Raw genomic sequence first — 72089 nt, 5'->3', positions numbered from 1 at the left:
CACTGGGGGAAAGGGCCACGCCCTCCCACAGGATAGGTCTTTTAAGGCTAAAAATAAGCCTAATTTTCGTCCCTTTCGCAGAAACGGACCAGCCTCTAATTCTGCATCCTCTAAGCAAGAGGGTAATGCCTCACAACCCAAACCAGCCTGGAAACCAATGCAAGGCTGGAACAAGGGTAAGCAGGCCAAGAAGCCTACCACTGCTACCAAAACAGCATGAAGGGATAGCCCCCGATCCGGGATCGGATCTAGTGGGGGGCAGACTCTCTCTCTTTGCTCAGGCTTGGGCAAGAGATGTTCAGGATCCTTGGGCGCTAGAAATAGTTTCTCAAGGTTATCTCCTGGAATTCAAGGAACTACCCCCAAGGGGAAGGTTCCACAGGTCTCACTTATCCTCAAACCAAATAAAGAGACAGGCATTCTTACATTGTGTAGAAGACCTGTTAAAGATGGGAGTGATACATCCAGTTCCAATAAGAGAACAAGGAATGGGATTTTATTCCAATCTGTTCGTAGTTCCCAAAAAAGAGGGAACATTCAGACCAATTTTGGATTTGAAGATCCTAAACAAATTTCTCAGGGTACCATCGTTCAAAATGGAAACTATTCGAACGATCCTACCCACCATCCAGGAAAGTCAATTTATGACTACCGTGGATTTAAAGGATGCGTACCTACATATTCCTATCCACAAGGAACATAATCAGTTCCTAAGGTTCGCTTTTCTGGACAAGCATTACCAGTTTGTGGCACTTCCATTCGGATTAGCCACTGCTCCAAGGATTTTCACAAAGGTACTAGGGTCCCTTCTAGCGGTTCTAAGACCAAGGGGCATTGCAGTAGTACCTTACTTGGACGACATCCTAATACAAGCGTCGTCCCTGTCAAAAGCAAAGGCTCATACGGACATCGTCCTAGCCTTTCTCAGATCTCACGGATGGAAGGTGAACAAAGAAAAAAGTTCTCTGTCCCCGTCGACAAGAGTTCCCTTCTTGGGAACAATAATAGATTCCTTAGAAATGAGGATTTTTCTGACAGAGGTCAGAAAATCAAAACTTCTAAGCTCTTGTCAAGTACTTCATTCTGTTCCTCGTCCTTCCATAGCGCAGTGCATGGAGGTAATAGGATTGATGGTTGCAACAATGGACATAGTTCCTTTTGCACGAATTCATCTAAGACCATTACAACTGTGCATGCTCAAACAGTGGAATGGGGATTATACAGACTTGTCTCCGATGATTCAAGTAGATCAAAAGACCAGAGATTCACTCCGTTGGTGGCTGACCCTGCACAATCTGTCCCAGGGAATGAGCTTCCGCAGACCAGAGTGGGTCATTGTCACGACCGACGCCAGTCTAGTGGGCTGGGGCGCGGACTGGGAATCCCTGAAAGCTCAGGGTCTATGGTCTCGGGAAGAGTCTCTTCTCCCGATAAACATTCTGGAACTGAGAGCGATATTCAATGCTCTCAGAGCTTGGCCTCAACTAGCAAAGGCCAAATTCATAAGGTTCCAATCAGACAACATGACGACCGTTGCATATATCAATCATTAGGGGGGAACAAGGAGTTCCCTGGCGATGAAAGAAGTGACCAAAATAATTCAATGGGCGGAGGATCACTCCTGCCACGTGTCTGCGATCCACATCCCAGGAGTGGAAAATTGGGAAGCGGATTTTCTGAGTCGTCAGACATTCCATCCGGGGGAGTGGGAACTCCATCCGGAAATCTTTGCCCAAATAACTCAATTATGGGGCATTCCAGACATGGATCTGATGGCGTCTCGTCAGAACTTCAAGGTTCCTTGCTACGGGTCCAGATCCAGGGATCCCAAGGCGACCCTAGTAGATGCACTAGTAGCACCTTGGACCTTCAACCTAGCTTATGTATTCCCACCATTTCCTCTCATTCCCAGGCTGGTAGCCAGGATCAATCAGGAGAGGGCCTCGGTGATAGTGATAGCTCCTGCGTGGCCACGCAGGACTTGGTATGCAGACCTGGTGAATATGTCATCGGCTCCACCATGGAAGCTACCTTTGAGACAGGACCTTCTTGTTCAGGGTCCATTCGAACATCTGAATCTGGTTTCCCTCCAACTGACGGCTTGGAGATTGAACGCTTGATTTTATCAAAGCGTGGGTTTTCAGATTCTGTAATAGATACTCTGATTCAGGCTAGAAAGCCTGTAACTAGAAAAATTTACCATAAAATATGGAAAAAATATATCTGTTGGTGTGAATCCAGAGGATTCCCATTGAACAAGATAAAAATTCCTAAGATTCTATCCTTTCTACAAGAAGGTTTGGAGAAAGGATTATCTGCAAGTTCTCTAAGGGGACAGATCTCTGCTGCCAGATGTTCAAGCATTTGTTCAGGCTCTGGTTAGGATCAAGCCTGTTTACAGACCTTTGACTCCTCCCTGGAGTTTAAATCTAGTTCTTTCAGTTCTTCAGGGGGTTCCGTTTGAACCTTTACATTCCATAGATATTAAGTTACTATCTTGGAAAGTTTTGTTTTTGGTTGCTATTTCTTCTGCTAGAAGAGTTTCAGCGTTATCTGCTCTGCAGTGTTCTCTGCCCTATCTGGTTTTCCATGCAGATAAGGTGGTTTTGCGTACTAAGCCTGGTTTTCTTCCGAAAGTTGTTTCTAACAAAAATATTAACCAGGAGATAGTTGTACCTTCTTTGTGTCCGAATCCAGTTTCAAAGAAGGAACGTTTGTTAAACAATTTGGACGTTGTCCGTGCTCTAAAGTTCTATTTAGAGGCTACTAAAGATTTCAGACAAACATCTTCCTTGTTTGTTGTTTATTCTGGTAAAAGGAGAGGTCAAAAAGCGACTGCTACCTCTCTTTCCTTTTGGCTTAAAAGCATTATCCGATTGGCTTATGAGACTGCCGGACGGCAGCCTCCTGAAAGAATCACAGCTCACTCCACTAGGGCTGTTGCTTCCACATGGGCCTTCAAGAACGAGGCTTCTGTTGACCAGATATGTAAGGCAGCGACTTGGTCTTCACTGCACACTTTTGCCAAATTTTACAAATTTGATACTTTTGCTTCTTCGGAGGCTATTTTTGGGAGAGAGGTTTTGCAAGCTGTGGTGCCTTCCGTTTAGGTAACCTGATTTGCTCCCTCCCTTCATCCGTGTCCTAAAACTTTGGTATTGGTTCCCACAAGTAAGGATGACGCCGTGGACCGGACACACCAATGTTGGAGAAAACAGAATTTATGCTTACCTGATAAATTACTTTCTCCAACGGTGTGTCCGGTCCACGGCCCGCCCTGGTTTTTTAATCAGGTCTGATGAATTATTTTCTCTAACTACAGTCACCACGGTACCATATGGTTTCTCCTATATATATTTCCTCCTGTCCGTCGGTCGAATGACTGGGGTGGGCGGAGCCTAGGAGGGACTATATGGCCAGCTTTGCTGGGACTCTTTGCCATTTCCTGTTGGGGAAGAGAATATCCCACAAGTAAGGATGACGCCGTGGACCGGACACACCGTTGGAGAAAGTAATTTATCAGGTAAGCATAAATTCTGTTTTTTCACTGTTATTTCAAATTTTGTCAATTTGTTTCTCTTAAAGGCACAGTAACTTTTTTTTATATTGCTTGTTAACTTGCTTTAAAGTGTTTTCCATGCTTGCTAGTCTCATTGCTAGTCTGTACAAACATGTCTGAAACAGAGGATACTTGTTCATTATGTTTAAAAGCCATGGTGGAGCCCCATAGGAGGGTTTCCTTCCTAGGGACTCTAATAGATTCTGTAGAAATGAAAATTTCCCTGACGGAGTCCAGGTTATCAAAACTTCTAAATGCTTGCCGTGTTCTTCACTCAATTCCGCGCCCCACGGTGGCTCAGTGCATGGAAGTAATCGGCTTAATGGTAGCGGCGATGGACATAGTGCCATTCGCGCGCCTGCATCTCAGACCGCTGCAATTATGCATGCTCAGTCAGTGGAATGGGGATTACATAGATTTGTTCCCTCTACTAAATTTGGATCAGGAAACCAGAGATTCTCTTCTCTGGTGGTTATCTCGGGCCCATCTGTCCAAGGGTATGACCTTTCGCAGACCAGATTGGACAATTGTAACAACAGATGCCAGCCTTCTAGGTTGGGGTGCAGTCTGGAACTCCCTGAAGGCTCAGGGTTCATGGACTCAGGAGGAGAAACTCCTCCCAATAAATATTCTGGAGTTAAGAGCAATATTCAATGCTCTTCTGGCTTGGCCTCAGCTAGCAACACTGAGGTTCATCAGATTTCAGTTGGACAGCATCACGACTGTGGCTTACATCAACCATCAAGGGGGAACCAGGAGTTCCCTAGCGATGTCAGAAGTCTCCAAGATAATTTGCTGGGCAGAGACTCACTCTTGCCACCTGTCAGCGATCCATATCCCAGGTGTAGAGAACTGGGAGGCGGATTTTCTAAGTCGTCAGACTTTTCATCCGGGGGAATGGGAACTCCATCCGGAGGTGTTTGCTCAATTGGTTCTCCGTTGGGGCAAACCAGAATTGGATCTCATGGCGTCTCGCCAGAACGCCAAGCTTCCTTGTTACGGATCCAGGTCCAGGGACCCAGAAGCGGCACTGATAGATGCTATAGCAGCGCCTTGGTTCTTCAACCTGGCTTATGTGTTTCCACCGTTTCCTCTGCTCCCTCGTCTGATTGCCAAAATCAAACAGGAAAGAGCATCAGTGATATTGATGGCGCCTGCGTGGCCACGCAGGACCTGGTATGCAGACCTAGTGGACATGTCATCCTTTCCACCATGGACTCTGCCTCTGAGACAATAGTGAAAAAGGGTGTGTGTACAAGCGCTAAGGTAATCCCCAAGCTGTATCCAAACAGAGATCCTAACCAACCTCCAAAAAATATGCACAAGTAGTAAGAAGTGAATACAGCGCCAACAAGAGGCCAAGGGATAAATATACTCACAGAGAGATAAAAGAAGATTATTTAATGAACCATGTTAAAAAGCACCAGTAATAAAAGACTATATATAAAAAATGTAAAAAGCACATATAAATAAAATTACAAATACAGGAATATCTTACAGAAGTGGCTCAAAGGGCCAAAGCTGATAATTACAATAAAACCAAAGGTAATAACAGGTGATCAATTTCTTTGGTTTGATATCTCTGATGTCTTTAGTAACCATGATCTCAAATGCATCGATGGCATTTCCCTTTGCATAAGTAGGGTAGAAACTTGATTTCGGTTTCAATCCTGTATGTATATAGTTGTTCCCAGCATCAGCTGTAGTGTAGCTTTTTGGTGCCATGGATTCCAAAGGAGATTTGAGAAAGTATCTTTTTAAGGTTAATTTCCTTATAAATTCCTTTGTATTAGTAAACGTTTGGAATTTATCCAGGCTTCTAGTAGGAGCAAATGAGAGGCCGTATTTCAGAACTTCTCTCTCTTCTTTTTTAATGTCATGCCTGCTGAGGTTAAAAATGCCATCGCCAGAATTTATGTTCCTTCTGTTGTCAGAGATACTTGTTTCTATATCTGACTTAGAGGATGTAGCTATCTGTTGGAGATCCTTAATATATGGCTCCAGTCCTTCTTTATCATTTCTGTGCAGTACCTTTATTTTCTTCTTCGTTTTGCCCCCTCCACGTTTGCCTCTGATTCTCTTCTTCTTTGTTGTTTTTAGTTCAGACGTATTTGTTGTTGTTGTATTGTCTTGTCCTTTACTGTTGAAGGGTTCATTCTTAAAAAATGTGATGATGAGGCAATCTGGTTCAGAGAATTCCCCAAGTTGGTGTCCACATCTGAAATCTCTTTTTGTGGTTGTTCACCCTGTTTGACGATTGTACCGGTCTTCTTAGATCCCTCCTTACCGTATGGTTCATGGGTTCTCCTTACGTATTCGTTGTGATTTTGATCATTCCTTGGTGCCTCAATGTTATCCTGATGTGTAGACTTATGTTTCGGAGTCCAATAGTGGTTGTTTTTCTCTTCTGTATAATAGTAGTTGTGAGGGTAATTTCCTTTTTCATCTTTATGATAGCTTCTTTGTGTCCCTCTCCTATGATTCCATGGTGAGTAGTTATTTTGACCATAGTTTCCTCTGTCTCTCTAGTTATTCCTCTGAAATCTATGTTGGGAAGTTGGTTCCCATGGTTGTGCTGGGCTATCATAGTGCCTATAATAGGGTTCTGATCTAGAATATTGTGACCCCCAATGGTTTCTATTATCCCTTCTCTGATGGTATAGGTCCTGATAGTTGTCAGCCCCATTCCATTCGTATCGATTAGGGCTATATTCTCTATATGGCCTATTTCTCTGAGATCTATTCATATAGAATCTTGGAATTTGTGGACGAGGTCTATCAAACCTAACCTGCTGTGTTCTCTGATGTGTTCCTAATGGTGGATCTTCAGGAATTTGATTTGGTTGTTCTAGTATGGCACCCTCCATATTGTTTCCACCAGAATTAAATTCTGTTTGATTCATTGTATCATCATTACCTCCCTCATTTGTTTTTTTCTCATCTAGTTCTCTTCTCAGCTTTTTGGTTTTCTTTGTAATCACGTCTTCTCTAATTTTAGTGACTTTCTTGACTAAATTTACTTTTCTGTCAGTGATGTCAATACCTGAATTTTCTAAATTCATCAAAATTTGCTCATCCTCCTTTATTTCACTATCCGTTTCTTGCATTAATTCTTCCCTATAGTCTATAATAATGTTCATTAAAGTGACTGAGGCAATAGATAATGCCTCTGCCCATCTGATCGAGTATTTTGGTTTACATATAGGGAAAGCACAGTCTTTTGTGACTAATAGACCCTTAGGCACAATCTCAAGTTCAAGGCATTTCTTAAGAAATGATATATCAGCCTTATATTTTACCTCAGAAACCAATAGTTTATCAAGGTTTTTGAAAATGGTTTGAACATCTAAACAGTCATCACCTTCTTTGTCAAAATATAAAGTGTCAAAATCAATCTCTTGTCTAATGGCATTGAAGGAATCCATAACCTCAAAGTGAGTAGATTCCAAAGCTGCTAGTACACTGGTTAGAAAGCAAGTCAATAGTGAAAAAGGGTGTGTGTACAAGCGCTAAGGTAATCCCCAAGCTGTATCCAAACAGAGATCCTAACCAACCTCCAAAAAATATGCACAAGTAGTAAGAAGTGAATACAGCGCCAACAAGAGGCCAAGGGATAAATATACTCACAGAGAGATAAAAGAAGATTATTTAATGAACCATGTTAAAAAGCACCAGTAATAAAAGACTATATATAAAAAATGTAAAAAGCACATATAAATAAAATGACAAATACAGGAATATCTTACAGAAGTGGCTCAAAGGGCCAAAGCTGATAATTACAATAAAACCAAAGGTAATAACAGGTGATCAATTTCTTTGGTTTGATATCTCTGATGTCTTTAGTAACCATGATCTCAAATGCATCGACAACAAATTCCAAGATTCTATATGAATAGATCTCAGAGAAATAGGCCATATAGAGAATATAGCCCTAATCGATACGAATGGAATGGGGCTGACAACTATCAGGACCTATACCATCAGAGAAGGGATAATAGAAACCATTGGGGGTCACAATATTCTAGATCAGAACCCTATTATAGGCACTATGATAGCCCAGCACAACCATGGGAACCAACTTCCCAACATAGATTTCAGAGGAATAACTATAGAGACAGAGGAAACTATGGTCAAAATAACTACTCACCATGGAATCATAGGAGAGGGACACAAAGAAGCTATCATAAAGATGAAAAAGGAAATTACCCTCACAACTACTATTATACAGAAGAGAAAAACAACCACTATTGGACTCCGAAACATAAGTCTACACATCAGGATAACATTGAGGCACCAAGGAATGATCAAAATCACAACGAATACGTAAGGAGAACCCATGAACCATACGGTAAGGAGGGATCTAAGAAGACCGGTACAATCGTCAAACAGGGTGAACAACCACAAAAAAAGATTTCAGATGTGGACACCAACTTGGGGAATTCTCTGAACCAGATTGCCTCATCATCACATTTTTTAAGAATGAACCCTTCAACAGTAAAGGACAAGACAATACAACAACAACAAATACGTCTGAACTAAAAACAACAAAGAAGAAGAGAATCAAAGGCAAACGTGGAGGGGGCAAAACGAAGAAGAAAATAAAGGTACTGCACAGAAATGATAAAGAAGGACTGGAGCCATATATTAAGGATCTCCAACAGATAGCTACATCCTCTAAGTCAGATATAGAAACAAGTATCTCTGACAACAGAAGGAACATAAATTCTGGCGATGGCATTTTTAACCTCAGCAGGCATGACATTAAAAAAGAAGAGAGAGAAGTTCTGAAATACGGCCTCTCATTTGCTCCTACTAGAAGCCTGGATAAATTCCAAACGTTTACTAATACAAAGGAATTTATAAGGAAATTAACCTTAAAAAGATACTTTCTCAAATCTCCTTTGGAATCCATGGCACCAAAAAGCTACACTACAGCTGATGCTGGGAACAACTATATACATACAGGATTGAAACCGAAATCAAGTTTCTACCCTACTTATGCAAAGGGAAATGCCATCGATGCATTTGAGATCATGGTTACTAAAGACATCAGAGATATCAAACCAAAGAAATTGATCACCTGTTATTACCTTTGGTTTTATTGTAATTATCAGCTTTGGCCCTTTGAGCCACTTCTGTAAGATATTCCTGTATTTGTAATTTTATTTATATGTGCTTTTTACATTTTTTATATATAGTCTTTTATTACTGGTGCTTTTTAACATGGTTCATTAAATAATCTTCTTTTATCTCTCTGTGAGTATATTTATCCCTTGGCCTCTTGTTGGCGCTGTATTCACTTCTTACTACTTCTGCCTCTGAGACAAGACCTTCTAATACAAGGTCCTTTCAATCATCCGAATCTACTTTCTCTGAGACTGACTGCATGGAGATTGAACGCTTGATCCTATCAAAGCGTGGCTTCTCCGAGTCAGTAATTGATACCTTAATACAGGCACGAAAGCCTGTCACCAGGAAAATTTACCACAAGATATGGCGTAAATATCTTCATTAATGTGAATCCCAGAATTACTCATGGAGTAGGGTTAGGATTCCTAGGATATTGTCCTTCCTCCAAGAGGGTTTGGACAAAGGATTATCAGCTAGTTCTTTAAAGGGACAGATTTCTGCTCTGTCTATTCTTTTACACAAGCGTCTGGCAGAAGTTCCAGACGTTCAGGCATTTTGTCAGGCTTTAGTTAGAATTAAAGGGACACTGTACCCAAATTTTTTCTTTTGTGATTCAGATAGAGCATGCAATTTTTTTTTTTTAAATCTTTATTTTATATATCCAGTAAAGTATACAGTTTGAATTAAACAGATGCCGTCATAGAATATTTGTCAGAAAAAAGCAACCAAACCAAAAAAAAAAAAAAAAAAAGATTCCTCTCATTTTCAAGACATCAAGGCATTAAAGATTCTCAAAGTTGGGCTGCACTGAACCTATTATATGAATCCGACTACATCTCTAACTATAAATATGATGCTCTTACTGGAAATTCCTTTTCCTTTTTTTTTTTTTTCCTAATATAAACTCATATAGTGCTTGGCAAAAGGCCTATGTAATCAAAAAAAGAACCATAACCGTATCCATCCAATAAAGGCCAGAAAACCAGATCCAGACTTGGACCAAACGAATAAAAAACAAAACACAACCAAACAGGACAAAACAAGACTAAAAAAAAAATATAAAATAAAAACAAACAAACAGCAACACCGACATAAAACAGACAAAACCTAAGAGAGAAAAAAAAAAAAAGAGGGGGGAAGGGGAGGAGAAAAAAACAAACAAAAAAAAACAGAGAAGGGAGGCAGTCCTGTTACCATATGCCTAGTAAGACAAGTTCTGAGTTCCTAAATGGATAGATTAAGTGATCAATTTCACTAGGTGATAAAGATTTGATGTATACTGACCACTTAAAAAAAAAAAGCAATAACATCCCGTTCATCGTTTAAGTTAGTGTTCATCTGCTCGAGAATGCATTGTTTTTTTAAACAGTTTTTAACCTCTGGAATACTGGGGGTCACCCCTCCCTTCCATTTTTTGAGAATTAAGTATCGAGATGCTAAAATAGCCATGTTAACAATTTTAGTATTAACCTGCCTTTCCTCTGAGTCCTTCCAGAGGTACAGTGTATGTGATGCTGTTAATGACAGAGGAGAGATCCCCAATGATCTATTAAGCCAATATTGTAATTTAATCCAGAAGTAATGGATCCTTGGGCAGTCCCAGAACATGTGTATAAGATCGGCCGAATGGAGGGAGCACCTAGGACAGCGATTAAAGTTAAGGTTTCGGCACCTAAAACCTTTCTCAGGAGTGAAGAAGGTCATATGGAGTAATTTAATGTGCGATTCTCTCCAGGTGGAAGAGAGAGTTGTCCGTATTACTTCAGAGATTGAGGCTTGAATATGACTGCTGTCTACAAGTTCTTGTGGTAGAACTGCCGCCCATTTAGAGGAAATTTTTTCCAGATTCGAAGGACCATTTTTAGAACATAAATCTTGGTAGCAAGCGGACACTGACATATGTCCATTCTTAACTAGAATGAGCCATTTCTCTATCTTCCCTAAGTTCCAGTTCCAACCAATATTACCTGTTAGGTTAAGCGCAAAATGCCTAGCTTGTAGATAGGCAAAGAAATCTTTTTGAGGGAGATTAAACTCCCCCCTGAGAGAACCAAAAGTTTTAATACATCTGGTTTATGATCACGAAAGGATAGGCAATATCAGTTTCTCCAACATAGGTGTGTCCGGTCCACGGCGTCATCCTTACTTGTGGGATATTCTCTTCCCCAACAGGAAATGGCAAAGAGCCCAGCAAAGCTGGTCACATGATCCCTCCTAGGCTCCGCCTACCCCAGTCATTCTCTTTGCCAGATGTTCAAGCCTTTGTTCAGGCTCTGGTTAGAATCAAGCCTGTTTACAAACCTTTGACTCCTCCTTGGAGTCTCAATTTAGTTCTTTCAGTTCTTCAGGGGGTTCCGTTTGAACCCTTGCATTCCGTTGATATTAAATTATTATCTTGGAAAGTTTTGTTTTTGGTTGCAATTTCTTCTGCTAGAAGAGTTTCTGAATTATCTGCTCTGCAGTGTTCTCCTCCTTATCTGGTGTGCCATGCAGATAAGGTGGTTTTGCGTACTAAACCTGGTTTTCTTCCAAAAGTTGTTTCTAACAAAAACATTAACCAGGAGATTATCGTACCTTCTCTGTGTCCGAAACCAGTTTCAAAGAAGGAACGTTTGTTGCACAATTTGGATGTTGTTCGCGCTCTAAAATTCTATTTAGATGCTACAAAGGATTTTAGACAAACATCTTCCTTGTTTGTTGTTTATTCCGGTAAAAGGAGAGGTCAAAAAGCAACTTCTACCTCTCTCTCTTTTTGGATTAAAAGCATCATCAGATTGGCTTACGAGACTGCCGGACGGCAGCCTCCCGAAAGAATCACAGCTCATTCCACTAGGGCTGTGGCTTCCACATGGGCCTTCAAGAACGAGGCTTCTGTTGATCAGATATGTAGGGCAGCGACTTGGTCTTCACTGCACACTTTTACCAAATTTTACAAGTTTGATACTTTTGCTTCTTCTGAGGCTATTTTTGGGAGAAAGGTTTTGCAAACCGTGGTGCCTTCCATTTAGGTGACCTGATTTGCTCCCTCCCTTCATCCGTGTCCTAAAGCTTTGGTATTGGTTCCCACAAGTAAGGATGACGCCGTGGACCGGACACACCTATGTTGGAGAAAACAGAATTTATGTTTACCTGATAAATTACTTTCTCCAACGGTGTGTCCGGTCCACGGCCCGCCCTGGTTTTTTTAATCAGGTCTGATATTTTATTTTCTTTAACTACAGTCACCACGGTACCATATGGTTTCTCCTATGCAAATATTCCTCCTTAACGTCGGTCGAATGACTGGGGTAGGCGGAGCCTAGGAGGGATCATGTGACCAGCTTTGCTGGGCTCTTTGCCATTTCCTGTTGGGGAAGAGAATATCCCACAAGTAAGGATGACGCCGTGGACCGGACACACCGTTGGAGAAAGTAATTTATCAGGTAAACATAAATTCTGTTTTTTATAACACTGCTACTACTTCCCTAGGAGAGTAAGCAGTGCTAACCACTTTTCCTCTAGGTATTCACTAAGCACCTAAATCTGAGTTCTTAAACTAAAGTTATTGAGGTGACCTAATTTTAGGTCTTATAGCATTGTAAACTTAAAGGGACAGTCAGAAAGCATAAAGAAAACATGGAGAGGAAAAAAAAAAAAAAACCCAAGAAAATAAACAAAAAAGGTTTGTAATAGACACAAAAGTCTTAGTTATGCCCTCTAACTCTTTCAGATTCTGGGTTAGGGAATTTGTATCGAGCCAGCACATAATACTGTCCCAGTGTCTCTTAGCCTGTTCAAGATTGACGTTTTCCTTTTCCTTTCCCTTCTCCTTCCCTCCTCTCCTCCTTGGCGTATTTCTTTTTGAGACAATGTTCCCTTTTATTTTTCTTATTCTTTCTCTCCCTCTAAACCAATGTAACGATGAGAGAGATAGGATATTTAGTTAATTCTGCTTTCTGTTCTTCTTTAGGGTTTATAAAGAAGCAGGTTATGCCAGTTGAGTAACAATATATGGGAAAAAAGAAAACCTTGGTTATACACTCTAATGCCTTTAGAAAAGATTTTTGTAGCAAACCATCTCACAATGTTGCACAATTATCTCTCAGCTTGCTTGCACTGATGCTTTTAGAACAAGGCCTCTTTTAATCCTCCTTTCCCTTCCTTTTTTTCTCCTCTTCCCCTTATAACCACTGTGGCGTTTTCATAATGTGTATTCTGTGCTATCTCCCAAGCCGAAACTATAGTGCTGAATTGCTGCGCTTCCAAAAACAGCCCGTCCTCAAGATAGTTAAAGAGAAAAAAGCCGGTTACCGCTGCTCCCCTTTCTGCATCCACATATACTTAGTAACAACCGGTCTTCCCTTCCATGCAAAGCATACAGACAGTTCACAGCCTTACCTCCGCACTTGTCACCCGCCACTTGTAGATGCCTGGTGGGGCTCCCCGCCGGAGACACGTCGGCTCAATAGATATACAAGGAGAGCCTCCCTGCTGCACTCTCTGGCACGGGAGCCCGGCTGCCGTCCACGTCCGCCCTTCCTCCTCTCGCGCAGCAACGGTGGGAGAGGAGGGAATGAGGCCCAATCAGCAGCTTCCCGAAGACGAAGTGCAGCCAATCACGGTGTTCCTGGGTCCGGCCGTTTCCAACACCCACCCCCTCTCACGCAGCACCGGTGGGAGAGGGTCACCGCCGGGGAAGAAAGACGGCTCAGGTAATCCTCTTAGGCAAGATGTTATGTCCGTACAGGGCTGGGTTTTTCAGCGGGTGTAGTGGGGGTCTAAGGCAAGTAGGGGAGACAGCAGATTTAGGTCAGATGAATCCTGTTGGGGTGCAGGGAGAGCCAAAGTGCCTTTCCAGGATATAACAACCTTTACGTTGCTCCAGCCTCCTCCATTAGATAAAAATGTACACCGAGGAAAAAAGGAAAACCATTTTGAAGCAGTATACTGAACTTTGTGTCCAATAGTTCAACTGTTGTAGAAGGCTGGCTTCTAGGTCTTTTAACAGACTTGTTTTTTGCCCTAACAGTGAGGTGGCTTATCACTGTTTTGGGTTCCAGGAGCGATGTTTTAGCTGTCCAGAAAGCAACCCCAGTAGTCTGGGAGAGGCGCGAAAAACCCACCGCCAGCAGCTATGGGACTGGAGAGAAGAGCTGAGCAGCGTCTACTTTGCTCCTCCTCCACCGGAACCCAGAGTTTGTCAATTTTAAGCAACTTTCTAATTTACTTCTGTTATCAATTTTTCTTCGTTCTCTTGATATCTTTATTTGAAAAAGAAGGCATCTAAGCTGAGGAGCCAGCAAATTTGTGGTTCAGAACCATGGACAGCATTTGTTTATTGGTGCTGCCCAATCAGCAAGGACAACCCAGGTTGTTCACCAAAAATGGGCCGGCATCTAAACTTAAATTCTTGCTTTTCAAATAAACATACCAAGAGAGTGAAGAAAATTTGATAATAGGAGTACATTAGAAAGGTGCTTAAAATTGCATGCTCTATCTGAATCACAAAAGAAAAAATTTGGGTACAGTGTCCCTTTAAGCCTGTGTTTAAACCTGTTGCTCCTCCATGGAGCTTAAACTTGGTTCTTAAAGTTCTTCAAGGGGTTCCGTTTGAACCCCTTCATTCTATTGATATCAAACTTCTTTCATGGAAAGTTCTTTTTCTGATGGCTATTTCCTCGGCTCGAAGAGTCTCGGAGTTATCTGCCTTTCATTGTGAATCTCCTTATCTGATCTTTCATTCAGATAAAGTTGTTCTGCGTACAAAACCTGGGTTTTTACCTAAGGTGGTTTCTAACAAGAATATCAATCAAGAGATTGTTGTTCCATCATTATGTCCTAATCCTTCTTCAAAGAAGGAACGTCTTTTGCATAATCTAGACGTATTCCGTGCCTTGAAGTTTTACTTACAGGCTACTAAAGATTTTCGCCAAACATCTAACCTCGCCAAACATCTAGGCCTCGGCAACCTCTCTTTCTTTTTGGCTTCGGAGTATAATCCGTTTAGCCTATGAGACTGCTGGACAGCAGCCTCCTGAAAGGATTACAGCTCATTCTACTAGAGCTGTGGCTTCCACCTGGGCCTTTAAAAATGAGGCCTCTGTTGAACAGATTTGCAAGGCTGCAACTTGGTCTTCCCTTCATACTTTTTCCAAATTTTACAAATTTGATACTTTTGCTTTTTCGGAGGCTGTTTTTGGGAGAAAGGTTCTACAGGCAGTGGTTCCTGCCTTGTCCCTCCCATCATCCGTGTACTTTAGCTTTGGTATTGGTATCCCACAAGTAATGGATGATCCGTGGACTGGATACACTTAACAAGAGAAAACATAATTTATGCTTACCTGATAAATTTATTTCTCATGTAGTGTATCCAGTCCACGGCCCGCCCTGTCCTTTTCAGGCAGGTCTAAATTTTAATTAAACTGCAGTCACCACTGCACCCTATGGTTTCTCCTTTCTCGGCTTGTTTCGGTCGAATGACTGGATATGGCAGTGAGGGGAGGAGCTATATAGCAGCTCTGCTGTGGGTGATCCTCTTGCAACTTCCTGTTGGGAAGGAGAATATCCCACAAGTAATGGATGATCCGTGGACTGGATACACTACAAGAGAAATAAATTTATCAGGTAAGCATAAATTATGTTATTACCCATTCCCCAGCTTTGCACAACCAACATTGTTATATTAACATACTTTATAACCTTTAAACCTCTAAATTTCTGTCTGTTTCTAAGTCCCTAAAGACAGCCCCATGATCACATGCTTTTGTATTTGCTATGTTCATGTGAGCCATATTGTTAACATTGTGCTGACACCCGTGGAGTCTAACACAGCACTAATTGGCTTAAATGCAAGTCAATAGATAGTCATGTGATCAGTTGGCCGTCAGAAGATGCTTAGATACAATGTAATCACAGAGGTAAAAAGTATATTAATATAACCATGTTTTCTGTGTCAAACTTGGGAATGGGTAATAAAGAGATTATCTATCTTTTAAAACAATAAAAAAAATTGAGTTGACTGTCCCTTTAATTATTTCACGGCTCTGTTTTCTTCTTTGTTCTAAAAGCACTTTGCAAAGTTATTGTTAAATCTAATGGCCTTTGATTTAAAGTGACAGACTAGTCAAAATTAAACTTCCTTCATTCAGATAGGGAAATGCAATATTAAGCAACTTTCACATTTTCTTTTATCATCAAATTTGCTTTGTTTTCTTGGTATTCTTTGTTGAAAGCTAAACCAAGGTAGGCTCGTATGCTAGAAGGCTACCTCTCATCTCAGTGCATTTGACTTTTTTTTCACAGCTAGAGGCTGTTATTTAATGTGTGCCATATAGATAATCTTGTGCTCACACCCATGGAGTTACTTATGAGGGGGCACTGAGGGCTAAAATGCAATTCTGTCAAAAGAACTGAACTAAGAGGGCTGTCTGCAGATACAAGGTCATTTACAGAGGTAAAAAGTATATTAAAGTGAAGGTCAATTTTGACTAATTGGTGCCCGTTATTTTTAAATAATCCTATTAAAAACAAGGGCACTTTAATCAAAATTGACATTTCAAGCATTTTCTTCAAAAACGTAACTTTAAATCCTGAAAGCTGCTCCATCGATTCCCCTGGCCGTTGGAAGCCTCTGCTTACATCAGGAATGTCGAATCCGGCTTCGTCCAATCACGCCCCCCCCCCCCCCCCCGGGGGGGATCATGGCTTGAGGGAACACTGTGATTGGATGAAGCCGGATTCGTCATTTTGGACCCGCGAAGAGGGCTTACAACGGGCAGAGGAAGCGCTGCAGCAGCTTTCAGGATTAAAAGGTATTTTTTTTTAAGAAAACGCTTGAAATGTCAATTTTCATGAATAAAAGTGCCCTTGTTTTTATTTTAATTGGATTATTAAAAACCGGGCACTAATTTGTCAAAATTGTCCTTCACTTTAATATAACAGTGTTGGTTATGCAAAACTGGGAAATGGGTAATAAAGGGATTATATTTTTTTTTAATTAATTAAAATTCTGGAGTAGACTGTCCCTTTATCTGCATTGCCATGTAAAATTACCATTTTAAATTAGATTTTTTTTATTTTTCAAACAGTTTTTTTTTTTAATATACCTTTTTGGAGTGTAATACCACATTTACTGTGAAATCACTGTTTTGTTTTGTTTTTAAACCAATTAACTTAACACCAAAGATAGTGTGAAGATAACGCTAACAAATACGAGTTCTTAGTAAATACTTTCTTTAAACATTTAATGTTCTGCTGCTGCACACAACTACCTTCATATTAATTGCAATTTTACAAGCAAGCTAAACAATTGTGCAATATGAAACATTTAGTGAAAAAAGAGAGAACAAGCAGAATATATTTGTTAAAACAGAATGTATGTGATTATAAGCATTATGTGCTCCATAAACATTTGCATAAAAATCAGTTCATCAGTCTTTTTGTTAAGTATACGAGTTCCATATATAGCAAGGATGAAATCTAAATCCGATTAGGGCTTGACAAACCCAAGCGCCAGAGACACACTAGCACCTTAAAATTAGACCCTGGCGCTTTGGCTTAGAATCCCCAAGACACCCACCCCATTTTATAAATATATAAATATCACAGGGATTTCCCAAAGTTGCTGGATATTAAATTCCTAGATTTTTAAAGGGGCAGTTTAGTATAAATTAAACTTTCATTATTCAGATAGGACTTTTAATTTTAATCAACTTTCCAATTTACTTTTATCATCAAATTTGCTTTTTTCTCTTGGTATTCTTTTAAACAAATTTGTCAAACTCTGAAATAGTGGAAAATAAGGTGCAGCACAGATAAAAACACTTGGCCTTTATTGTCTGGAATGATTCTCAAAAAGGTATGTATAAATAAGCTGACAATGCTGATCACTCAACTTGATACTTGCCAAAAAAAAAAAAAGAAAGAGAGAAATTGTCAGTGTATGGAGGTCAAAAACCTATGCATGTGTTTAATACAGAGTGGAGAAAAGTTAAAACAGGAATATCAGGGGAACTTGATAATATTGCATACTAATGTTTTACATGTATAATCAATATATTAAACCTTTTTGTGTCAGCACCATATTTTCTTTTTATAAATTAAAACATGTTATGGTTGGGGAGAAAACAAGCCAAAAAATGTGGGTCCATTAATGTTTTTGTCATCTTTTTCTTATTACACTTCTAGGTTGATGGATGTTTGTGCCTCTGCTCGTTCAGACCGCGAGACCAAAGTGACCCTTGTATTTGAACATGTGGATCAGGACTTAAAGACATACTTGGATAAAGTCCCTCCTCCAGGCCTTCCTTTAGAGACTATTAAGGTACCTCCATCTCTAGGTTAGAAAAATGTGTGTGTGTATATATGTATGTGTGTATACAGTCCAGTACAGTTCTCCACAGAATTTTTTGCCAGCTGGGTGGCATCATGAAGTAGCCAGGTAGGTTCAGTGTAATACTTTCTAATATTATAACATTTTCTACTATCCAAAGCACACATTTTATTATGTAATTTAACATACATGTTATTAATGATAATTTTTAGAAATAAACATTGAAACTTTTTAATTAATTTTAGCTTAATAGTGGGTACAATTTTCTTTTACAAGAGTCGACGGATTTCATCCTTATGGGATTACGCCTCCTATATATATATATATATATATACATACACAGTAAAGGAAGGCACTCACTGGTCTTTTTCTTCAAATTACCTTTAATAATCGTGACGTTTCGGGGACACACTCCCCTTCGTCTGAGGAAGGGGAGTGTGTCCCCGAAACGTCACGATTATTAAAGGTAATTTGAAGAAAAAGACCAGTGAGTGCCTTCCTTTACTGTGCATATTCATCTGCTGGCACCCTGGCATTAAGTTTGGAAAGTGAGAGATATATATATATATATATATATATATATATATATATATATATATATATATATATATATATATATATATATATATATATATATATATATATATATATATATATATATATATATATATATATATATATATATTCTCCTCCTCCTCTCCCTCCCGTCATTCTCTTTGCCTGTGTCAGTGATAGGAAGAGGCAAAGTGAGGTGTTACTTTAGATTCTTCAATCAAGAATTTTTTTTTATTTTAAAATGGTGCCAGTGAGTACTATATATCTCAGGGAGAAATCGTCAGTCACTTAATTCCTAAGAGGAGTGGAGACATCTTATTTCTCTTGCTAGGTGTATCCAGTCCACAGATTCATCCTTTACTTGTGGGATATTCTGATTCCCTACAGGAAGTGGCAAAGAGAGCACACAGCAGAGCTGTCCATATAGCTCCCCTTCTAGCTCCACCCCCCAGTCATTCTCTTTGCCGACTCTTAAGCATTAGGGTCTCTCTACGGGAGGGTAAAGTGAATGTGGTGTTAGAATTGTAGTTTTATTATCTTCAATCAAAAGTTTATTTTTAAATGGTACTGGTTTGTACTATTTACTCTCTGGCAGAAAAAAGATGAAGAATTCTGCTGAGAGGAAGATGATTTTAGCATGTTGTAACTAAAATCCACTGTTGTTCCCACACAGGACTGAGGAGTACCAGAAAACTTCAGTTGGGGGGAACAGTTTGCAGGCTTGATTGCAATGAGGTATGTTCAGTCATTTATTTCTAGACAAGACTGAGATAATGCTAGAAGACTGACAATATCCCCATGTGGGGAGGGTAAGCTATGTTCTGAGACTTAGTAAAGAATTGAATGCTTACATAGCAGGGCTAATTATGCTGGTGGACACTAACTTAGGGCAATCGATTATTTTATTTAAGAAATACACGTTGGCAGACACTTTTAAAGCACTTTGGTGTTTTTTCTGGGTTTATTACCCACATGGCTTAAATTTTTTCACTTAGAAGTGTTTTTGGTAGGCCTCATAGCTGTGGAGTGGGAGGGGCCTAATTTCACGCCTCAGATGCGCAGTTAGAATTGAAAGAAGAGTTCATGCTGCTTCACATGGAGGGTCCTGCTGCTGTTTGAGGGCCTAAAAGAAGCTTCTTTCCCCCAAAACTGATCCCTAAGGGCAGTTAGGGCCACAGCAGTAAGCTGTGGCAAGGTACTGTAGTAATTTAACCGGTTATTGGCTTTAGGCTGCTCCGGTTTGTGCATTAAGGGGTTAATCGTTTTGAAACTTGTGGTGCAAACCTACTAAGGCTTTAGGTACATACTGTGAAAATTTCAAAAGGATTGCTGCATTTTTCACTGTTTTGTAAAATTGTGTGCTCCTTTTTATCTTTTAAAGGCACAGTAAACTAATAAAATACACAATTTGAAAAAAACGTTAAAGTGATTTCTAAGCCTGTTTGTACATATTGCTAGTCTGTTAAACATGTCTGAGACCAAGGAAAGTCCTTGTTCAATGTGTTTAGAAGCCATGGTGGAACCCCCTCTCAGAATGTGTCCCAATTGCACTAATGTGTCTATACACTTTAAAGATCATATTGTTGCACTTAAAAATGTGGCCCTAGATGATTTTCAGACTGAAGGTAATGAGGATAGTCCGTATACCTCTCCCCATGTGTCACAACCAGTTACGCCCGCTCAAGCGATGCCTAGTACCTCTAGTACGTCTGCCCCTATTACATTGCAACAACTAGCGGCAGTCATGGATAACTCCCTTGCGGCCTTCCTATCTAAACTGCCAGTTTTTCCTGCAAAGCGTGATAGCTCTGTTTTAAGAACAGATTATGAGCAATCTGAAGCTTTGGTAGCCTTATCTGATGTACCCTCACAACGCTCTGACGTGGGAGTGAGGGACTTGATGTCTGAGGGAGAAATTTTCGATTCAGGAAAGGTTTCTCATCAGGCAGAGTCAGATTCATTAGCGTTTAAATTGGAACACCTCCGCGTATTGCTCAGGGAGGTATTAGCTACTCTGGATGATTGTGACCCTATGGTGGTCCCAGAGAATCCCTGTATACACTGATGCTTTTCCGATCCCTAAGAGGGTTGCGGATATTGTTACTAGGGAGTGGGATAGACCAGGTGTCCCTTTTGTCCTGTCCCCCCTATTTTTAAGAAAATGTTCCCCATAACTGACCCCAGGCGGGACTCGTGGCAGACGGTCCCTAAGGTAGAGGGGGCTGTTTCTTCGCTTGCTAAGCACACAACCATACCAATTGAAGACAGTTGTGCTTTTAAAGATCCTATGGATAAAAAGTTAGATGGTTTACTTAAGAAAATTTTTGTTCAACAAGGTTTTCTTCTCCAACCTATTGCCTGCATTATTCCTATTACTACTGCAGCTGCTTTCTGGTTTGAGGCGCTGGAGGAGTCGCTCCAGAGGGAGACCTCATACGACGAAATTATGGATAGAATTAAGGCTCTAAAGCTGGCTAATTCTTTTATCACAGATGCCGCTTTGCAATTAGCTAAGTTAGCGGCAAAAAAATTCAGGTTTCGCCATTATGGCGCGCAGAGCGCTTTGGCTCAAGTCATGGTCGGTCGATGTGTCGTCAAAATCCAAATGATTAAATATCCCTTTCAAAGGAAAGACCCTTTTCGGGCCAGAATTGAAAGAGATTATTTCAAAAATCACCGGGGGAAAGGGCCATGCTCTCCCTCAGGACATGCCCTTTAAGGCTAAAAACAAAGCTAATTTTCGTTCCTTTCGTAATTTCAGGAGCGGTTCCGCTTTAGCCTCTACAGCTGCAAAGCAAGAGGGTAACCCTTCACAGCCCAAGGCAACCTGGAAGCCTTACCAGGGCTGGAACAAGGGTAAACAGGCCAAAAAGCCTGCAGCTGCTACCAAGACAGCATGAAGGGGTAGCCCCCGATTCGGGACCGGATCTAGTAAGGGGCAGACTTTCTCTCTTCGCTCAGGCCTGGGCAAGAGATGTTCACGATCCCTGGGCATTAGAGATTGTTTCCCAGGGATATCTTCTAGAATTCAAGGACTCCCCTCCAAGGGGAAGGTTCCACATTTCTCGTCTGTCTACAGACCAGATAAAGAAAGAGGCGTTCTTACGCTGTGTAGAAGATCTACATACGATGGGAGTGATATACCCAGTTCCAATTACAGACCAAGGACTGGGTTTTTACTCAAACCTGTTTGTGGTTCCCAAAAAAAAGGAACTTTCAGACCAATCCTGGATCTCAAAATTCTAAACGGATTCCTCAGAGTCCCATCATTCAAGATGGAGACCATTCGGACAATCTTGCCTATGATCCAGGAAGGTCAATATATGACTACCGTGGATCTAAAGGATGCGTACCTGCATATTCCTATCCACAAAGATCATCATCAGTTCCTCGGATTCGCTTTTCTAGACAAGCATTACCAGTTCGTGGCTCTTCCATTCGGTTTAGCCACTGCTCCCAGAATTTTCACAAAGGTGCTAGGGTCCCTTCTGGCGGTTCTAAGACTGCGGGGCATAGCAGTGGCACCTTATTTGGATGACATCTTAATTCAGGCGCCGTCTTTTCACAGAGCCAAGGCTCACATGGAGATTGTACTGGCCTTTCTGAGGTCTCACGGGTGGAAGGTTAACATCAAAGAGTTCTCTGTCCCCACTCACAAGGGTTCCCTTCCTAGGGACACTAATAGATTCGGTAGAAATGAAAATATTTGTGACGGAGGTCAGAAAATTTAAACTTTTAACTACTTACGGAGTTCTTCATTCCGTTCCTCGGCCATCTGTAGCTCAGTGCATGGAGGCAATCGGATTAATGGTAGCGGCAATGGACATAGTCCCTTTCCCTCGGATACATCTCAGACCACTGCAACTATGCATGCTCAATCAGTGGAATGGGGATTATGCAGATTTGTCTCCTCAAATACTGGGAGGCGGATTTCCTGAGTCGTCAGACTTTTCATCCGGGGGAGTGGGAACCCCACCCGGAGGTATTTGCCCAGCTGACTCAGCTTTGGGGCACTCCAGAGTTGGATCTGATGGCGTCCTGTCAGAACACCAAACTTCCTCTCTATGGGGCCAGGTGCCGGGACCCCAGGCGGTATTGATAGATGCTCTAGCAGCGCCTTGGTCCTTCAATCTGGCTTATGTTTTCCCACCGTTTCCCCTTCTCCCTCGTCTGGTCGCCAGAATCAAGCAGGAGAAGGCCTCAGTGATTCTGATAGCGCCTGCGTGGCCACGCAGGACTTGGTATGCATACCTAGTGGACATGTCATCTGTCCCACCATGGACACTGCCAATAAGGCAGGATCTCCTAATTCAGGGTCCATTGAAGCATCCAAATCTAATTTCTCTACGTCTGACTGCTTGGAGATTGAACGCTTAATTCTATCAAAGCGTGGTTTCTCTGATTCAGTTATAGATACCCTGATTCAGGCGAGAAAGCCTGTCACCAGGAAAATCTACCATAAGATATGTCGGAAATATCTTTGTTGGCGTGAATCCAAGGGTTACTCATGGAGTAAGATTAGGATTCCCAGGATATTGTCTTTTCTCCAAGAAGGTTTGGAGAAAGGATTGTCAGCTAGTTCCTTTAAAAGGACAGATATCTGCTTTGTCTATCCTTTTACACAAGCGTCTGGTAGAGGTTCCAGACGTTCAAGCGTTTGCACAGGCCTTAGTCAGAATCAAGCCTGTCTATAAACCTGTGGCTCTGCCATGGAGTCTAAATCCTAGTTCTTTCAGTTCTTCAAGGGGTTCCGTTTGAACCTTTACATTCCATAGATATTAAGTTATCTTGGAAAGTTTTGTTTTTGGTAGCTATCTCTTCTGCTCGAAGAGTCTCAGAATTATCTGCCTTACAGTGCGATTCACCTTACCTGGTGTTCCACGCAGATAAGGTAGCTTTGCGTACCAAACCTGGTTTCCTTCCTAAAGTGGTTTCTAATAAGAATATTAACCAGGAAATAGTTGTTCCTTCTCTGTGTCCTAATCCTTCTTCGAAGAAGGAACGTCTGTTGCACAATCATGATGTATGTAGTTCCTGCACTAAAGTTCTGTTTGCAAGCAACTAAGGATTTCAGACAAACATCTTCCTTGTTTGTTATCTTTTCTGGTAAGAGGAGAGGTCAGAAAGCGACTGCTACCTCTCTTTCCTTTTGGCTGAAAAGCATCATCCGTTTGGCTTATGAGACTGCTGGCCAGCAGCCTCCTGAAACTTACTGCTCATTCTACCAGAGCAGTGGCTTCCACATGGGCTTTTAAAAACGAGGCTTCTGTTGAACAGATTTGTAAGGCAGCGACTTGGTCTTCACTGCTTACTTTTTCAAAATGTTACAAATTCGATACTTTTGCTTCTTCGGAGGCTATTTTTGGGAGAAAGGTTTTACAAGCAGTAGTGCCTTCCGTTTAAGGTACCTGCCTTGTTCCCTCCCTTCATCCGTGTCCTAAAGCTTTGGTATTGGTATCCCACAAGTAAAGGATGAATCCGTGGACTGGATACACCTTTCAAGAGGAAACAGAATTTATGCTTACCTGATAAATTACTTTCTCTTGCGGTGTATCCAGTCCACGGCCCGCCCTGGCAATTAAGTCCAGATAAAAAATTTTTTGTTTAAACTACAGTCACCACTGCACCCTATGGTTTCTCCTTTTTCTTCCTAACCTTTGGTCGAATGACTGGGGGGTGGAGCTAGAGGGGGAGCTATATGGACAGCTCTGCTGTGTGCTCTCTTATCCACTTCCTGTAGGGAATGAGAATATCCCACAAGTAAAGGATGAATCCGTGGACTGGATACACCGCAAGAGAAAGTAATTTATCAGGTAAACATAAATTCTGTTTTTTCTGCCCTGATGTTGATGATCTTAGCAAACGTTATCTAAGATCCTGCTGGTTCCCACAGAGCAGTTGAAGGTAGAGTAAAGAAACATCTTCAGTGTGGAGAACCGTATCATGCTACAAGCAGCATTGAGGTATGTTCAGTAATTTGTTTCTGGGGAGACTTGATACATCAGAACAGGCTGACATTATTCCCTATCTGGGGAGGGTAATCAGTATGCACTATAGGACAAAAAAGAAAAAAAAAAGAAATGGTGTACCTGGATTTCCCTTTTATTTTATTTTATTTTACTCGTTTAAAAGTGTGTTGGTGTTTCACTTTAAATTTCACGTGTGGGCTGACGCTGGGAGCGGTTGCTGGCTGCTGTTATGATGCGGTTATGTTTGGCTTGACAGGAGATATCTCTGAGTTGCGCTTTTGTATTTTTAAGACCCATGCGGGTCTCGGTAAAGGCTAAGAGTTACACCCACGGTGGGTGGGGCCTATTTTCGTGCGCTCTTCCGCGCATTGTGTTTTCCGGACGGCAGCAAGGTTCTGAGGCTCCGGTGGGGCCTAGCTCAGTTTTTGTACCCGAAGGTGCAGAAAGACTTGTGACCGTTTTCTTCAGTGTGCAGGGCAGGTAGGCGCCGCAGCAGAGCTGTGGCGAGGTGCAGGGGCCGGAATTGATATAAACTAATATAATAAAATTATTATATAATTGATATATACCATATCCTAACAAGTGGTGCAATATTGTCTAGCTATTTTGGGCACATAAGGGCATTTTTTGTTGCCTAAAACGTGGTTTTGTCTAATAACAGAAAATTTGTTGCGCTTTTATTATTTAAAGGCGCAGTATACTTTTTAGTTCAATTTTTTTTAATATATGTTTTGACTTCAGAGTACAATATATCAAGCATAAAACGACTATTGTTGCTATTGCTAGTCTAACATGTCTGAACTTGAGGAAAATACTTGTTCTATGTGTTTAGATGCCATTGTGGGAACCCCCTCTTACTTTTTGTCCCTCATGTACTGAAAGGGCCTTACAATGTAAAGAGTGAATTTTCTTTAAGTAAAATATGTCTAAGGATGCTTCTCAGTCTGATGAGAATCAGGGTATGCCGCTACTTTCTCCCCAAGCGTCACAACCTTTAACTCCCACCCAAGCGACGCCGGGTTCTTCAACCGCGTCTACTTCATTTACTCTGCAGGATATGGCTGCAGTTATGTCATCTACCCTTACAGAGCTTTTATCTAAGTTGCCAGTGTTACAGGGCAAACGCAGCAGGACAGAAGTCAATTTGAATACTGCAACCTCTGATGCTTTGTTGGCTATTTCGGAAGTACCCTCACAGGGATCTGATTTGGGGGGGTCAGGGAACTTCTGTCTGAGGGGGAACTTTCTGATTCAGGAAGTGTTACCCCAGACGAACTCGGACGTCATGTCCTTTAGATTTAAGCTTAAACACCTCCGCCGTTCGGGAGGTTTTAGCGACTCTGGATGACTGTGACTCTATTGTGGTGCCACCAGAGAAATTGTGTAAGATGGACAAATACTTAGAGGTGCCTGCTTACTCTGATGTTTTTCCGGTTCCTAAGAGAATCTCGGAAATTATTACACGGGATTGGGATAGACCGGGTATCCCGTTCTCACCTTCTAATTTTAAGAAAATGTATCCCATATCTGACACAGTTTGGAACTCTTGGCAAACTAAGAGCTAAGGTGGAGGGAGCTATATTTACCCTGGCTAAGTATACAACTATTCCTATTGAAGACAGTTGTGCTTTCAAAGACCCTATGGATAAGAAATTGGAGGGTCTTCTAAAAAAGTTATTTATTCATCAGGGTTTCCTTTTACAACCGACAGCCTGCATTGTACCAGTTACCACTGCAGCAGCTTTCTCGTTTGACGCCTTAGAAGAGTCTCTTAAGACTGAGACTCCTTTAGAGGAAATTCTAAATAGAGTTAAGGCTCTTAAGCTGGCTAATTCTTTTATTGCGGACGCCGCCTTTCAGATTGCCAAGTTGGCGGCTAAGAATGCCGGATTTGCCATTTTAGCGCATAGAGCGTTATGGTTAAAGTCTTGGTCTGCTGATGTGTCATCTAAGTCAAAGCTTTTGGCTATTTCTTTCAAAGGGAAAACCCTATTTGGGCCTGACTTGAAAGAAATAATTTCTGACATTACGGGAGGTAAGGGTCATCTCCTACCTCAGAATAAAGCAGCTAAACTGAGGGGTAAACAAAATAATTTTCGTTCCTTTCAGAACTTCAAAGGAGTCCCTGCTTCTTCTTCGGCTAAACAGGAAGGAAATTTTGCGCAGGCCAAGGCTGTCTGGAGATCCAACCAGCCTTGGAACAAAGGTAAACAACCCAAGAAGCCCACTGCTGCTCCAAAGACAGCATGAAGGGGCGGCCCCGATCCGGAACCGGATCTAGTAGGGGCAGACTTTCTCTTTTTGCCCAGGCTTGGGTAAGAGATGTTCAGGACCCCTGGACACTGGAAATCGTGTCCCAAGGGTATCAACTGGAATTCAAAAATTCTCTCCCAAGGGGGAGGTTTCTTCTTTCACGATTGTCTGTAGACCAGATAAAGAGGCGTTCTTACGTTGTGTAAAAGACCTCTCTACTATGGGAGTAATTTGTCAATACTGGATCAGGGGCAGGGATTTTACTCAAATCTTTTCTCCAACATAGGTGTGTCCGGTCCACGGCGTCATCCTTACTTGTGGGATATTCTCTTCCCCAACCAGAAATGGCAAAGAGCCCAGCAAAGCTGGTCACATGATCCCTCCTAGGCTCCGCCTTTCCCAGTCATTCTCTTTGCCGTTGCACAGGCAACATCTCCACGGAGATGGCTCAGAGTTTTTTGGTGTTTAAATGTAGTTTTTATTCTTCTATCAAGAGTTTGTTATTTTAAAATAGTGCTGGTATGTACTATTTACTCTGAAACAGAAAAGAGATGAAGATTTCTGTTTGTAAGAGGAAAATGATTTTAGCAACCGTTACTAAAATCGATGGCTGTTTCCACACAGGACTGTTGAGAGGAATTAACTTCAGTTGGGGGAAACAGTGAGCAGACTTTGGCTGCTTGAGGTATGACACATTTCTAACAAGACTTGGTAATGCTGGAAGCTGTCATTTTCCCTATGGGATCCGGTAAGCCATTTTCTTAATTTTCAATATAAGAATAAAAGGGCTTCACAAGGGCTTTAAAGACTGGTAGACATTTTTCTGGGCCAAAACGATTACTTTATAAGCATATTTAATGGTTTATAACTTTGGAGAGTTATTTTAATCTTGGGAATTTTATTAAAAAAAAACGGCAGGCACTGTATTGGACACCTTTTTCACTGGGGGCCTTTTCTAGTCATAGGCAGAGCCTCATTTTCGCGCCACTAATGCGCAGTTGTTTTTGAGAAGCAAGGCATGCAGATGCATGTGTGAGGAGCTCAGATCCACTGAAAAAGCTTATTGAAGGCGTCATTTGGTATCGTATTCCCCTCTGGGCTTGGTTGGGTCTCAGCAAAGCAGATACCAGGGACTGTATAGGGGTTAAATGTAAAAACGGCTCCGGTTCCGTTATTTTAAGAGTTAAAGCTTTCAAATTTGGTGTGCAATACTTTTAAGGCTTTATGACACTGTGGTGAAATTTTGGTGAATTTTGAACATTTCCTTCATACTTTTGCGTACATTCAGTAAAAAAGTGTGTTCAGTTTAAAATTTAAAGAGACAGTAACGGTTTTATTTTAAAACGTTTTTTGTGCTTTGTTATAAAGTTTATGCCTATTAACATGTCTGAACTATCAGATAGACGATGTTCTGTATGTTCGGAAGCCAAGGTTCCTCTCCATTTAAATATATGTGATGAATGTGACAAACAAAGTAGGGACAATGATGCCACTGATAATAATGTTGCCCAAAATGATTCCTTAAGTGAGGGGAGTAAGCATGGTACTGCATCATCTCCTTCTATGTCTACACCAGTCTTGCCCACTCAGGAGGTCCCTAGTGAATCTAGTGCGCCAATCCTCCTTACTATGCAACAATTAACGGCTGTAATGGATAATTCTATTAAAAACATTTTAGCCAAAATGCCCACCTATCAGCGAAAGCGCGACTGCTCTGTTTTAGATACTGAAGAGCATGAGGACGCTGATGATAATGGTTCTGACATGCCCTTACACCAGTCGGAAGGGGCTAGGGAGGTTTTGTCTGAGGGAGAAATTTCAGATTCAGGAAAAATTTCTCAACAAGCTGAACCTGACGTTATTACATTTAAATTTAAATTGGAACATCTCCGCGCTCTGCTTAAGGAGGTGTTATCTACTCTGGATGATTGTGACAATTTGGTCATTCCAGAGAAATTATGTAAGATGGACAGGTTCCTAGAGGTCCCGGTGCCCCCCGAAGCTTTTCCTATACCCAAGCGGGTGGCGGACATTGTAAATAAAGAATGGGAAAGGCCCGGCATACCTTTTGTCCCTCCCCCTATATTTAAGAAATTATTTCCTATGGTCGACCCCAGGAAGGACTTATGGCAGACAGTCCCCAAGGTCGAGGGGGCGGTTTCTACTCTAAATAAACGCACCACTATCCCTATAGAAGATAGTTGTGCTTTCAAAGATCCTATGGATAAAAAATTAGAGGGTTTGCTTAAAAAGATGTTTGTTCAGCAAGGTTACCTTCTACAACCAATTTCATGCATTGTTCCTGTCACTACAGCAGCGTGTTTCTGGTTCGAGGAACTAGAAAAGTCGCTCAATCAAGCATCCTCTTATGAGGAGGTTATGGACAGAGTTCAAGCACTTAAGTTGGCTAACTCTTTTACCTTAGACGCCACTTTGCAATTAGCTAGATTAGCGGCGAAAGATTCAGGTTTTGCTATTGTGGCGCGCAGAGCGCTTTGGCTGAAGTCTTGGTCAGCAGGATGTGTCCTCCAAGAACAGATTGCTTAACATCCCTTTCAAGGGGAAAACGCTGTTTGGCCCTGACTTGAAAGAGATTATTTCAGACATCCCCGGGGGAAAGGGCCACACCCTTCCTCAGGATAGGTCTTTTAAGGCTAAAAATAAAACAAATTTTCGTCCCTTTCGCAGAAACGGACCAGCCTCAAATTCTACATCCTCTAAGCAAGAGGGTAATTCTTCTCAAACCAAGCCAGCCTGGAGACCGATGCAAGGCTGGAACAAAGGTAAGCAGGCCAAGAAGCCCGCTACCGCTACCAAGACAGCATGAGATGCTGGCCCCCGATCCGGGACCGGATCTGGTGGGGGGCAGACTCTCTCTCTTCGCTCAGGCTTGGGCAAGAGATGTTCAGGATCCTTGGGCGCTAGAAATAGTTTCTCAAGGTTATCTCCTGGAATTCAAGGAACTACCCCCAAGGGGAAGGTTCCACAGGTCTCAATTGTCTTCAGACCAAATAAAAAGACAGGCATTCTTACATTGTGTAGAAGACCTGTTAAAAATGGGAGTGATTCATCCTGTTCCATTAGGAGAACAAGGGATGGGGTTTTACTCCAATCTGTTCATAGTTCCCAAAAAAGAGGGAACATTCAGGCCAATTTTGGATCTCAAGATCCTAAACAAATTTCTCAAGGTCCCATCGTTCAAGATGGAAACCATTCGGACAATTCTTCCTACCATCCAGGAAGGTCAATTCATGACCACGGTGGATTTAAAGGATGCGTATCTACATATTCCTATCCACAAGGAACATCATCGGTTCCTAAGATTCGCCTTTCTGGACAAGCATTACCAGTTTGTGGCACTTCCATTCGGACTAGCCACTGCTCCAAGAATTTTCACAAAGGTACTAGGGTCCCTTCTAGCGGTGCTAAGGACAAGGGGCATTGCAGTAGTACCCTACTTGGACGACATACTGATTCAAGCGTCGTCTCTACCACAAGCAAAGGCTCATACGGACATTGTCCTAGCCTTTCTCAGATCTCACGGGTGGAAAGTGAACGTAGAAAAAAGTTCTCTATTTCCGTCAACAAGAGTTCCCTTCTTGGGAACAATAATAAACTCCTTGGAAATGAAGATTTTTCTGACAGAAGCCAGAAAATCAAAACTTCTAAGCTCTTGTCAAGTACTTCATTCTGTTCTTCTTCCTTCCATAGCGCAGTGCATGGAAGTAATAGGTTTGATGGTTGCGGCAATGGACATAGTTCCTTTTGCGCGAATTCATCTAAGACCATTACAACTGTGCATGCTCAGACAGTGGAATGGGGATTATACAGATTTGTCCCCGACGATCCAAGTAGATCAGAGGACCAGAGATTCACTCCGTTGGTGGCTGACCCTGGACAACCTGTCCCAAGGGATGAGCTTCAGAAGACCAGAGTGGGTCATTGTAACGACCGACGCCAGCCTGGTGGGCTGGGGCGCGGTCTGGAAACACCTGAAGGCTCAGGGTCTATGGTCTCGGGAAGAATCTCTTCTCCCGATAAACATTCTGGAACTGAGAGCGATATTCAATGCTCTCAAGGCTTGGCCTCAACTAGCAAAGGACAAATTCATAAGGTTTCAATCAGACAACATGACGACTGTTGCATATATCAACCATCAGGGGGGAACAAGGAGTTCCCTGGCGATGGAAGAAGTGACCAAAGTAATTCAATGGGCGGAGCTTCACTCCTGCCACTTGTCTGCAATCCTCATCCCAGGAGTGGAAAATTGGGAAGCGGATTTTCTGAGTCGTCAGACATTTCATCCGGGGGAGTGGGAACTCCATCCGGAAATCTTTGCCCAAATAACTCAATTATGGGGCATTCCAGACATGGATCTGATGGCGTCTCGTCAGAACTTCAAGGTTCCTTGCTACGGGTCCAGATCCAGGGATCCCAAGGCGACTCTAGTAGATGCACTAGTAGCGCCCTGGACCTTCAACCTAGCTTATGTGTTCCCACCGTTTCCTCTCATTCCCAGGCTGGTAGCCAGGATCAATCAAGAGAGGGCTTCGGTGATCTTGATAGCTCCTGCGTGGCCACGCAGAACTTGGTATGCAGACCTGGTGAATATGTCATCGGCTCCACCATGGAAGCTACCTTTGAGACGGGACCTTCTTGTTCAAGGTCCGTTCGAACATCCGAATCTGGCATCACTCCAACTGACTGCTTGGAGATTGAACGCTTGATTTTATCAAAGCGTGGGTTCTCAGATTCTGTCATTGATACTCTTATTCAGGCTAGAAAGCCTGTAACTAGGAAAATTTACCATAAAGTATGGAAGAAATATATCTGTTGGTGCGAATCGAAAGGATTCCCATGGAACAGGGTAAAAATTCCTAAGATTCCATCCTTTCTAAAAGAGGGTTTGGAGAAAGGATTATCTGCAAGTTCTTTGAAGGGACAGATTTCTGCTTTATCTGTTTTACTTCACAAGAAGCTGGCGGCTTTGCCAGATGTTCAGGCTTTTGTTCAGGCCCTGGTTAGAATCAAGCCTGTTTACAAACCTTTGACTCCTCCTTGGAGTCTCAATTTAGTTCTTTCAGTTCTTCAAGGGGTTCCGTTTGAACCCTTACATTCCGTAGATATTAAGTTATTATCTTGGAAAGTTTTGTTTTTGGTTGCAATTTCTTCTGCTAGAAGAGTTTCAGAGTTATCTGCTCTGCAGTGTTCTCCTCCTTATCTGGTGTTCCACGCAGATAAGGTGGTTTTGCGTACTAAACCTGGTTTTCTTCCGAAAGTTGTTTCTAACAAAAATATTAACCAGGAGATAGTTGTGCCTTCTTTGTGTCCGAATCCAGTTTCAAAGAAGTAACGTTTGTTGCACAATTTGGATGTAGTTCGTGCTCTAAAATTCTATTTAGAGGCTACAAAGGATTTCAGACAAACATCTTCCTTGTTTGTTGTTTATTCCGGTAAAAGGAGAGGTCAAAAAGCAACTTCTACCTCTCTCTCTTTTTGGCTTAAAAGCATCATCAGATTGGCTTATGAGACTGCCGGACGGCAGCCTCCTGAAAGAATCACAGCTCATTCCACTAGGGCTGTGGCTTCCACATGGGCCTTCAAGAACGAGGCTTCTGTTGATCAGATATGTAAGGCAGCGACTTGTTCTTCACTGCACACTTTTACCAAATTTACCAAATTTGATACTTTTGCTTCTTCTGAGGCTATTTTTGGGAGAAAGGTTTTGCAAACCGTGGTGCCTTCCATCTAGGTGACCTGATTTGCTCCCTCCCATCATCCGTGTCCTAAAGCTTTGGTATTGGTTCCCACAAGTAAGGATGACGCCGTGGACCGGACACACCTATGTTGGAGAAAACAGAATTTATGTTTACCTGATAAATTACTTTCTCAAACGGTGTGTCCGGTCCACGGCCCGCCCTAGTTTTTTAATCGGGTCTGATGATTTATTTTCTCTAACTACAGTCACCACGGTATCATATGATTTCTCCTATGCAAATATTCCTCCTTTACGTCGGTCGAATGACTGGGGAAGGCGGAGCCTAGGAGGGATCATGTGACCAGCTTTGCTGGGCTCTTTGCCATTTCCTGTTGGGGAAGAGAATATCCCACAAGTAAGGATGACGCCGTGGACCGGACACACCGTTGGAGAAAGTAATTTATCAGGTAAACATAAATTCTGTTTTCGTGGTTCCCAAAAAAGAGGGAAAGTTCAGACCCATTTTAGATATCAAGAGTCTAAACAAATTTCTCAGTCCCATCCTTCAAGATGGAGACTATTCGAACAATTCTACCAATGATCCAGGAGGGTCAATATATGACGACTTGAAGGATGCATACCTTTTTATATTCCTATCCTCAAGGATCATCATCAGTTCCTAAGGTTTGCCTTCCTGGACAAACATTTTCAGTTCGTGGCTCTTCCCTTCGGGTTGGCCATAGCATCCAGGATCTTCACAAAGGTTCTAGGGTCCCTTCTGGCGGTTCTCAGGCCGCGGGGTATTGCAGTGGCGCCTTATCTAGATGATATTCTGATCCAGGCGTCTTACCATCTGACAAAGTCTCATACAGACATGGTTCTGTCCTTTCTGAGGACTCACGGGTGGAAGGTGAATCTAGAAAAGAGTTCATTTAATTCCACAGACCAGGGTCCCCTTCCTGGAAACTCTAATAGATTCCAAATCCATGACAAGTTTCTTGACAGAGGTCAAAGTTAAAGAATCTGAATACATGCCGAGCCCTTCAGTCCAATCCTCGGCCATCAGTGGCTCAGTGCATGGAGGTAATTGGATTGATGGTGGCGGCAATGGACATCATTTCATTTGCTCGTTTTCATCTCAGACCTCTACAACTGAACATGCTCAGACAGTGGAATGGAGATTATGCAAATTTGAGACAAGAGACTCTCTTCTTTGGTGGTTGTCGCCGGATCATCTGTCCCAAGGGACCTGCTTCCGCAGACCCTCATGGGTGATAGTGACAACGGACGCCAGCCTACTGGGTTGGGATTCAGTCTGGATTTCCCTGAAGGCTCAGGGTGTGTGGACTCAGTCAGAGTCTCTTCTTCCAATCAATGTTCTCGAATTGAGAGCAATATTCAATGCGCTTCAGGCTTGGCCTCAGTTGGCTTCGACCAAATTTATCAGTTTTCAGTCGGACAACATCACGACTGTGGCTTACATCAATCATCAGGGAGGAACAAGAAGTTCCTTAGCGATGACAGAAGTATCCAAGATAATTCGGTGGGTGGAGGCTCACTCTTGTTATTTGTCAGCAATCTACATCACAGGAGTGGACAACTGGGAAGCCGACTTTTCTCCAACATAGGTGTGTCCGGTCCACGGCGTCATCCTTACTTGTGGGATATTCTCTTCCCCAACAGGAAATGGCAAAGAGCCCAGCAAAGCTGGTCATATGATCCCTCCTAGGCTCCGCCTACCCCAGTCATTCTCTTTGCCGTTGCACAGGCAACATCTCCACGGAGATGGCTAAGAGTTTTTTGGTGTTTAAATGTAGTTTTTATTCTTCAATCAAGTGTTTGTTATTTTAAAATAGTGCTGGTATGTACTATTTACTCTGAAACAGAAAAGAGAAGATTTCTGTTTGTGAGAGGAAGATGATTTTAGCAAACGTTACTAAAATCGATTGCTGTTTCCACACAGGACTGTTGAGATGAAGTAACTTCAGTTGGGGGAAGCAGTTGGCAGACTTTTCTGCCTGAGGTATGATGGCCACATTTCTAACACGACTTGGTAATGCTGGAAGGCTGTCATTTTCCCTATGGGGACCGGTAAGCCATTTTCTTAGATTAAGTATAAGACTAAAGGCTTTATAAGGGCTTAAAAAACTGGTAGACATTTTTCTGGGCTAAAACGATTTCTTGCTAAGCATGTTTGACAGATTATAGCGCTTTTATAGTTATTATAATCTTGGGGATTGTTGTTAAAAAACGGCAGGCACTGTATGGACACCTTTTTCAGATGGGGGCCTTCTCTAGTCATAGGCAGAGCCTCATTTTCGCGCCACTAATGCGCAGTTGTTTTTGGAAGGCAAGGCATGCAGATGCATGTGTGAGGAGCTAAGATCCACTGAAAAAGCTTATAGAAGGCGTCATTTGGTATCGTATTCCCCTCTGGGCTCGGTTGGGTCTCAGCAAAGCAGATTCCTGGGACTGTATAGGGGTTAAATGTAAAAACGGCTCCGGTTCCGTTATTTTAAGGGTTAAAGCTTTCAAATTTGGTGTGCAATACTTTTAAAGCTTTAATACACTGTGGTGAAATTTTGGTGAATTTTGAACAATTGCTTCATACTTTTTCGCATATTCAGTAATAAAGTGTGTTCTGTTTAAAATTTAAAGTGACAGTAACGGTTTTATTTTAAAACGTTTTTTGTGCTTTGTTGACAAGTTTAAGCCTGTTTAACATGTCTGAACCATCTGATAAACGATGTTCTATATGTATGAAAGCCAATGTGTCTCCCCATTTAAATATATGTGATAATTGTGACATGGTGTCCAAACAAAGTAGGGACAATGATGCCACAGATAATAATAGTGCCCAAGACGATTCTTCAGATGAGGGGAGTAAGCATGGTACTGCATCACCCCCTTCTGTGTCTACACCAGTTTTGCCCACACAAGAGGCCCCTAGTACATCTAGTGCGCCAATACTTATTACTATGCAACAATTAACGGCTGTTATGGATAATTCTATTGCAAATATTTTATCTAAAATGCCTACTTATCAAAGAAAGCGTGATTGCTCTGTTTTAAACACTGAAGAGCAAGAGGACGCTGATGATAACGCTTCTGACATACCCTCACACCAATCTGAAGGGGCCAGGAGGGAGGTTTTGTCTGAGGGAGAAATTTCAGATTCAGGGAAAATTTCTCAAGCTGAACCTGATGTTGTAACATTTAAATTTAAATTAGAACATCTCCGCGCACTGCTTAAGGAGGTATTATCTACTTTGGATGATTGTGACAATTTGGTCATTCCAGAGAAATTATGTAAGATGGACAAGTTCCTAGAGGTTCCGGTGCCCCCCGATGTTTTTCCTATACCCAAGCGGGTGGCGGACATAGTAAACAAGGAATGGGAAAGGTCCGGCATACCTTTTGTGCCTCCCCCTATATTTAAGAAATCATTTCCTATAGTCGACCCCAGAAAGGACTTATGGCAGACAGTCCCTAAGGTCGAGGGGGCGGTCTCTACTCTAAACAAACGCACTACTATTCCCATAGAAGATAGTTGTGCTTTTAAAGATCCTATGGATAAAAAATTAGAGGGTTTGCTTAAAAGAATGTTTGTTCAGCAAGGTTACCTTCTTCAACCAATTTCATGCATTGTTCCTGTCACTACGGCAGCGTGTTTCTGGTTCGAACAACTAGAAAAGTCGCTCGATAAGGAATCTTCGTATGAGGAGATTATGGACAGAGTTCATGCACTTAAATTGGCTAACTCTTTTATTCTAGATGCCGCTTTGCAATTAGCGAGATTAGCGGCGAAAAATTCAGGGTTTGCTATCGTGGCGCTCTGGCTAAAGTCTTGGTCAGCGGATGTGTCTTCCAAGACAAAATTGCTTAACATCCCTTTCAAGGGCAAAACACTGTTTGGTCCTGATTTGAAAGAGATTATTTCAGACATCACCGGAGGAAAGGGCCACGCCCTTCCTCAGGATAGGTCTTTTAAGGCTAGAAATAAGCCTAATTTTCGTCCCTTTCGCAGAAACGGACCAGCCTCTACTTCTACATCCTCTAAGCAAGAGGGTAATACTTCTCAACCCAAACCAGCCTGGAGACCGATGCAAGGCTGGAACAAGGGTAAGCAGGCCAAGAAGCCTGCCACTGCTACCAAAACAGCATGAAGGGATGGCCCCCGATCCGGGACCGGATCTGGTGGGGGGCAGACTTTCTCTCTTTGCTCAGGCCTGGGCAAGAGATGTTCAGGATCCTTGGGCACTAGAAATAGTTTCTCAAGGTTATCTCCTGGAATTCAAGGAACTACCCCCAAGGGGAAGGTTCCACAGGTCTCAATTATCTTCAAACCAAATAAAAAGACAGGCATTCTTACATTGTGTAGAAGACCTGTTAAGGATGGGAGTAATTCATCCAGTTCCAATAAGAGAACAAGGGATGGGATTTTACTCCAACCTGTTTATAGTTCCCAAAAAAGAGGGAACGTTCAGACCAATTCTAGATCTCAAGATCCTAAACAAATTTCTCAGGGTTCCATCATTCAAAATGGAAACCATTCGAACGATCCTTCCTATCATCCAGGAAGGTCAATTTATGACCACGGTGGATTTAAAGGATGCGTACCTCCATATTCCTATCCACAGGGAACATCATCAGTTCCTAAGGTTCGCTTTTCTGGACAAGTATTACCAGTTTGTGGCACTTCCTTTCGGATTAGCCACTGCTCCGAGAATTTTCACAAAGGTACTAGGGTCCCTTCTAGCGGTTCTAAGACCAAGGGGCATTGCAGTAGTACCGTACTTGGACGACATCCTGATTCAAGCGTCGTCTCTGTCAAAAGCAAAGGCTCATACGGACATCGTCCTAGCCTTTCTCAGATCTCACGGATGGAAAGTAAACATAGAAAAAAGTTCTCTTTCCCCGTCAACAAGAGTTCCCTTCTTGGGAACAATAATAGACTCCTTAGAAATGAGAATTTTTCTGACAGAGGTCAGAAAATCAAAACTTCTAAGCTCTTGTCAAGTTCTTCATTCTGTTCTTCGTCCTTCCATAGCGCAGTGCATGGAAGTAATAGGATTGATGGTTGCAGCAATGGACATAGTTCCTTTTGCACGAATTCATCTAAGACCATTACAACTGTGCATGCTCAGACAGTGGAATGGGGATTATACAGACTTGTCTCCGACGATTCAAGTAGATCAAAGGACCAGAGATTCACTCCGTTGGTGGCTAATCCTGGACAACCTGTCACAGGGAATGAGCTTCCGCAGACCAGAGTGGGTCATTGTCACGACCGACGCCAGTCTGGTGGGCTGGGGCGCGGTCTGGGAACCCCTGAAAGCTCAGGGTCTATGGTCTCGGGAAGAATCTCTTCTCCCGATAAACATTCTGGAACTGAGAGCGATATTCAATGCTCTCAAAGCTTGGCCTCATCTAGCAAAGGCCAAATTCATAAGGTTTCAATCAGACAACATGACGACAGTTGCATATATCAACCATCAGGGGGAACAAGGAGTTCCCTGGCGATGGAGGAAGTGACCAAGATAATTCAATGGGCGGAGGATCACTCCTGCCACTTGTCTGCAATCCACATCCCAGGGGTGGAAAATTGGGAAGCGAATTGGGAAGTCGTCAGACATTCCATCCGGGGGAGTGGGAACTCCACCCGGAAATCTTTGCCCAAATAACTCAATTATGGGGCATTCCAGACATGGATCTGATGGCGTCTCGTCAGAACTTCAAGGTTCCTTGTTACGGGTCCAGATCCAGGGATCCCAAGGCGACTCTAGTAGATGCACTAGTAGCACCTTGGACCTTCAACCTAGCTTATGTTTTCCCACCGTTTCCTCTCATTCCCAGGCTGGTAGCCAGGATCAACCAGGAGAGGGCTTCGGTGATCTTGATAGCTCCTGCGTGGCCACGCAGGACTTGGTATGCAGACCTGGTGAATATGTCATCGGCTCCACCATGGAAGCTACCTTTGAGACAGGACCTTCTTGTTCAAGGCCCATTCGAACATCCGAATCTGTTTTCTCTCCAACTGACTGCTTGGAGATTGAACGCTTGATTTTATCAAAGCGTGGGTTTTCAGATTCTGTAATAGATACTCTGATTCAGGCTAGAAAGCCTGTAACTAGAAAAATTTACCATAAGATATGGAAAAAATATATCTATTGGTGTGAATCTAAAGGATTCCCATGGAACAAGATAAAAATTCCTAGGATTTTATCCTTTCTACAAGAGGGTTTGGAGAAGGGATTATCTGCAAGTTCTCTGAAGGGACAGATTTCTGCGTTATCTGTTTTACTTCACAAAAGGCTGGCAGCTGTGCCAGACGTTCAAGCGTTTGTTCAGGCTCTGGTTAGAATCAAGCCTGTTTACAGACCTTTGACTCCTCCCTGGAGTCTTAATCTAGTTCTTTCAGTTCTTCAAGGGGTTCCGTTTGAACCCTTACATTCCGTAGATATTAAGTTATTATCTTGGAAAGTTTTGTTTTTGGTTGCTATTTCTTCTGCTAGAAGAGTTTCTGAGTTATCTGCTCTGCAGTGTTCTCCGCCCTATCTGGTGTTCCATGCAGATAAGGTGGTTTTGCGTACTAAGCCTGGTTTTCTTCCGAAACTTGTTTCCAACAAGAATATTAACCAGGAGATAGTTGTACCTTCTTTGTGCCCGAATCCAGTTTCAAAGAAGGAACGTTTGTTACACAATTTGGACGTAGTCCGTGCTCTAAAATTCTATTTAGAGGCCACTAAAGATTTCAGACAAACTTCTTCTTTGTTTGTTGTTTATTCTGGTAAAAGGAGAAGTCAAAAAGCAACTTCTACCTCTCTTTCTTTTTGGCTTAAAAGCATTATCCGTTTGGCTTATGAGACTGCCGGACGGCAGCCTCCTGAAAGAATCACAGCTCACTCCACTAGGGCTGTGGCTTCCACATGGGCCTTCAAGAACGAGGCTTCTGTTGACCAGATATGTAAGGCAGCGACTTGGTCTTCACTGCACACTTTTGCCAAATTTTACAAATTTGATACTTTTGCTTTTTCAGAGGCTATTTTTTGGAGAAAGGTTTTGCAAGCCGTGGTGCCTTCCATTTAGGTGACCTGATTTGCTCCCTCCCTTCATCCGTGTCCTAAAGCTTTGGTATTGGTTCCCACAAGTAAGGATGACGCCGTGGACCGGACACACCTATGTTGGAGAAAACAGAATTTATGCTTACCTGATAAATTACTTTCTCCAACGGTGTGTCCGGTCCACGGCCCGCCCTGGTTTTTTTAATCAGGTCTGATGAATTATTTTCTCTAACTACAGTCACCACGGTATCATATGGTTTCTCCTATGCATATTTCCTCCTGTACGTCGGTCGAATGACTGGGGTAGGCGGAGCCTAGGAGGGATCATATGACCAGCTTTGCTGGGCTCTTTGCCATTTCCTGATGGGGAAGAGAATATCCCACAAGTAAGGATGATGCCGTGGACCGGACACACCGTTGGAGAAAGTAATTTATCAGGTAAGCATAAATTCTGTTTTTAAGCAGACAGACGCTTCATCCGGGGGAGTGGGAACTCCATCCGGAGGTCTTTGCCACCCTGATTCTCAGATTTGGCAGACCGGAATTGGATCTGATGGTGTCTCGTCAGAATGCCAAGATACGGATCCAGGTCAAGGGATCCGCATGCGTGGCCTCGCAGGACTTGGTATGCCGATCTAGTGGACATGTCCTCTCTGCCACCGTGGAAGCTTCCATTGAGGCAGGACCTTCTCATGCCAGGACCTTTCCAACACCCAAATCTAGTTTCTCTGCAAATGACTGCTTGGAGATTGAGCGCTTGACTTTATCTAAGCTGGGGTTCTCTGATTCGGTCATTAATACTTTGATTCAGGCACGTAAGCCTGTTACTAGAAAGATCTACCATAAGATATGGCGTTAATATCTTTATTGGTGTGAATCCAAGGGCTACTCATGGAGGAGTTAGGATTCCCAGGATTCTGTCTTTTCTCCAAGAAGGATTGGAGAAAGGGTTATCAGCGAGTTCCTTAAAGGGACAAATCTCTGCTTTGTCAATTTTACTACACAAACGTTTGGCAGATGTTCCAGACGTTCAGTCTTTTTGTCAGACTCTAACCAGAATCAAGCCTGTGTTTAGACCAATTGCTCCACCCTGGAGTTTGAATTTAGTTCTTAATGTTCTTCAAGGGGTTCCGTTTGAACCCATGCATTCCATAGATATTAAATTGTTATCTTGGAAAGTTTTTTTATTTTTGATTGCTTTTTCTTCTGCTCGTAGAGTTTCTGAGCTTTCAGTGTTACAATGTGACTCGCCTTATCTTCCATTCTGATAAGGTGGTTTTACGTACCAAACCTGGTTTCCTTCCTAAGGTTGTTTCTAATAACTATATTAATCAGGAAATTGTTGTTCCTTCATTATGTCCTAATACTTCTAAGAAGGAGCGTCTAACTTGGATGTGGTCCGGGCCCTGAAGTTTTACTTGCAGGCGGCTAAGGAGTTTCGTCAATCATCTTCATTATTTGTTGTTTTTTCTGGAAAGCGTAGGGGCCAGAAAGCTACGGCTACCTCTTTCTTTTTGGCTGAAGAGTATCATCCGTCTGGCATATGAGACTGCGGGACAGCAGCCTCCTGAAAGAATTACGGCTCATTCTACTAGGGCTGCATGCATGCATGGGCATTTAAAAATGATGCTTCTGTTGAACAGATTTGCAAGGCTGCAACTTGGTTGTCTCTTCACACTTTTTCCAAATTTTCCAAATTTGATACTTTTGCTCCTTCTGAGGCTGATTTTGGGAGACAGGTTCTTCAAGCAGTGGTGCCTTCCGTTTAGGTTCCTATCTTGTCCCTCCCTTTCATCCGTGTCCTATAGCTTTGTTATTGTATCCCATAAGTAAGGATGAAATCCGTGGACTCGTCATATCTTGTAAAAGAAAAGGAAATTTTTCTTGTTAAGTGTATCCAGTCCACGGATCATCCATTACTTGTGGGATATTCTCCTTCCCAACAGGAAGTTGCAAGAGGATCACCCACAGCAGAGCTGCTATATAGCTCCTCCCCTCACTGCCATATGCAGTCATTCTCTTGCAACTCTCAACTAAGATGGAGGTCGTAAGAGGACTGTGGTGTTTTATACTTAGTTTATTTCTTCAATCAAAAGTTTGTTATTTTTAAATGGTACCGGAGTGTACTGTTTATCTCAGGCAGTATTTAGAAGAAGAATCTGCCTGCGTTTTCTATGATCTTAGCAGAAGTAACTAAGATCCTTTGCTGTTCTCACATATTCTGAGGAGTGAGGTAACTTCAGAGGGTGAATAGCGTGCAGGTTTTCCTGCAATAAGGTATGTGCAGTTAAAATATTTTTCTAGGGATGGAATTTGCTAGAAAATGCTGCTGATACCGAAGTAATGTAAGTAAAGCCTTAAATGCAGTGATAGCGACTGGTATCAGGCTTATTAATAGAGATACATACTCTTATAAAAGTGTATTTTAAAACGTTTGCTGGCATGTTTAATCGTTTTTTACATATGTTTGGTGATAAAACTTATTGGGGCCTAGTTTTTTCCACATGGCTGGCTTGAATTTTGCCTAGAAACAGTTTCCCTGAGGCTTCCCACTGTTGTAATATGAGTGGGAGGGGCCTATTTTGGCATTTTTTTGCACAGCAAAAATTAGACACAGACATCCAGCTTCTTCCTGCATGATCCAGGACTTCTCTGGAGGGCTCAAAAGGCTTCAAAAGTAGTTTTGAGGGAGGTAAAAAGCCACAGTAGAGCTGTGGCAGTTGTTGTGACTGTTTAAAAAACGTTTTTGTCATTTGTTATTCCGTTTTTGGTATTAAGGGGTTAATCATCCATTTGCAAATGGGTGCAATGCTCTGCTAACTTATTACATACACTGTAAAAATTTCCTTAGTGTAACTGCATTTTTTCACTGTTATTTCAAAATTTGGGAAAATGTGTTTCTTAAAGGCGCAGTAACGTTTTTTATATTGCTTGTAAACTTGTTTTAAAGTGTTTTCTAAGCTTGCTAGTCTCATTGCTAGTCTGTTTAAACATGTCTGACACAGAGGAACCTACTTGTTCATTATGTTTGAAAGCCATGGTGGAGCCCCATAGGAGAATGTGTAATAAATGTATTGATTTCACCTTAAACAGTAAAGATCAGTCTTTATCTATAAAAGAATTATCACCAGAGGGTTCTGTCGAGGGGGAAGTTATGCCGACTAACTCTCCCCACGTGTCAGACCCTTCGCCTCCCGCTCAGGGGACGCACGCTAATATGGCGCCAATTACATCAGGGACGCCCATAGCGATTACCTTGCAGGACATGGCTGCAATCATGAATAATACCCTGTCAGAGGTATTATCTAGATTGCCTGAATTAAGAGGCAAGCGCGATAGCTCTGGGGTTAGGAGAGATACAGATCGCGCAAATGCTGTTAGAGCCATGTCTGATACTGCGTCACAGTATGCAGAACATGAGGACGGAGAGCTTCAGTCTGTGGGTGACATCTCTGACTCGGGGAAACCTGATTCAGAGATTTCTAATTTTAAATTTAAGCTTGAGAACCTCCGTGTATTGCTTGCGGAGGTATTAGCTGCTCTGAATGACTGTAACACAGTTTCAATTCCAGAGAAATTGTGTAGGCTGGATAGATACTATGCGGTGCCGGTGTGTACTGACGTTTTTTCCTATACCTAAAAGGCTTACAGAAATTATTAGCAAGGAGTGGGATAGACCCGGTGTGCCCTTTTCCCCACCTCCTATATTTAGAAAAATGTTTCCAATAGATGCCACTACACTGGACTTATGGCAGACGGTCCCTAAGGTGGAGGGAGCAGTTTCTACTTTACGCAAAGAGTACCACTATCCCGGTTGAGGACAGTTGTGCTTTTTCAGATCCAATGGATAAAAAATTGGAGGGTTACCTTAAGAAAATGTTTATTCAACAAGGTTTTATTTTACAGCCCCTTGCATGCATTGCGCCTGTCACTGCTGCGGCGGCATTCTGGTTTGAGGCCATCCAGACAGCTCCATTGAATGAAATTATTGACAAGCTTAGAACGCTTAAGCTAGCTAACTCATTTGTTTCTGATGCCATTGTTCATTTGACTAAACTAACGGCTAAGAATTCCGGATTCGCCATCCTGGCGCGTAGGGCGCTATGGTTTAAATCCTGGTCAGCTGACGTGACTTCAAAGTCTAAATTACTCAACATTCCTTTCAAGGGGCAGACCTTATTCGGGCCTGGCTTGAAGGAAATTATTGCTGACATTACTGGAGGCAAGGGTCATACCCTTCCTCAGGACAGGGCCAAATCAAAGGCCAAACAGTCTAATTTTCGTGCCTTTCGAAATTTCAAGGCAGGAGCAGCATCAACTTCCTCCGCTTCAAAACAAGAGGGAACTGTTGCTCATTCCAGACAGGCCTGGAAACCTAACCAGTCCTGGAACAAGGGCAAGCAGGCCAGGAAGCCTGCTGCGGCCCCCAAGACAGCATGAAGGAACGGCCCCCTATCCGGAAACGGATCTAGTGGGGGGCAGACTTTCTCTCTTCGCCCAGGCGTGGGCAAGAGATGTTCAGGATCCCTGGGCGTTGGAGATCATATCTCAGGGATATCTTCTGGACTTCAAAGCTTCTCCTCCACAAGGGAGATTTCATCTTTCAAGGTTATCATCAAACCAGATAAAGTAAGAGGCATTCCTAAGCTGTGTGCAAGACCTCCTAGTAATGGGAGTGATCCATCCAGTTCCGCGGACGGAACAAGGACAGGGATTTTATTCAAATCTGTTTGTGGTTCCCAAGAAAGAGGGAACCTTCAGACCAATCTTGGATCTAAAGATCTTAAACAAATTCCTCAGAGTTCCATCTTTCAAAATGGAAACTATTCGGACCATCCTACCCATGATCCAAGAAGGTCAGTACATGACCACAGTGGACTTAAAGGATGCCTACCTTCACATACCGATTCACAAAGATCATCATCGGTTCCTAAGGTTTGCCTTTCTAGACAGGCATTACCAATTTCTAGCTCTTCCCTTCGGGTTGGCCACTGCCCCAAGAATTTTTACAAAAGTTCTGGGCTCACTTCTGGCGGTTCTAAGACCGCGAGGCATAGCGGTGGCTCCTTATCTAGACGACATCCTGATACAGGCGTCAAGCTTTCAAATTGCCTCATACAGAGATAGTTCTGGCATTTCTGAGGTCGCATGGGTGGAAAGTGAACGTGGAAAAGAGTTCTCTATCACCACTCACAAGAGTCTCCTTCCTAGGGACTCTTATAGATTCTGTAGAGATGAAAATTTACCTGACTGAGTCCAGGTTATCAAAACTTCTAAATGCTTGCCGTGTCCTTCATTCCATTCCACGCCCGTCAGTGGCTCAGTGCATGGAAGTAATCGGCTTAATGGTAGCGGCAATGGGACATAGTGCCATTTGCGCGCCTGCATCTCGGACCGCTGCAATTATGCATGCTAAGTCAGTGGAATGGGGATTACTCAGATTTGTCCCCTCTACTAAATCTGGATCAAGAGACCAGAGATTCTCTTCTCTGGTGGCTTTCTCGGGTCCATCTGTCCAAGGGTATGACCTTTCGCAGGCCAGATTGGACGATTGTAACAACAGATGCCAGCCTTCTAGGTTGGGGCGCAGTCTGGAACTCCCTGAAGGCTCAGGGATCGTGGACTCAGGAGGAGAAACTCCTCCCAATAAATATTCTGGAGTTAAGAGCAATATTCAAGGCTCTTCTAGCTTGGCCTCAGTTAGCAACACTGAGGTTCATCAGATTTCAGTCGGGCAACATCACGACTGTGGCTTACATCAACCATCAAGGGGAAACCAGGAGTTCCCTAGCGATGTTAGAAGTGTCAAAGATAATTCGCTGGGCAGAGTCTCACTCTTGCCACCTGTCAGCGATCCACATCCCAGGCGTAGAGAACTGGGAGGCGGATTTTCTAAGTCGTCAGACTTTTCATCCGGGGGAGTGGGAACTCCATCCGGAGGTGTTTGCTCAACTGGTCCATCGTTGGGGCAAACCAGAACTGGATATCAGAACGCCAAGCTTCCTTGTTACGGATCCAGGTCCAGGGACCCGGGAGCAACGCTGATAGATGCTCTAGCAGCTCCTTGGTTCTTCAACCTGGCCTATGTGTTTCCACCGTTTCCTCTGCTCCCTCGACTGATTGCCAAAATCAAACAGGAGAGAGCATCAGTGATTCTGATAGCGCCTGCGTGGCCACGCAGGACCTGGTATGCAGACCTAGTGGACATGTCATTTCTTCCACCATGGACTCTGCCTCTGAGGCAGGACCTTCTAATACAAGGTCCTTTCAATCATCCAAATCTAATTTCTCTGAGACTGACTGCATGGAGATTGAACGCTTGATTCTATCAAGGCGTGGCTTCTCCGAGTCAGTCATTGATACCTTAATACAGGCTCGGAAGCCTGTCACCAGGAAAATCTACCATAAGATATGGCGTAAATATCTTTATTGGTGTGAATCCAATAGTTACTCATGGAGTAAGGTTAGGATTCCTAGGATATTGTCCTTTCTCCAAGAGGGTTTGGACAAAGGCTTATCAGCTAGTTCTTTAAAAGGACAGATCTCTGCTCTGTCTATTCTTTTGCACAAGCATCTGGCAGAAGTTCCAGACGTCCAGGCATTTTGTCAGGCTTTGGTTAGGGTTAAGCCTGTGTTTAAAACTGTTGCTCCCCCGTGGAGCTTAAACTTGGTTCTTAAAGTTCTTCAGGGAGTTCCGTTTGAACCCCTTCATTCCATTGATATTAAACTTTTATCTTGGAAAGTTCTGTTTTTGATGGCTATTTCCTCGGCTCGAAGAGTCTCTGAGTTATCTGCCTTACATTGTGATTCTCCTTATCTGATTTTTCATTCAGACAAGGTAGTTCTGCGTACCAAACCTGGGTTTTTACCTAAGGTGGTTTCTAACAGGAATATCAATCAAGAGATTGTTGTTCCATCATTGTGTCCTAATCCTTCTTCAAAGAAGGAACGTTTTTTGCATAATCTGGACGTAGTCCATGCCTTGAAGTTTTACTTACAGGCTACTAAAGATTTTCGTCAAACATCTGCCCTGTTTGTCATTTACTCTGGACATGAGAGGTCAAAAAGCTTCGGCAACCTCTCTCTCCTTTTGGCTTCGGAGCATAATACGCTTAGCCTATGAGACTGCTGGACAGCAGCCCCCTGAAAGGATTACAGCTCATTCTACTAGAGCTGTGGCTTCCACCTGGGCCTTTAAAAATGAGGCCTCTGTTGAACAGATTTGCAAGGCTGCGACTTGGTCTTCGCTTCACACCTTTTCAAAATTTTACAAATTTGACACTTTTGCTTCTTCGGAGGCTGTTTTTGGGAGAGAGGTTCTACAGGCAGTGGTTCCTTCCGTTTAAGTTCCTGCCTTGTCCCTCCCATCATCCGTGTACTTTAGCTTTGGTATTGGTATCCCACAAGTAATGGATGATCCGTGGACTGGATACACTTAACAAGAGAAAACATAATTTATGCTTACCTGATAAATTTATTTCTCTTGTAGTGTATCCAGTCCACGGCCCGCCCTGTCCTTTTAAGGCAGGTCTAAATTTTAATTAAACTACAGTCACCACTGCACCCTATGGTTTCTCCTTTCTTGTCTTGTTTCGGTCGAATGACTGGATATGGCAGTGAGGGGAGGAGCTATATAGCAGCTCTGCTGTGGGTGATCCTCTTGCAACTTCCTGTTGGGAAGGAGAATATCCCACAAGTAATGGATGATCCGTGGACTGGATACACTACAAGAGAAATAAACTTATCAGGTAAGCATAAATTATGTTTTATGCTTACTTGATAAATTTATTTCTTTTACGATATGACGAGTCCACGGCCCACCCTGTCATTTCTAAGACAGGTATTTATTTTTGTTAAACTTCAGTCACCTCTGCACCTTTTGGCTTTTCCTTTCTCTTCCTAACTTCAGTCGAATGACTGGAGGGGGAGGGAGGAGAGGAGCTATATATACAGCTCTGCTGTGGTGCTCTTTGCCACTTCCTGCTGAACAGGATGCGTAATCCCATAAGTAAGGATGAAATCCGTGGACTCGTCATATCGTAAAAGAAATGTATCAGGTAAGCATAAATTTCCTTTTAGCTGGGCGATCAGTAAAATCAGCTGGTTGGTTCACCCATTTAAAAGGTCATGTGGAGAACACTGTAATGATAATTTGATATTAAAACATGTTGATATTGGCTACAGTTTTACCTTGGTGGTCAGTAAAATCCGCCGGTCCTGGCGAGGACATGTGTATGATGTGCAGTATTTATTTATTTGATGAACATTTATTTAATTGGGGTTTACAAATCAACAAATGAAAACCTAATTTGCTCAGAAAACATTTGAACATTTCCAATTAGCAAGTTAAATTATATACACCTTCTTCTGTCTAGTGCAGGTAAATGTGCTTTTTGCATCTAACTACATCAATATACCTACCAACCTATTCTTCCTTTGCTATTTTGGGCATCTCGGCTGATGTATCCTTTCACACTGTATTAGTGGACAGTAAAATGTGTTGGCTTTTAAAGTCAAGAACCATAAAAATGTGTTTCTTAGTTAGAAAATAGGGTTGTTTTTGTTCTTTCATTTCTATAAAGTGATGCACTCACTGAGAAATAAAGGTTGCTCAGTCATGCAGTTGCCTGAGAGTGACTATTGAGAGCATAATTTCCTGATTTTTTTTTGTCTTTTTTTTTTGTTTACAGGATCTAATGAGACAGTTTCTCTCTGGCTTAGAATTTCTCCACCTTAACTGCATAGTGCATCGTGACTTAAAACCAGAAAACATCTTAGTGACAAGCAGTGGACAGGTGAAATTAGCAGACTTCGGCTTAGCTCGCATTTACAGCTGTCAGATGGCTCTCACACCAGTGGTAAGTTGCCAGTGAAACTGTAGATAAATCTTTTAAATGTGATTTCTTTATAATTTGTTCAGAAGAAATATGTTCTAAGATACTTGCTTTCCTTTGTATTGTTTAAGAGTGGTGGCTAAGTGTTTTAGTGTATTTACTTCTAATTTATGTCCACAGCAAAGGTAAAAGCAAGAAAGACCAGAATACCTACAGATTTTTTTTTTTTTTTTTTTTAAATGGATGGCCTTAAACTGAGCATTTAATTTTTTTTATAGTGATGCATAACATTGTTTCCAATAAAGCAGCAGAAAGTTGGTTATCAGCCAATGATCTGTTGGACCCCTTGGTGGCAGTTCTATAGTGTTCACAACAGAAAGGAGTTCCGATGTAAACACTTAGTAAAAATGAAATCACGCGAATACCGATGCGATTGTCTGTCTGATTTCAAGACCGGAATCGGATCGTGGGGGACTGCCTACGCTGCTAGGCACGTCCCCCAAGCCGATATCTATGTCAAAGGGGGAAGCTGCAGGGTGCCGTAAATGAGACGTTCCATGCTGTCCTAACGGCGTTAAAGCCCAGCGATGTTAGGAAGGAATCTAAGGTCCTAACCGCTTAAATGGGTTAACCTTTTGGAAGACTGCAGAAATTGTAATTAAGGGTGTTTAGTGTCCCTTTTAATGTCTGATAGAGCTTTTATTAGGTCATCTAGTGGTGAGATTGATCACATTACTTTTTATTTATTATCTATTGACTTGCATTTAGTACTGTGTTGTGCTAAATCTTGAATAACTCCTTGGGTGTGAACACAATGTTATCTATATGGCCCACATGAACTAGTAGTCTCCTGTTGTGAAAAGCAAAAAAAAGCATGTGATAAGAGGCTGTCTGTAGTGGCTTAGAAAAGGGCAGAAATTTAGAGGTTTAAATCTTATAAAGTATATTAATAGATCAATGTTGGTTGTACAAAGCTGGGGAATGGGTAGTAAAGGCGTTATCTATCTTTTTAAACAATAACTATTTTAGTGTAGACTGTCCCCTTAAGGCATTCTGTACTAAAAAATATCCATTATTAAAATGTGTCATTTTTTTTCTTTCCAGCTGAAAATTACCTTGTCTCTTTAAAGGGACATAAAATCCATTTTTTTTCCATGATTAAGATAGAATGTACATTTTTAAACAACTTTCCAATTTACTTCTTTTATCTAAATTTTCATGTTATCCTTTGTTGAAAAGCAAAAAGTTTAGTTCAGGAGTGTGCATGTGTCTACGGCACTATACTGCAACAGTTTTGCAACAATGTTATACATTATCAAGAGCACTAAATGGCAGCACTATTTCCTGTCATGCAGTGCTGCAGAAATGTGCATGCTACCTATCTAGATATCTCTTCAACAAAGAACAAGTATGAATCAAATTTGATAATAGAAGTAAATTGGAAACTTTTTATCCTAAAAAATTACAGAAAAAAATTGGGTTTCAAGTCACTTTAACTTTGATGCATTTTAATTTTTTTTGCCCTATTGACTTGATTTGTCGTCAGTTGCTATAAAACTACCCAGCTCTCTGTGTTCCATCAAATTTAATTTGTGCTGCAGACAGTTAATATGCAGGGTCAGTAAAATGTATGGTAGTTTCCAATTATTAAAACATTTTTCTTTTGACATTTTGGTTATAGAGTAACAGATCAGCCAAGTCTAAAAGGATTACAGAATAAATAAATTTGCAAGGCAGCAACATACTTTCTTTAATTTCTACCACTTGGATGTGTTTAGGAGGAAATTCCTTCAGGCAGCACGGTCTGGTAATTTAGTATCTTCCCTAGAAATGGTTTTTGTCCCACCCAATTAACCGTGGACTCCACAGCTTGGGTATTCGTTCCCCGGAGTAATAGGCTATAGCTTTCTCTTTTCTTTCTTGGCTATATGTCAGACTGGAATACCAGATAGGTGAGTGATTAAGTACTGTGACATACAGGGTTTTACCAATCCTGCAACACTCGCCAGTTTGTGACAGAAAGTTTTAACTGACTCTCCCGACCTTAACCAGTCTGTTGCAGTCTAGCCACTTCAGGAAATCCTGTGAATTAGTTCAGTGGGTGCAAGGGTTAACAAACACTCTCTAGTCTGCACTAGGCCTAGAAAATGCCTTAAATCCCCTTTAATGCCACACATACTAAACTATCTCTGCTGCCTCCACTTTAAGATTATATGGAAAAACACAGACTAACAGATTTAAAATCCCAAAACACAATTTAACAAATGATTAGAAGCATAATGGCCCATCCCAGGGGCGTATTACCGCCTAGACAAACAAGGCACGTGCCTAGGGCGGCACTAATTTTCTAGTAGCTGTTATAGGAGTACAGTCAGCACTGTACTTGTGTAACAGAACTACTAGAAAGTTAATTCAGCTATCGCTACTTCACAGGCTGCAAAAAGTGCTGCACTCCTCAATCTAATTTGGCAACGTGTAATTCCACGGGCTGGGGGCAGTTGCCTTAGCCCTGCGCAGCACAGGAACTGCTTGTAGCTGCCTACATATACATCTGCATCCCACACTGCCTCTGCTCCCTCACAACCACCACTATTCACCCACTCTGGGATCCTATGTCCGGCATATACAAGCAGTACGGTGAGTGCAGCGTGTGTAGGGTCCTCAGCTCCAGTGTGGTGGTGTGAGATGGATGTCGCTGCCCAGAAGTCAGTTACACTTCATAATCCTGCAGGATGAGGCTCTGCAAGTTTTATACTCGGACAAAGGTGAAATGACCCTTACAAGTTAAAAACAATTAATGAGGAGAGGAATGTTCATTTTGCATATTTATTTCTTTATAGCTTAAGTGTTTATTCTCCGTCACATTCACTTCATGTTCACAAAGCAGGTACACTGACTGTTCTCTCCAGTCTGTCTTTCTCTTGTTAAGTGTATCCAGTCCACGGATCATCCATTACTTATGAGATATTCTCCTTCCCAACAGGAAGTTGCAAGAGGATCACCCACAGCAGAGCTGCTATATAGCTCCTCCCCTAACTGCCATATCCAGTCATTCTCTTGCAACCCTCAACAAAGATGGAGGTCGTAAGAGGAGAGTGGTGTTTTATACTTAGTTTATTTCTTCAATCAAAAGTTTATTTTTAAATGGTACCGGAGAGTGCTGTTAATCTCAGGCAGTATTTAGAAGAAGAATCTGCCTGCATTTTCTATGATCTTAGCAGAAGTAACTAAGATCCATGGCTGTTCTCACATATTCTGAGGAGTGAGGTAACTTCAGAGAGGGAATGGCGTGCAGGTTTTCCTGTAATAAGGTATGTGCAGTTAATATTTTTCTAGGGATGGAATTTGCTAGAAAATGCTGCTTATACCGGATTAATGTAAGTAAAGCCTTAAATGCAGTGATAGCTACTGGTATCAGGCTTATTAATAGAGATGCATACTCTTATAAAAATGTAATATATAAAAACGATTAACATGCCAGCAAACGTTTTATATGTTTGGTGACAAAACTTATTGGGGCCTAGTTTTTTTCCACATGGCTGGTTTGATTTCTGCCTAGAGACAGTTTCCTGAAGCTTTCCACTGTTGCAATATGAGTGGGAAGGGCCTATTTTAGTGCTTTTCTGTGCAGCTAAAAATACTGACAGACATTCAGCTTCCCTCTGCATGATACAGGACATCTCTGAAGGGCTCAAAAGGCTTCAGTCGTGTTTGAGGAGGGTAACAATCACAGTAGACTGTGGCAGTTGTTGTGACTGTGTTTAAAAAAGTTTTTGTCATTTATTATTCTGTTTTTGTTATTAAGGGGTTAATCATCCATTTGCAAGTGGGTGCAATGCTCTGCTGACTTGTTACATACACTGTAAAAAGTTTGTTAGTGTAACTGCTTTTTTTCACTGTTATTTCAAATTTGGTCAAAATTTGTTTCTCTTAAAGGCACAGTAACGTTTTTTATATTGCTTGTTAACTTGCTTTAAAGTGTTTTCCAAGCTTGCTAGTCTCATTGCTAGTCTGTACAAACATGTCTGAAACAGAGGATACTTGTTTTTTATGTTTAAAAGCCATGGTGGAGCCCCATAGGAGAATGTGTACTAAATGTATTGATTTCACCTTAAACAGTAAAGATCAGTCTTTATCTATAAAAGAATTGTCACCAGAGGGATCTGTCGAGGGTGAAGTTATGCCTACTAACTCTCCCCACGTGTCGGACCCTTCGCTTCCCGCTCAAGGGACGCACGCTAATATGGCGCCAATTACATCAGGGACAACCATAGCGATTACTTTGCAGGACATGGCTGCAATCATGAATAATACCCTGTCAGAGGTATTATCCAGATTGCCTGAATTGAGAGGAAAGCGCGATAGCTCTGGGGTTAGACGAGATACAGAGCGCGTAGATTCTGTAAGAGCCATGTCTGATACTGCGTCACAATATGCAGAACCTGAGGACGGAGAGCTTCAGTCTGTGGGTAACATCTCTGATTCGGGGAGACCTGATTCAGAGATTTCTAATTTTAAATTTAAGCTTGAGAACCTCCGTGTATTGCTTGGGGAGGTATTAGCTGCTCTGAATGACTGTGACACAATTGCAGTGCCAGAGAAATTGTGTAGGCTGGATAAATACTATGCAGTGCCGGTGAGTACTGATGTTTTTCCAATACCTAAAAGGCTTACAGAAATTATTAGTAAGGAGTGGGATAGGCCCGGTGTGCCCTTTTCCCCACCTCCTATATTTAGAAAAATGTTTCCAATAGATGCCACTACACGGGACTTATGGCAGACTGTCCCTAAGGTGGAGGGAGCAGTTTCTACTTTAGCAAAGCGTACCACTATCCCGGTTGAGGATAGTTGTGCTTTTTCAGATCCAATGGATAAAAAATTAGAGGGTTACCTTAAGAAAATGTTTATTCAACAAGGTTTTATTTTACAGCCCCTTGCATGCATTGTGCCTGTCACTGCTGCGGCGGCGGCATTCTGGTTTGAGGCCCTGGAAGAGGCCATCCATACAGCTCCATTGACTGAAATTGTTGACAAGCTTAGAACTCTTAAGCTAGCTAACTCATTTGTTTATGATGCCATTGTTCATTTGACTAAACTAACGGCTAAGAATTCCGGATTCGCCATCCAGGCGCGTAGGGCGCTATGGCTCAAATCCTGGTCAGCTGATGTGACTTCAAAGTCTAAATTACTCAACATTCCTTTCAAGGGGCAGACCTTATTCGGGCCTGGTTTGAAAGAAATTATTGCTGACATTACTGGAGGTAAGGGTCATACCCTTCCTCAGGACAGGGCCAAATCAAAGGCCAAACAGTCTAATTTTCGTGCCTTTCGAAATTCCAAGGCAGGTGCAGCATCAACTTCCTCCGCTTCAAGACAAGAGGGAACTTTTGCTCAATCTAAGCAGACCTGGAAACCTAACCAGTCCTGGAACAAAGGCAAGCAGGCCAGAAAGCCTGCTGCTGCCTCTAAGACAGCATGAAGGAACGGCCCCCTATCCGGCGACGGATCTAGTAGGGGGCAGACTTTTTCTCTTCGCCCAGGCGTGGGCAAGAGATGTTCAGGATCCCTGGGCGTTGGAGATCATATCTCAGGGATATCTTCTGGACTTCAAAGCTTCCCCTCCACAATTGAGATTTCATCTTTCAAGGTTATCTGCAAATCAGATAAAGAAAGAGGCATTCCTACGCTGTGTGCAAGACCTCCTAGTAATGGGAGTGATCCATCCAGTTCCGCGGACGGAACAAGGACAGGGTTTTTATTCAAATCTGTTTGTGGTTCCCAAAAAAGAGGGAACCTTCAGACCAATTTTGGATCTAAAGATCTTAAACAAATTCCTCAGAGTTCCATCTTTCAAAATGGAAACTATTCGGACCATCCTACCCATGATCCAAGAGGGTCAGTACATGACCACAATGGACTTAAAGGATGCCTACCTTCACATACCGATTCACAAAGATCATCATCGGTTCCTAAGGTTTGCCTTTCTAGACAGGCATTACCAATTTGTAGCTCTTCCCTTCGGGTTGGCTACAGCCCCGAGAATCTTTACGAAGGTTCTGGGCTCACTTCTGGCGGTTCTAAGACCGCGAGACATAGCGGTGGCTCCGTATCTAGACGACATCCTGATACAGGTGTCAAGCTTTCAAATTGCCAAGTCTCATACAGAGATAGTTCTGGCATTTCTGAGGTCGCATGGGTGGAAAGTGAACGAGGAAAAGTTTTCTATCCCCACTCACAAGAGTCTCCTTCTTAGGGACTCTTATAGATTCTGTAGAGATGAAAATTTACCTGACGGAGTCCAGGTTATCAAAGCTTCTAAATGCTTGCGGTATTCTTCATTCCATTCCGCGCCCTTCGGTGGCTCAGTGTATGGAGGTGATCGGCTTAATGGTAGCGGCAATGGACATAGTGCCATTTGCGCGCCTACATCTCAGACCGCTGCAATTATGCATGCTAAGTCAGTGGAATGAGGATTACTCAGATTTGTCCCCTCTGCTAAATCTGGATCAAGAGACCAGAGATTCTCTTCTCTGGTGGTTGTCTCGGGTCCACCTTTCCGAGGGTATGACCTTTCGCAGGCCAGATTGGACAATTGTAACAACAGATGCCAGCCTTCTAGGTTGGGGTGCAGTCTGGAACTCCCTGAAGGCACAGGGATCGTGGACTCAGGAGGAGAAACTCCTTCCGATAAATATTCTGGAGTTAAGAGTAATATTCAATGCTCTTCTGGCTTGGCCTCAGTTAGCAACACTGAGGTTCATCAGATTTCAGTCGGACAATATCACGACTGTGGCTTACATCAACCATCAAGGGGGAACCAGGAGTTCCCTAGCAATGTTAGAAGTCTCAAAAATAATTCGCTGGGCAGAGACTCACTCTTGCCACCTGTCAGCAATCCATATCCCAGGCGTGGAGAACTGGGAGGCGGATTTTCTAAGTCGTCAGACTTTTCACCCGGGGGAGTGGGAACTCCATCCGGAGGTGTTTGCTCAGTTGATTCATCGTTGGGGCAAACCAGAGTTGGATCTCATGGCGTCTCGCCAGAACGCCAAGCTTCCTTGTTACGGATCCAGGTCCAGGGACCCAGAAGCGACGCTGATAGATGCTCTAGCAGCAACTTGGTTCTTCAACCTGGCTTATGTGTTTCCACCGTTTCCTCTGCTCCCTCGACTGATTGCCAAAATCAAACAGGAGAGAGCATCTGTGATTCTAATAGCGCCTGCGTGGCCACGCAGGACCTGGTATGCTGACCTAGTGGACATGTCATCCTTTCCACCATGGACTCTGCTTCTAAGACAGGACCTTCTAATACAAGGTCCTTTCAATCATCCAGATCTAATTTCTCTGAGACTGACTGCATGGAGATTGAACGCTTGATTCTATCAAAGCGTGGCTTCTCCGAGTCAGTCATTGATACCTTAATACAGGCACGAAAGCCTGTTACCAGGAAAATCTATCACAAGATATGGCATACATATCTTTACTGGTGTGAATCCAAGAATTACTCATGGAGTAAGGTTAGGATTCCTAGGATATTGTCCTTTCTCCAAGAGGGTTTGGACAAAGGATTATCAGCTAGTTCCTTAAAGGGACAGATTTCTGCTCTGTCTATTCTTTTGCACAAGCGTCTGGCAGAAGTTCCAGACGTCCAGGCATTTTGTCAGGCTTTGGTTAGGGTTAAGCCTGTGTTTAAACCTGTTGCTCCCCCATGGAGCTTAAACTTGGTTCTTAAAGTTCTTCAAGGAGTTCCGTTTGAACCCCTTCATTCCATTGATATTAAGCTTTTATCTTGGAAAGTTCTGTTTTTGATGGCTATTTCCTCGGCTCGGAGAGTCTCTGAGCTATCTGCCTTACAATGTGATTCTCCTTATCTGATTTTTCATGCAGATAAGGTAGTTCTGCGTACCAAACCTGGGTTTTTACCTAAGGTGGTTTCTAACAAGAATATCAATCAAGAGATTGTTGTTCCATCATTGTGTCCTAATCCTTCTTCAAAGAAGGAACGTCTTTTACATAATATGGACGTAGTCCGTGCCTTGAAGTTTTACTTACAAGCTACTAAAGATTTTCGTCAAACATCTTCCCTGTTTGTCGTTTATTCTGGACAGAGGAGAGGTCAAAAAGCTTCGGCAACCTCTTTCCTTTTGGCTTCGGAGTATTATACGCCTAGCCTATGAGACTGCTGGACAGCAGCCCCCTGAAAGAATTACAGCTCATTCTACTAGAGCTGTGGCTTCCACCTGGGCCTTTAAAAATGAGGCCTCTGTTGAACAGATTTGCAAGGCCGCGACTTGGTCTTCGCTTCACACTTTTTCAAAATTTTACAAATTTGATACTTTCTCCAACATAGGTGTGTCCGGTCCACGGCGTCATCCTTACTTGTGGGATATTCTCTTCCCCAACAGGAAATGGCAAAGAGCCCAGCAAAGCTGGTCACATGATCCCTCCTAGGCTCCGCCTTCCCCAGTCATTCTCTTTGCCGTTGCACAGGCAACATCTCCACGGAGATGGCTCAGAGTTTTTTGGTGTTTAAATGTAGTTTTTATTCTTCAATCAAGAGTTTATTTTAAAATAGTGCTGGTATGTACTATTTACTCTGAAACAGAAAAGAGATGAAGATTTCTGTTTGTAAGAGGAAAATGATTTTAGCAACCGTTACTAAAATCGATGGCTGTTTCCACACAGGACTGTTGAGAGGAATTAACTTCAGTTGGGGGAAACAGTGAGCAGACTTTGGCTGCTTGAGGTATGACACATTTCTAACAAGACTTGGTAATGCTGGAAGCTGTCATTTTCCCTATGGGATCCGGTAAGCCATTTTCTTAATTTTCAATATAAGAATAAAGGGCTTCACAAGGGCTTTAAAGACTGGTAGACATTTTTCTGGGCCAAAACGATTACTTTATAAGCATATTTAATGGTTTTTAACTTTGGATAGTTATTTTAATCTTGGGAATTCTGTTAAAAAAACGGCAGGCACTGTATTGGACACCTTTTTCACCGGGGGCCTTTTCTAGTCATAGGCAGAGCCTCATTTTCGCGCCACTAATGCGCAGTTGTTTTTGAGAAGCAAGGCATGCAGATGCATGTGTGAGGAGCTCAGATCCACTGAAAAAGCTTATTGAAGGCGTCCTTTGGTATCGTATTCCCCTCTGGGCTTGGTTGGGTCTCAGCAAAGCAGATACCAGGGACTGTATAGGGGAGAACAAGGGATGGGGTTTTACTCCAATCTGTTCATAGTTCCCAAAAAAGAGGGAACATTCAGGCCAATTTTGGATCTCAAGATCCTAAACAAATTTCTCAAGGTTCCATCGTTCAAGATGGAAACCATTCGGACAATTCTTCCTACCATCCAGGAAGGTCAATTCATGACCACGGTGGATTTAAAGGATGCGTATCTACATATTCCTATCCACAAGGAACATCATCGGTTCCTAAGGTTCGCTTTTCTGGACAAGCACTACCAGTTTGTGGCACTTCCATTCGGATTAGCCACTGCTCCAAGAATTTTCACAAAGGTACTAGGGTCCCTTCTAGCGGTGCTAAGGCCAAGGGGCATTGCAGTAGTACCCTACTTGGACGACATACTGATTCAAGCGTCGTCTCTGCCACAAGCAAAGGCTCATACGGACATTGTCCTAGCCTTTCTCAGATCTCACGGGTGGAAAGTGAACGTAGAAAAAAGTTCTCTATTCCCGTCAACAAGAGTTCCCTTCTTGGGAACAATAATAGACTCCTTAGAAATGAAGATTTTTCTGACAGAAGCCAGAAAATCAAAACTTCTAAGCTCTTGTCAAGTACTTCATTCTGTTCTTCTTCCTTCCATAGCGCAGTGCATGGAAGTAATAGGTTTGATGGTTGCGGCAATGGACATAGTTCCTTTTGCGCGAATTCATCTAAGACCATTACAACTGTGCATGCTCAGACAGTGGAATGGGGATTATACAGACTTGTCCCCGACGATCCAAGTAGATCAGAGGACCAGAGATTCACTCCGTTGGTGGCTGACCCTGGACAACCTGTCCCAAGGGATGAGCTTCAGAAGACCAGAGTGGGTCATTGTAACGACCGACGCCAGTCTGGTGGGCTGGGGCGCGGTCTGGAAACACCTGAAAGCTCAGGGTCTATGGTCTTGGGAAGAATCTCTTCTCCCGATAAACATTCTGGAACTGAGAGCGATATTCAATGCTCTCAAGGCTTGGCCTCAACTAGCAAAGGCCAAATTCATAAGGTTTCAATCAGACAACATGACGACTGTTGCATATATCAACCATCAGGGGGGAACAAGGAGTTCCCTGGCGATGGAAGAAGTGACCAAAGTTATTCAATGGGCGGAGATTCACTCCTGCCACTTGTCTGCAATCCACATCCCAGGAGGGGAAAATTGGGAAGCGGATTTTCTGAGTCGTCCGGGGGAGTGGGAACTCCATCCGGAAATCTTTGCCCAAATAACTCAATTATGGGGCATTCCAGACATGGATCTGATGGCGTCTCGTCAGAACTTCAAGATTCCTTGCTACGGGTCCAGATCCAGGGATCCCAAGGCGACTCTAGTAGATGCACTAGTAGCGCCCTGGACCTTCAACCTAGCTTATGTGTTCCCACCGTTTCCTCTCATTCCCAGGCTGGTAGCCAGGATCAATCAGGAGAGGGCTTCGGTGATCTTGATAGCTCCTGCGTGGCCACGCAGAACTTGGTATGCAGACCTGGTGAATATGTCATCGGCTCCACCATGGAAGCTACCTTTGAGACGGGACCTTCTTGTTCAAGGTCCGTTCGAACATCCGAATCTGGCCTCACTCCAACTGACTGCTTGGAGATTGAACGCTTGATTTTATCAAAGCGTGGGTTCTCAGATTCTGTCATTGATACTCTTATTCAGGCTAGAAAGCCTGTAACTAGAAAAATTTACCATAAAGTATGGAAGAAATATATCTGTTGGTGCAAATCGAAAGGATTCCCATGGAACAGGGTAAAAATTCCTAAGATTCTGTCCTTTCTACAAGAGGGTTTGGAGAAAGGATTATCTGCAAGTTCTTTGAAGGGACAGATTTCTGCTTTATCTGTTTTACTTCACAAGAAGCTGGCGGCTGTGCCAGATGTTCAGGCTTTTGTTCAGGCTCTGGTTAGAATCAAGCCTGTTTACAAACCTTTGACTCCTCCTTGGAGTCTCAATTTAGTTCTTTCAGTTCTTCAAGGGGTTCCGTTTGAACCCTTACATTCCGTAGATATTAAGTTATTATCTTGGAAAGTTTTGTTTTTGGTTGCAATTTCTTCTGCTAGAAGAGTTTCAGAGTTATCTGCTCTGCAGTGTTCTCCTCCTTATCTGGTGTTCCATGCAGATAAGGTGGTTTTGCGTACTAAACCTGGTTTTCTTCCGAAAGTTGTTTCTAACAAAAATATTAACCAGGAGATAGTTGTGCCTTCTTTGTGTCCGAATCCAGTTTCAAAGAAGGAACGTTTGTTGCACAATTTGGATGTAGTTCGTGCTCTAAAATTCTATTTAAAGGCTACAAAGGATTTCAGACAAACATCTTCCTTGTTTGTTGTTTATTCTGGTAAAAGGAGAGGTCAAAAAGCAACTTCTACCTCTCTCTCTTTTTGGCTTAAAAGCATCATCAGATTGGCTTATGAGACTGCCGGACGGCAGCCTCCTGAAAGAATCACAGCTCATTCCACTAGGGCTGTGGCTTCCACATGGGCCTTCAAGAACGAGGCTTCTGTTGATCAGATATGTAAGGCAGCGACTTGGTCTTCACTGCACACTTTTACCAAATTTTACAAATTTGATACTTTTGCTTCTTCTGAGGCTATTTTTGGGAGAAAGGTTTTGCAAACCGTGGTGCCTTCCATCTAGGTGACCTGATTTGCTCCCTCCCATCATCCGTGTCCTAAAGCTTTGGTATTGGTTCCCACAAGTAAGGATGACGCCGTGGACCGGACACACCTATGTTGGAGAAAACAGAATTTATGTTTACCTGATAAATTACTTTCTCCAACGGTGTGTCCGGTCCACGGCCCGCCCTGGTTTTTTAATCAGGTCTGATGATTTATTTTCTCTAACTACAGTCACCACGGTATCATATGATTTCTCCTATGCAAATATTCCTCCTTTACGTCGGTCGAATGACTGGGGAAGGCGGAGCCTAGGAGGGATCATGTGACCAGCTTTGCTGGGCTCTTTGCCATTTCCTGTTGGGGAAGAGAATATCCCACAAGTAAGGATGACGCCGTGGACCGGACACACCGTTTGAGAAAGTAATTTATCAGGTAAACATAAATTCTGTTTTTGCTTCTTCGGAGGCTGTTTTTGGGAGAAAGGTTCTTCAGGCAGTGGTTCCTTCCGCTTAATCCCTGCCTTGTCCCTCCCATCATCCGTGTACTTTTAGCTTTGGTATTGGTATCCCATAAGTAATGGATGATCCGTGGACTGGATACACTTAACAAGAGAAAACATAATTTATGCTTACCTGATAAATTTATTTCTCTTGTAGTGTATCCAGTCCACGGCCCGCCCTGTCATTTTAAGGCAGGTCTAAAATTTAATTAAACTACAGTCACCACTGCACCCTATGGTTTCTCCTTTCTCTGTTTGTTTCGGTCGAATGACTGGATATGGCAGGGGAGGAGCTATATAGCAGCTCTGCTGTGGGTGATCCTCTTGCAACTTCCTGTTGGGAAGGAGAATATCCCATAAGTAATGGATGATCCGTGGACTGGATACACTACAAGAGAAATAAATTTATCAGGTAAGCATAAATTATGTTTTTAACCCTCCTGGTTGACAATTTATATTTATACTAGTGCTTTAGCTTTGAAACAGTGGGGACATGGAGGGAATGTGAGACTTAAGATTTGCACTGGTTTAGTGGAGAAAACAGATTTAAAATGACACCAACTACTTTATAAGTGTGTGGTTTTTTTTTCCTTCCTAAGATAGGGAGAGTCCACGGTTTCATGCCTTACTGTTGGGAAATACAACATCTGGTCACCAGGAGGAGGCAAAGACACCCCAGCCAAAGGCTTAAAGGACCAGTCAATACAGTAGATTTGCATAATCAACAAATGCATGATAAGAAGACAATGCAATAGCACTTAGTCTGAACTTCAAATGAGTAGTAGATTTTTTTTAAAATAAATTGCAAAGTTATATCTATTTCCACTCCCCCTGTATCACGTGACAGCCTTTAGCCAATCACAAATGCATATACGTATATGCTGTGAATTCTTGCACATGCTCAGTAGGAGCTGTTGACTCAAAAAGTATAAATATAAAGACTGTGCACATTTTGTTAATGGAAGTAAATTGGAAAGTTGTTTACAATTGCATGCTCTATCTGAATCAGAAAGTTTAATTTTGACTTGAGTGTCCCTTTAAATATCCCTCCCACTTCCTCATTACCCCAGTCATTCTTTGCCTTTCGTCACGTTAGGAAGTGGTAGAAGATTCGGAGAGTCCTGAAAAAGGGCATCTGCCCTTCGAGATAGGACTAGAGTTTTAAGTAGTCATGTCAACATCTCAGTGAGAGTATTGATGAAAGTTAAAATAAAAAGAGAGAAGCGCTCAACCTGGGAACGAGAAGTATTGATGAAAGTTAGTCTGGAGATGCAGGAAAAGTTTTTCTGTGAAACCATCCAGACTACTGCTAACCGCTCCTAAGCAATCAGTGTTGACGAGTTTCACTGTCTGCTTTCTCTCACTCAAGTCCATGTCACAAGCACTGCTATAAGACTGTCACACAGTCTGTTCCACAGCATGGATCCTGGAGGTAAGATCGTTTTCATTTTTCCACATAAAACGCTATAACAGGGTCACAGTGTGGCTCCTTTATACCTTGATAGGATCCAGGGTTAATATCTTCTTAAGGGGGTTTATTGAACAGTTGGGGTTAATTAATCAGGGTATTAATTATTTACATGCTGCTTTGTGTGATTTTTTTCATGGGCTGATAGACTGTGTGTTTTTGGCTGGAACAGGTTTCACTTTAAAGTTTCACTTTCGTTTTTGAAAGTGTTGCACAGCTCCTGTTACTTGCTGTACTTGTAATAACAGGAGAAGTACTGTCTTGCACTCCATGTGACCGGGTGTGGTCTATGTTCATTTCCTCCATTCCGGCTGAGACTTGAACCTGAGGAGAGCGTTTCCTCTCTTAACTGTCTGGGTCTAGGAGGTGGTGAGTGCCCCAGCCATTGGGAGTTTAAAGGTGCAGTTTTCTATAATAAAAAACACGTTTTTATTTGTGTCCTTTTGTGGGTATAACCTGAGCTATTGAGGACTCTGACATGTTAGAAGGTACTCCTGTACTAAAACATACCTGTTTATATTGTGAGGAGTCCGTGGTTTTCCCGCCCACTCAATTATGTTCCACATACCTTAACACCATTATAAAGTCTAAGAAAGTAGACAAGCCTGCTAAGGCTCTTAGTCCTCTGAGCCATCTACCTCTCAGGATTTCTCTTTTGATGCGAACATGCAAATTATTCGTCTAAATGCATAGGCCTCTGGCTTTGCGGTTCTAGCCCGCCAGGCGCTCTGTTTGAGGTCTTGGTCTGTGGATATGACTTCTAAGTCCAGACTCCTTTCTCTTCCCTTCAAGGGAAAGATTTTATTTGGTCCAGGCCTGGACTCCATTATTTCTATGGTTACCGGAGGCAAGGTGCCTTCCCTACTGCAAGATAAGAACAAGTCTAAGGGACGACAATCTTTTAATTCTCGTTCTGACAAATCCCAACGACAACAATCCTCCTCCAAGCCCGAGCAACCCAATAGTACTTGGAAGCCGGCTCAGTCCTGGAATAAATCCAAGCAGAATAGGAAGCCTACCGAAAACCAAAATCGGCACGAAGGGGAGGCCCCTGATCCGGGATCCGATTGTGTAGGGGGCAGACTGTCTTTTTTTTTTTTTTTTTTCCCAGACACCTGGTTCAAGGACGTACAGGTTTCGTGGGTCCTGGAGGTGGTATCTCAGGGATACAAGATAGGCTTTAAATCTCATCTGCCAAGGGGCAGATTCCTTCTCTCGAATCTGTCTACCAGACCAGAAAATAGGGATGCCTTTCTAGGGTGCGTTCAGGATCTATCCTCCTTAGGAGTTGTTGTCCCTGTGCCTATCGAAGAAAAATGTTTGGGATTTTATTCAAACCATTTCATGGGCTCAAAGAAGGAGGGAACTTTCTGCCCAATTCTGGACCTAAAGTGCTTAAACAAATTTCTGTGTCCCTTCCTTCAAGATTGAGACGATAAAGTCCATCCTTCCTTTAATTCAGGAAGGCCAGTTTATGACTACTATAGATCTGAAGGACGCTTTCTAGGGTGCGTTCAGGATCTATCCTCCTTAGGAGTTGTTGTCCCTGTGCCTATCGAAGAAAAATGTTTGGGATTTTATTCAAACCATTTCATGGGCTCAAAGAAGGAGGGAACTTTCTGCCCAATTCTGGACCTAAAGTGCTTAAACAAATTTCTGTGTCCCTTCCTTCAAGATGGAGACGATAAAGTCCATCCTTCCTTTAATTCAGGAAGGCCAGTTTATGACTACTATAGATCTGAAGGACGCTTTCTAGGGTGCGTTCAGGATCTATCCTCCTTAGGAGTTGTTGTCCCTGTGCCTATCGAAGAAAAATGTTTGGGATTTTATTCAAACCATTTCATGGGCTCAAAGAAGGAGGGAACTTTCTGCCCAATTCTGGACCTAAAGTGCTTAAACAAATTTCTGTGTCCCTTCCTTCAAGATGGAGACGATAAAGTCCATCCTTCCTTTAATTCAGGAAGGCCAGTTTATGACTACTATAGATCTGAAGGACGCTTACCTTCATGTTCCAATCCACAGGGAACACTTTCAGTTCCTGAGGTTTGCATTCCTGGACCAGCACTTCCAGTTCATTGCTCTTCCGTTTGGCCTAGCTACTGCTCCAAGAATCTTTATAAAGTTTCTGGGGGCTCTTCTAGCCGTTGCCAAAACTCAGGTTATTGCAGTAGCCCCATACTTGGACGATATTCTGGTGCAAGCGCCATCCTTTTGTCTTGCGGAAGAATTCTCGGAGTCCCTTCTCAGTCTTCTTCGATCACATGGATGAAAGATAAACTTGGTAAAGAGTTCTCTTATCCCAAGTACCAGGGTGGAATTTCCTGGGTACTATAATAGACTCCATATCCATGAGGATATTTCTAACAGACCAGAGACGTTGCAAGAAGACTTCGGCATGTCTTGCCCTCCGGACCTCCTTGAGTCTCTCTGTGGCTCAGTGTATGGAGGTGATTGGTCTCAGTGTCCTGCATGGACATCATTACTTTTTGCCAGGTTCCGTCTCAGACCTTTACAACTGTGCATGCTGAGACAGTGGAACGGCGATCATTCAGATCTGTCTCAGCAGATTGTATTAGACTGCCGGTCGAGAGAATCGCTCTCTTGGTGCCTCTGTCCAGATCATCTGTCCCGAGGGACATGCTTCTTAAGACCATCCAGGAAGATTGTGACTTCGGACGCAAGCCTATCCGGATGGGGAGCTGTTTGGGGTGCCAGGAAGGCACAGGGGTTGTGGACTCAGGAGGAGTCCTCCCTCCCGATCAGTATTTTGGAACTACGGGCAATCTTCAAGGCCTTTAAAGGCTTTGACCACTTCTGGGATTTCCCAGTTTATCAGATTCCAATCAATAAAGGAAGTATCTCAGATTCTGTAGTGGGCGAAGGCCCACAGCTGTTTGCTGTCAGCGATCCACATTCCGGGATTTGGACAACTGGGAGGCAGATTTTCTCAGCAGGGAATCCTTCCATCCAGGGGAATGGTCTCTCCATCCCGAGGTGTTTGCAGAGATATGCAGCAAGTGGAGATAACTATCTCATGACGTCCCGTCCTAATACCAAGCTACCCAGATACGGGTGGAGGGATCCCCAAGTGGATGTAATAGATGCACTAGCAGTGCACTGGAAGTTCAAACTCCTATATCTTTTTTTCCTCCATTACCGCTTCTTCCTCGAGTGGTGGCCCGCATCAAGCAGGAGCAGGTAACTGTAAACCTGATTGCTCCATCGTGGCTCCGAAGGACGTTGTTTGCGGATCTAGTGGGGGTGGCCTCTTCTCCTCCAAAGAAGTTACCTTGTCGCAGAGACCTGCTGATACAAGGTCCATTTTGTTCATCAAAATCTAGATTCTCTGAGGCTGACTGCATGGAGATTGAACACTTAGTCTTAGCCAAGAGAGATTTCTCTGAGTGTCTCATTGATACTCTTATTCAAGCTTGTAAACCAGTCACTCGGCATATCTACGACAAGGTGTGGAGGGCCTACTTATTCTGGTGTGAAGAGCGTGTTTTTTCCTGGCACAGAGTTAAAGGGACACTATATCAAAATTAAACGTTCATTATTCAGATAGAGCATGCCATTTTAAACAACTTTCCAATTTACTTCAATTAACAAAATGTGCACAGTCTTTTTATATTTAAACTTTTTGAGTCACCAGCTCCTACTGAGCATGTGCAAGAATAAGTGTGTATGCATTTGTGAATGGCTGATGGCTTTCACATGGTACAGGGGGAGTGGATATAGATATAACTTTTAAAATTGTCAGAAAAAAAATCTACTACTCATTTGAAGTTCAGACTAAGTGCTATTGCATTGTCTTGTTATCTTGCATTTTTTGATTATGCAAATCTACTGTGTTGACTAGTCCTTTAAGGTTGCCAGGATCTTCTTGGGGTAGGGGCAGCACTTTTTGAGTCTCTGTTGGGAGCAGCTGGTGACTTGATTAGCACTAGCCGTCTGCATTTATATATATATATATATATATATATATATATATATATATATATATATATATATATATATATATATATACACATATATATATACACATATATACACACACACTCGCACCATACATACATACATACATACATGTTATTACTGCTCGTACTGTGTACACATTTACTAACCCACCTTAGTATATGCAAGTGTTTTACAAGTCATGGTGAACATTTACTTTGGAGATGCCATGAAAATAAAGTCACGTTACATCCTGACCAAAAAAGCATTTTTGTTTTTGGAGAAAAGTGTTCTGTTTTTATTCTGGTTTAGGCATGTCCCTATCAAGCAATAAAACTGTGGGATTTGACCATTCAGGCTGTGAGCCATGTGTCCCTAGGGACGAGTTGTGTGCAAAGTTAGTTTAAACTTGCTATTAAATGCCTGTAACAATTTTTTTTTTTTTAAAAGCATATTTTTATTGCTGCTGTTTGATACGCATGATTAACTTGCTTGATTGTAATGCTCTTATTGTGTTTCTTGTAAAAAATAATGTTAAGAAACTACTGGGGTTTTCCATTATCTCTAAATGTGAGTTTGTAGTATTATGTATTTAGAGTTGGGAGGTTCACTGCCCACTCCCCCCACTTAGAGACTGTGGAAAGAATGACAAAGAATGTTTTTGCATCTAAATATCACTTAAAGGGGGGGGGGGGGGGGAGTCAAAATGCAACTTGATTCAGACAGAGTAAGTTAAACAAACAATTTTTTTTTCTCAATTATACATATACTTAAAGGGACGGTAAAGTCCCAATGAAACATTCATGAGTCAAATAGAACATGCAGTTTTAAACTATTTTTCACTTCATTTCTGGCATCAAATTTGCTTTGTTCTGTTGGTATCTTTGTTGAGTAAACCTAGGTAGGCTGATAGGAGCTTAGGTCTGTAGCAGTCTATTGCAGCATTGTTTGCAATATTTATAGCAATGTAATACATAGTTTCAGACACTGCTTTCAGTTGGCTAATGTTCCTGAGCTCACCTAGGTTTACTTATCAGTCTTCTAAGATCAAATAATACATTTGGCAAATGCTGTTACTACTACTACTACTAACACTACAAATTGTTACTACTACTAACACCCCAAATGAACAGTGGCACTACTTGGGCTTTTCCTCTTGTAGTCTTAATGTCAGGAAGTATATAATTATCGATTTTCCAATATCTAGAGGAAATGGTGCTTGTGCATAAATATAAACATGAACACAAAGGAAGATTGATATAGAGGATACCAAAAATTCCAAAGCATGCATTTAAAGCACTCTAGGCCCTAACTAAGGAACAGAATTTCCCAACAGGATTTTAAAATATAACCTTTATTGATTGTAAAATATAAAAAAACTAAATTGTTTGGTTAATGCACACACAATTAAAATACACCCCAGTACCTGGATCTATGTAATAGGTTGTATACTAGATCACAAATTATGATAATTAGGCCTGTATAAATTAACAGTTACTGTGATCTAAATTATAACCAATAAGGGTTGCTAAATAGTGTTACAATAGAGTAATGTCATATGTTAAAGAGCTAAAATCCAGACTCTTTACTGGGTAGTCTAGTTCAGTAATTTGCAAACTTTTTTTTGCCGTGGCGCACTTATTTACATTAAAAAAATCCTGTGGCACACCACCATCCCAAAATTTTACAAAATCACACATTGTAGCCTAATACAGGATATATATACAGTGTGTTTATATATATATATATATATATATATATAGACACACACACACACACACTGTACTGTGCTGTCATGCCTTGCTTCCTACAAACTATACATGACATAATGATTGTCTGTGAATGAATGTCCATGTCATGGTTGTAAATGATGCCTGATGAGCCTGTCACATACCTCCCAATATTTCAAAATTTGAAAGAGAGACACCCCTGCACTGTTGTCGGTCTGCCGCGGCACACCTGAGGATCTCTCACGGCACACTAGTTGAAAAACACTGGTCTAGTTAACCTGATATCAGCTCAAATATATTCAACTGTAATGGTTGAGTATAATATTCAATTCAGATTTAAACTCGCATTATAATTAAGGAATTGATTACGTGGTCAATATGTGTATATATCAATAGCCCACTATTATATGTGTGTGTTAATACCATCGAAGTTGGAAACGGAGTATTAATATGTGAATTTAATTCAGCACAGAGTATTAATTCATTATATGTATATATTCTCCTTTTCCCAATAAAGATACCTCTAGACTCATTAGTAGTTGATATTCCAATGGTAGTGTTAGATTTAATATCAAGCTACAGTGTTAAATATAAATATGTCAAAAAGCTTATTTACTGAGTACAACATCCATTCCAGTTGAGGATTAATAAAATGAGACACGTTTTTATTTTGTAAGCTTTAATAATCTCTGTTTCAGCGTAAATGATGGTTGGTGTACTCCTTGTGATTAACATTAAGCACTGTTCAGTTTCATCCAAGTCATCAACCAAACAACATCTATAGGACCCGTATGTTCTAGTTTGATCAAATTTGATCGTAAATATAGCGGTTATGTTGATTCAACTCAGGCTGCATAAGATTAGTTAATATAACATGATAAAGTCAGGCATTCCATTAGCTTCAATATATCCCTGTGTAACATATCTGTGCATGCTGAGTTCTAAATAACCGCTGGTGATGAGTGGATTGACACTAAAATATATTAACTGAAATGGCTCTCAGCAAAAAGTATCAGTTATGTACCTTGGTTGTATGATGAGTTAATATAGATGTACTGTCTGTGAATCACTCATATATAATTGGGAACTGATATTACTCTGAATAACTCTTATTCCATAAATAAATACTGCAACCTCGTCACCTGCGATATTACTGTTATTCAAATAAAAGAGTTGATGTCTGGTAACGGTATAATGTAAAGATTCTACAAAAACTTTGTTCATATAAATATTCCAGCTGATCTTGTTAATTTAATATCAAAATAATCGATATTAGCACGGTATTTATAACTGCTGAAAATAAAGTGCAGCCAACACTGCAATAGTGGAGTGGTCAGAATAACTACCACTATCCATAAATGGGGTTACGACCACAATCGTGTAGTTCTAGCAGTCAAACTGAGTCTGGCACAACCCAGACTGTATATATCTAGATTATACCCAGTTAGTAATCTAATACTCAAATGTTATTATTATTTCAGTCGCTATATTTACCATGTAGTCTGAACCGTTAACGTGAGTGCAACGTTTTATGCTAGTGCTATTGCAGCCTGTGCTGTAATTGTGGAGTGATCAAGACAATAAATTGCCATTCAGTTTGGTCAGAACCACATTCATTCAGATAGCTTTAGCAGCTAGACTAAGTCTGGCACAACCCAGACTGTGCATATAATTAATTGTACTGTGTTAGCAACTTAGTAACGATATAGGTATAGCCTGTGCTATAATTCTAGAGTGGTCAGAAATGATGATTTTTGTCATTCAGTTTTGTCAGAACCGCATTCATTCAAATAATTTTAGCAACTAGACTAAGTCTGGCACAACCCAAACTATACATATGATCAATTATACTCGGTTATTAGCGATATAGGCATAGCCTGTGCTGCGACTATGGAGTGGTCAAAAAACATTATTTATAGTCATTCAATTTAGTCAAGATCACATTCATTCAGAAAGCTTTAGCAACTAGATTAAGTCTGGCACAACCCAGACTGTGTATATAGTTAATAGTACTCAGTTAGCAACATAGTATCGACATAGATGTGAATATTTACAGCTGGTCTAATTATTAAAATGATTCAGGCAGTTACGGTTGATCTAATATAACCCAGATGAAACAAGTGATTAGCTCTAATGTTTTAGCAACCCAAGCAACACATGGATTCAAGGTACCGGGCAATTAAAATAACATAAAAATAGAGTGTGACCAAACTGAACGGCAATTTATTGTCTTGATCACTCTAAAATTACAGCACAGGCTGCATTAGCACTAGCATAAAACGTTGCACTCACGTTAACGGTTCAGACTACATGGTAAATATAGCGACTGAAATAATAATAACATTTGAGTATTAGATTACTAACTGGTTATAATCTAGATATATACAGTCTGGGTTGTGCCAGACTCAGTTTGACTGCTAGAACTATCTACACGATTGTGGTCGTAACCCCATTTATGGATAGTGGTAGTTATTCTGATCACTCCACTATTGCAGTGTTGGCTGCACTTTATTTTCAGCAGTTATAAATACCGTGCTAATATCTATTATTTTGATATTAAATTAACAAGATCAGCTGGAATATTTATATGAACGAAGTTTTTGTAGTATCTTTACATTATACTGTTACCCGACATCAACTCTTTTATTTGAATAACAGTAATATCGCAGGTGACGAGGTTGCAGTATTTATTTATGGAATAAGAGTTATTCAGAGTAATCATATCAGTTCCCAATTATATATGAGTGATTCACAGATAATACATCTATATTAACTCATCATACAACCAAGGTACATAATTGATACTTTTTGCTGAGAGCCATTTCAGTTAATATATTTTAGTGTCAATCCACTCATCACCAGCGGTTATTTAGAACTCAGCATGCACAGATATGTTACACAGGGATATACAGGGAGTGCAGAATTATTAGGCAAGTTGTATTTTTGAGGATTAATTTTATTATTGAACAACCATGTTCTCAATGAACCCAAAAAACTCATTAATATCAAAGCTGAATAGTTTTGGAAGTAGTTTTTAGTTTGTTTTTAGTTATAGCTATTTTAGGGGGATATCTGTGTGTGCAGGTGACTATTACTGTGCATAATTATTAGGCAACTTAACAAAAAACAAATATATACCCATTTCAATTATTTATTTTTACCAGTGAAACCAATATAACATCTCAACATTCACAAATATACATTTCTGACATTCAAAAACAAAACAAAAACAAATCAGTGACCAATATAGCCACCTTTCTTTGCAAGGACACTCAAAAGCCTGCCATCCATGGATTCTGTCAGTGTTTTGATCTGTTCACCATCAACATTGCGTGCAGCAGCAACCAAAGCCTCCCAGACACTGTTCAGAGAGGTGTACTGTTTTCCCTCCTTGTAAATATCACATTTGATGATGGACCACAGGTTCTCAATGGGGTTTAGATCAGGGGAACAAGGAGGCCATGTCATTAGATTTTCTTCTTTTATACCCTTTCTTGCCAGCCACGCTGTGGAGTACTTGGACGCGTGTGATGGAGCATTGTCCTGCATGAAAATCATGTTTTTCTTGAAGGATGCAGACTTCTTCCTGTACCACTGCTTGAAGAAGTTGTCTTCCAGAAACTGGCAGTAGGACTGGGAGTTGAGCTCGACTCCATCCTCAACCCGAAAAGGCCCCACAAGCTCATCTTTGATGATACCAGCCCAAACCAGTACTCCACCTCCACCTTGCTGGCGTCTGAGTCGGACTGGAGCTCTCTGCCCTTTACCAATCCAGCCACGGGCCCATCCATCTGGCCCATCAAGACTCACTCTCATTTCATCAGTCCATAAAACCTTAGGAAAATCAGTCTTGCGATATTTCTTGGCCCAGTCTTGACGTTTCAGCTTGTGTGTCTTGTTCAGTGGTGGTCGTCTTTCAGCCTTTCTTACCTTGGCCATGTCTCTGAGTATTGCACACCTTGTGCTTTTGGGCACTCCAGTGATGTTGCAGCTCTGAAATATGGCCAAACTGGTGGCATCTTGGCAGCTGCACGCTTGATTTTTCTCAGTTCATGGGCAGTTATTTTAAGCCTTGGTTTTTCCACACGCTTCTTGCGACCCTGTTGACTATTTTGAAAGAAACGCTTGATTGTTCGATGATCACGCTTCAGAAGCTTTGCAATTTTAAGAGTGCTGCATCCCTCTGCAAGATATCTCACTATTTTTGACTTTTCTGAGCCTGTCAAGT

General features: G+C 42.0%; 1 protein-coding gene across 1 annotated transcript; it reads left to right on the top strand.

Annotated features, from left to right (window-relative positions):
- Positions 1 to 17837: 17837 nt before the first annotated feature.
- Positions 17838 to 48888, top strand: LOC128644657 (cyclin-dependent kinase 4-like). The gene is made up of 2 exons (XM_053697181.1): positions 17838 to 17990; positions 48229 to 48888. The coding sequence occupies exons 1-2, from the start codon at positions 17859 to 17861 to the stop codon at positions 48409 to 48411; spliced, it is 315 nt and encodes a 104-aa protein (XP_053553156.1). The 5' UTR covers positions 17838 to 17858; the 3' UTR covers positions 48412 to 48888.
- Positions 48889 to 72089: the final 23201 nt, after the last annotated feature.

This window comes from Bombina bombina, unplaced genomic scaffold (assembly GCF_027579735.1).
Source record: "Bombina bombina isolate aBomBom1 unplaced genomic scaffold, aBomBom1.pri scaffold_580, whole genome shotgun sequence".
NCBI lineage: Eukaryota > Metazoa > Chordata > Amphibia > Anura > Bombinatoridae > Bombina > Bombina bombina.
The sequence above is the reverse complement of the archived record's forward strand: the minus strand, read 5'-3'. Positions and strand labels throughout refer to the sequence as shown.

What these genes read in the sequence shown, in the direction of transcription:
- LOC128644657 (XM_053697181.1), top strand. Translation starts at nt 17,859, where the DNA reads ATGGATGTTTGTGCCTCTGCTCGTTCAGACCGCGAGACCAAAGTGACC. An exon ending in TTCCTTTAGAGACTATTAAG is followed by an intron (nt 17,991 to 48,228) that starts GTACCTCCATCT and finishes TTTTGTTTACAG; the next exon opens with GATCTAATGAGACAGTTTCT.